Raw genomic sequence first — 72,089 nt, forward strand, 5'->3', positions numbered from 1 at the left:
TAAAGTACATTGTACATGGCTGCATACTTACATGACCCCCTTAACAGCAGCGATAATCGCGTTGGCACGGTCAATGACGTCAAGTGAAGCCGCCTTCTTCATCTTCATTGGCTGAAGTCGGTGTGAAGAGGAGTCGTCATCTGTGAAGGTCGGGAAGCAGCTCTTCGGAATCCTCAGGTCGAGATAAGTCTTGTCGGGGTAGTCAGCATCGATATGCTACCACCAAAGTTAGCAATGGATGAATATTGTACATTTTGGGCTAACATCTGATTCATCTGCGGACGTTAGTCCCTTTGCGTGCCGTATCTTGTGTGAGATAGCTCTGTGCGTGCTACAAAACCAACCATACGCCAATGAACGCAATTGCATGTAATTTAGGTCTGAATGCAAATTGCTCTTACAAGGGCCTACTACTTAATTGGGGGATTGGGGGAGGGGCGGATGTAAGGGGCGTGCCGAGGACATGCCAGCACAGAAGCGGACAATTCAAGTTCTGGGTTCCTCTAAAGCAGTGTTTCTCAACTCCAGCCCTCAAGACCCCCTAGCAGTGCATGTTTTCCATATCTCCTTGCTGGGGCACAGGTGTATTCATTACTGACTGACACAGTGTAGCAGGTGGTATAATTATATCACTGGTCACCTGGCAATCCTGCACTGTTAGTGGGTCCTGAGGACTGGAGTTGATAAACACTGCTCTAAAGTACAGTTTTTTTTAGCCGTATCATTTGCATCGGCTACAGGTCAGGTGTAAGCGCCAACTAATAGTGATGACTGGCGCGGCCTAGTCTTTGTATTAAGAACTACACGTATGTCTGCTAATAGCATGCACAGAACATATGTATGCAAGTAAAAGAAACTATAATAATTCATTGTACAGTACTCGTGAAGAACATCCTGATTTATGTATTTAATATAAAAGAAAAAAAGTAAAGATATTTTTATTAATGATTACAATATTATGAGTTGGAGAATTCTTATATTTTCTTTTTTATGCGTTGTAATGTGACTTTATATTGCACATATGCATGCGCTTATCCTGCCGTCTGTTCCGTCTGTCTACATACAGCATAGGCAAACCGGGGGGGGGGGGTTCTGGTGCCTGGAAACCCCCCTCCAAGCCTGGGGCACTGTATAATTGAGGTGGCCGGACCCTTCCCCCGCTTCACACGGCTCTGCTTGAAAAGGGAGAGCTGTGTGCCCCTAACAGTAGTGCACGCAGCATTGCCCATGTATATTATGGGGATAGGAAGAGTTGGAGAGCAGCCAAGCACTGTCTAATATTATAGCCACGCCGCCATGCATGCTGGTCACACCTACTGGAGGCGTGGTGTGGAAACCCCCCTCTACAAATCCTGCATTTGCCCCTTTACAGCAATTAACGTGTCGCCAGAGCTACTAACACCCAGATTTAAATGGAAACGTATCTGGAGATCCGCTTGGATTTGAATACGCTGAAGTCCCATACTCGTTTTAAAAACTGTAATTTGGTGTGCAGTTGCGTCCGAAAATGAATCTGGCCCTTTGTTTTCAGTTTTTGAGAATAAGTGGTTAATACTTATGTGTTCAGAATAAATTACTACTGATTTCATGCATCTATAGTGTGCTATGATGAACATAACTATGTAGAGCTTGGACAGACCTTATATAGCTCCTGAGATAGTGAGACGCTTCCACTCCAGTTCCGTAGTCTCTTCTGAAGAATTTGAGGCATTTTTAACCATGGGGGTAAATATTTATGTGTGTTTAGTATCAGTTTGGGATCCAGAGCCCATCGGCACGAAACTGTGTCGTGAAGAGAAAGCCATTTGTTAGCTCAGTTTACATCCTTTTGTGTAAGTGAGGTGATTTATATACAACAAATGTGGTGTTATTAGAGGTGCTGGTGGCCGGGTCCGTACGTCTCCACCGGTCTGCTCACGAGAGGCCTCGTGTATTTATACTGCCAGGCCCTGGTATGTGTTGGAATAAAATCCATACATGGTTGCTGACGTGAATGTTGAGTGTCAGGATCACATGCTATCTGTCCAACTAGGAAAATTAGTATGGGCACCAAGTTTCACCTGAATAGTTGGATACAGGAACATAAATACAATATGTGCAGGAATGGTGACTGCTTGAGGTGTGCCAGGTCACCCAATCACCCAATCTACGCAGAAGTTGGAAAAATTGCATTGCAATTAAATTTTTGCAATTTTGAAAGATTTGACCATGGTTCAAGCGACATTCACCGTTTGTCTAGCACGTTCGACTGATGTATTCGACTACCGGTTGCCATTTTAAATTGAATTCAGAGAGAAATTTAGGTTGAACTGCGAACACACCGGCCCCAAATCACATGAGAACAGTTGGAGCGCCTCCATCCACTGCAATCATTCCTGTGTCTCGTATTATTATTATTATCATTTATTTATATATATAGCGCCACTAATTCCGCAGCGTTGTACAGAGAACTCACTCACATCAGTCCCTGCCACATTGGTGCTTTCCCTAACATACATACACACACACAGACTAGGGTCAATTTTGTTAGCAGCCAATTAACCTACTAGTATGTTTTTGGAATGTGGGAGGAAACCAGAGCACCAGGAGGAAACCTACGTAAACACAAGGTGAACATACAAACTTCTCACAGATAAGACCATGGTCAGGAATTGAATTCATGACCACAGTGCTGTGAGGCAGAACTGCTAACCACTGAGCCACCGTGCTGCCCACGTACCTTATTTGTTGTACGTTCTGTCCTCTCTATACCACCCTATAATAATTATTTTATGTGCTTGGAGTAACATTCCGCAGCAATGTACAGTGTGGAGCTAAATCTAATATTCACTGATTACAATAGTAAGAAATAGAGTAAGACTAGGGAATGAAAGAGAGGGACTGAGTACATATATATCTCTTGCTATTATCCAGTGCACAGATTATGTGGGGGATATGCTAATAAATCTAATAATAATATTAAGTATTTAAAGAAGGTGAAGTACCATATTTCACCAACAGGTAACACAGACCTTCTACTTATTTAACAATATAGTGTTTTATACTCACTCATAAATACGTCTATATCATCCAGTTTAATCTACTTGTGTGTTAATGACAAGCATGCTGTCTATGTGTAACGCGTTGTGGAATGTGACAAAGGTACATTTGGAATGTTGCTGACAACAATCCGGTGATGTGTTCCATTGTATCCCCCCCTAGAAATCCTGTATTTGCTGCCATTCTGCTCCATTGTATGGTGGAAACTGGTTGGTCATTTTGGCCATAGGCACATTTGCCGGTCAATGTTGCTTTGCATCTCAGCCTCTGATCCGTTGGTTTGGAAGCTGTGCCAGACACCTGGATCACAGCTCCTTATAAAGCTGGTATTATTATTACTATCTTTTATTTATATGGCTTCCGCCGCGGTAGAGAGGACATCTGAACTTCTCATAATCTCATCAGGCTTTTGTGATTTGCCAAATTGTATTTTAGCATATGGTATCGAGGAGGACGATGTGAGTGTATCCGGTCTAAGCTCTATGACTCATTGTTTCTTTTATTTCATATTTTAGGACTCTGGAATACCTAAGCAAACATCTGACGCACATCGCCTCCTTCAGCTCCACCACAAACATGCATATTCGGAACCTGGCCCTCGTCTGGGCGCCGAATCTACTCCGGTACAGTTTATGACCCATAACTTAAAATCACCCGTTTAAATATTAATTATTTAACTATTCACTAACAAAAAATTGCAAATTTAGCAACCTAGCATCCAATCAGCAATCAGCTTGGACCTATCTAGGGTGAGTCAGACAGTGAAAGTAGACATCTGATTAATATGGATTACTCCAGGTTAACATTATGTTAGACAATGATTCCCAATGATCTAAACAATTCTATTATTCAAAACCTCTAAATAATTCACAAGTTACATGTTGTTTAGAAAAGTAAGGTTACCTAGGAGACGGTAAGGGGCTCAATTATGGTTGGATTTGCACCCTGACTGTACACAAGAAAACACGCGCACAAGAAGAAGGTCATTGACGCGCATATGTTGAATTGAGCACATCTCAAGAGGAGACCAGCTTTAAAACAGTGGCATTTATGTCAGATGTATGTCAGACGTGTATAAGTGGGTATAATTAGTCCACAATAGCGCAGAGATGGCGGAGAGACGCAGCTTGGCAGAGTAAGAGGTAAATTCTAGAGCCGCATTACCCTGTTTGTACACAATATAATAATGGGAGTGTCAGATACGAAATAGCGAATATTGCCTAGATAGTTATTTTCAATATGAAATGTGATTAAAAACAAATACAAATAACAAATTAAATTAAACATCTGTTGTTTTCCCCTTTAAAAATACAATGAGGATTTTCTTTCTACAGTAATCCAAATGGATCAGATGAAGTCGAAGATAAGTAAAAATGTATATAAAGACGTATACATGTGGTGTGCATGCACAGTACAGGAATGCGTATCTTACATACATCCAACTCTAAATGAGCCCCTTAGTTTAAAAGGTTTTTGGTAAATTGAGCCAGAATTCTGCCGTTTTGTTTGTGATGGTTTGGCCATTGGGAGGACACTCTTCCATCATGTCTGATCTATACTATATATCAGATGATTGTTTAAACAGTTCTAGATGATAAACGTACCCTATATAGAGTGTATATTGTTCCACAGCAATGGAGTCAACTCAGATTTCCCCCTCTAGGTCTAAAGAGATCGAGGATTCGGGATGTAACGGAGATGCAGCTTTCCTGGAAGTGCGAGTCCAACAGGTCGTCATCGAGTTTATCCTCAACCATGTGGAACAGATCTTCAACAAAAGCCCGGCTTCCCCGATCAAGCAGAGAGACGGTGACGACCTCTTCCTAACCGCCAAGACTGCACCGATAGGTAACAGGACAACCGTCCGCTATCTGTACTCATCTCACCTGTTCCTCCTTATAAATTGTCACGGATGTAACAATATATTACCAATATAACGTGCCAGCTATTTTTGCTTATTCCTTAGTAGTTTCCTTATATTGGAATGTTCTCCTCTCTCTTTCATCCTGGTACTTCCTGCCGGATGCCAGTGACTGTAGTATGCAAATTAGGAGGAAACAGATGTAACAGTATTCTTGTATCGTAAAAGAAAGATGGCAAGTGCTACGGCTGAATTTGAAAAGTTTTTAAAATACAATAGATCCTATATGTTTTTCAACACTGTGTCGCTTTGCACAATTTTTTACGCATTCCGTTTGTAAAAAACTGATAATGTCGTTTTATGTGGCTTCGACTTTATCACTTTAAATTTGTCTATTTTGTTTACCACAAACAGCCATTCAAATCATGACATCCATAACCATCTTTTTTTTCTAGGGCCAATTTTAAAACAACGACCAACGTTGTTATAGTTGGCCAGCGACCACTGCCCCCTTTCCCCCTTCATTACAACAGCCCTGCGTCTGTTAATTCTGGGTTTATTCTGTGACTCTTTAATAACTGTGGCAATACTTTCACAACAGCTAGTTTCTGGCTGACGGAGCTTTTTCGGGAGTCTTAATTCAGCTGCAAAACATTGCAGTTGATCAGCAATTGGAGAGAGACGCCCTTTGCATAACTTTTTATTTAGACCCTAATGTGCATTGTTACTCTCCCACCTAACCGCAGGACTGTGCCATGGATACAAATGTATTCTCCTTTCTCTATGCATTATTTATAACTTGTCCATAGAACACAGGAGTGAAAATACACAGAGAACAATAAAAGACAGAAATAAAATACATAAATACTTAGGGGGATAACAGACAAGGGAGAAAGTGTCTAAAACCTATTCTGTGAGTTCATACATGAAAATCAATATCACCCAGCTGTCCGGTCAACATGAATCATTGGTTCAAGTCCACAAATACGATCGCTGCCTTCCAGGTAGAATTGAACACTTTGTTTTTTTGGACTTACACTTCTGAGAAATAAATTATTCACGTCATCCTCATATCTCTATAACCCACTCGGAGATTGTGGAGAGTAGAAGATGCCAGTTGAATCCCGAATTTAAGTCTGGTGGATTTTGCTGCTGAGAGTCGGTGTCTCAGTTGCTTTTTATAATCTGATGGTGAGCAGGGATTATAGATGACAGAGCTACAGCAGGGATAGTCCAGATATTATGCGGTAAATGACATCGTTCTCATCAGAGATTTGTCAGATGTTCCCATGGTCAATTCCAGCTCCACTAATGATCAGACTAACATTCAGGAAATACTGATGCATCAAGTCCCAATCTCTTTTGTTAATCTGGGTCCCCTCGGAACATATTGACTCCCCCCCCCCTTCACATGAGTACAGAAATAAAATACATTGCAAGCACAATATTGTCACAGAAACATGGTTTTTATAACCTTCATCTTCCTCCAGCCATATCATTTCATCCCTCCATTCCCATCCTCCTTCAATCATATAATTCCATTGCTCCTTCTCCACCCATAACATTTCATTACTCAGCCAGTCATATTATTTCATCCTTCCCACCCCCATAGCATCCCGGTTACTCTATGCCCCTCCTCCATAAGTCTCATGCCTCCTCTTGGATGGACAGATAGATGGATGGATAGGTAGATGGATGGATGGACAGATGGATGGATGGATAGATGGATGGACAGATAGATAGATGGATGGACAGATAGATGAATGGATAGATAGATGGATAGACAGACAGATGGATGGATGGACAGATGGATGGATGGACAGATGGATGGATGGACAGACGGAGGGATGGACAGATAGATAGATGGATGGACAGATAGATAGATGGATGGACAGATAGATGAATGGATAGATAGATGGATAGACAGACAGATGGATGGATGGACAGATAGATGGATGGACAGATAGATAGATGGATGGACAGATAGATAGATGGATGGACAGATAAATAGATGGATGGACAGATAGATAGATGGATGGATAGATAGATGGATAGACAGATGGATGGATGGACAGATAGATGGATGGACAGACAGATGGATGGACAAACCGATGGATGAACAGACAGACAGATAGATGGATGGACACATAAATGGATGGACAGATAGACAGATAGATGGATGGACACATACATGGATAGATGGATAGAACCTCGGTCTGTGTAGCTCTTTATTTTTTTATACCGTGAAAATTAGAGAGTTGAACATGAGGGTTAAACATGCGGATAAAAGATACAACATTTTGATCAGAGTTTGTTACCATACATCATATAACCAGAGGTTTGGAGGGACATCCAGGTTAACAAGAATAAGGGTCAGGAGGGCCCACTAAACAAGGAGATTCACAGCAAAATGTTTCCCAAACTGCCAAAACCAAAAGGGTTTAAATATAACATAATAACATTGTGTGGTCGACATCATGGATGAAGCCAAGAGAGGGCGGTGAGAGGATGAGATGGGGAAGAGACTGAACCATCCTATAACTTACACCAGGGACCATTGTCCACAATTCATAACACTGCTGCATAAGACTGACGTGATTAGGATAATGTCAACATTGTCCAACTTTTATAAGTGTTTTACTGTAGACGACCTGTTGCAAATACCTGATCTGCGTGTTATTTTGATATGTACTAAAGAATCCCCCCTGCTCCGTCATTTTTATTCACTGGGATCTATTACTCAAAAAAAACATCCATGTAACTAGCGTGTTGATTCCTCCGTTATGTCTGTGAGTGCGCCGCTGTACTGTGTAAACCCGTAGATAGTGTGATGATTCCTCGTTGTTATTTGTTGTGGTCTTGGAGGCTGTCTTGGCCCCGGAGTAACAATGTTTATTTTGGTAATTAGACCGATGTTCCTTCTCTGCGGAAATAATCTCTCTGTGCCAGAGGACGAAGTGTTGCGAGTTCTGTTTCTATTTTACAATGTTCTTGGTTTTTCCTTAATGCGATCGCTCCTGAACACGAGGCTTCCAAAACAAACGGAAAAACACACACAGACTTCCCAAAATCCGGCCTATGTTTATCCACCACGTTCTCAGCGACAGACTTTTTTTGTTTTTGGGAAACACTCATGGATGAATATGCACAATACAGTACAATTAAACGTAGCTTGTAAAAACTGCTACATGACGGTCTTTATATAAATATACATAATGGGCCTGATTCATTAAGGAAAGCAAAATGAACGTACTTTGCGTTTACAGAACAACACACGAAACACACGGATCTGAAGGAATATCTCTTTCTGAATACGGGTCTAGGTGCGCACGGCAGGATACGTATAATACATACGTGGAATATAAAGCCCCAGTACAACGTACACGAAAAAAAGTCGACTGTATATAAAATTAATTTTTACAGTTGCTCCTAATTTCAAACACATGCTCTAGCTGTATACACAGCCGTCATCATTAGTAATCAGCACTTACACCTGATTTCTCGCTGTTGCAAATCATATGGCTGAAAACCACGTACCTTAGACATGCCCAAAGTTTGAATCAGGCGCTACTGCGTGCGCTCACCCTCGGCACGCCCTTACTGTACATTTACTATGCTCTTCCTCCCCTTTCCTCACCCCGTTCCGCCCTTCAGATCATAGGCAGTCGTATTTTCACTTATGTGCAAGCATGAACTGCGCACTTTTTCGCAAGTCTCGGTTTCGTGCAGGGTATGCAAAGTACGTCACGGAAATGGACTTGCGTTCCTTAATGAATCAGGCCCAATATCTTTACTTGTACAAATCATTTATTATTTATTGCCAAATTGGAAATCAAGCTACTCCTTGTGCTTGGAGTTGTCATTTAAAATGGTTTTCCCTTTCCTGAAGACTTTAATTTACTAGTCTGTGCCGACACCGCTGCCTGGATGATATAGAGGTCTTAGTGTGAAGCACAGAGATTGACCAGAAAGATAACGCTGCCTGTTTAGTAAGAGTTGTCATAACCAGGCTGTTTTCTTCCTCCAGAGTGCCGGATAGTGAAGAGTATGACGTTGCCGTCCGGATCGCTTCCTATGAAACTGGTCAGCTTGGAGGAAGCGCAAGCTCGCAGCCTGTCAGCCACCCACCCTGCCCGGAAGGAGAGACGGGAGAATAGTCTACCGGAGATCGTGCCGGTCACCGGAACCTTATTCCACACCGTCATCGACCTTCCAGAAAACAAGTAAGTTCCAGACGCGTGTTTCAAAGGCTGACTGCAATTCTGATAACAATTCTGCTGATCTACAAGACTAAGGTTACCCAAGGTATTACTGATATGCTTCACATTCTGGCTATAGGGGTCTTTTTCATATCACCCTATACATCAAGAGGTTACCACCAACAATGGCGCCCCCCATGCCTTAGGCCAACTGAAAGTTCAAATGCAAATTCCATTTTCTTCTGCTCATTCGCGAGATGACTAGTCAGCTCACACATTTATTATTATTATTATTATTATTATTATTATCTTTGACTTATAAGGCGCCACAAAGGGTCCGCAGCGCCATACATTACATATACAGAAAACAGAACCAAGACACAACATGATACAAAAATATATACAAACACAGGTGACAGGGTAAAGCAAATCAGATAATATCTGACAGATAGTGAAAGGGATGGTAGAAATCAGCAAGAAGAAGGCCGAAGCTTAATAAAACAGGGCTATCGAAGCAGCCAAGAGGTACAGAGGGTGAAGGAACAGTAGAAGGAGCACACAAAGAAAGAGGGCCCTGCTCATGAGAGCTAACAACCTAAAGGGAAGGGGGAGACACAAACAGGGTGGTACTAACTGGGGGAGAGAGACAGGACAAGGAAGTTATGAGGACTGATAGACTTGAATGAAGAAATGAGTCTTAAGGGCACGCTTGAAGCCTTTGAGAGTAGATGCTAACCTGATGGAACGGGGAAGATCGTTCCACAGCAGGGGAGCAGCCCAAGCAAAGTCCTGAAGACGAGAGTGAGAAGAGGTGATCAGTGAAGTAGTGAGGCAGCGGTCAGAGGCAGAGCGGAGGGGCGGGTAGGAGTGTAGGTAGAGATGAGATTGGAGATGTAGGGAGGGGAGGATTGACACATCCGCATATCGGCTGAGACAGGGCCGTTGAGGCTGTAATTTAACCTTTAACCACGGTGCGCTAGGCAAGATTTTATTGATAAATTGCGGCCACACGTGATCATCACATTTTGAGAAATATACCCAAACACTGATTATGACAGCGTATCTACCCTATCCCCGGATTCCAGGAATTATAGGTTAAACTACCGTTGTGCAGAATTGCACAACAGAATTGCTGCGGAATTGAGTCTATGCTGCACGGCCTGAGGTCCGCACAATGTGTTATTGTGTCATATTATCAGGCTAACCGGTCATATTTCATAGTGTCAGTGTACATTGATATTAACAAATTCATTAGATCGGCCATGAAGGTTTCATAACAGAGAACTTAGAATTATCCAGCAGCGTAATTCAGAGTATTTTATTTGGAAAACGAAACAGAGACCAGAAGACATCACTTCGGACGATGTCATTGATCAGGTACTCTCTACCTGTCCACAGACATAATGGTTTGTGTTGTGAGAACCTCTTCCCTTGCAGCAGCGAAGGAGAAGCTACAGAGGCACCACAGTGGTCAGGTTACCTTGTGCAAACGTCAGGCCAGACCCTCTCTCTCAGTATGTGAAGAATGTGTGTGATGTTACATGGAATGTGTTACTGTACAACCAGCAGATCTGTTCCTGATAACACCTCTGTGTGTACCTGGAGCCGCACACGTAACGTTCAGGGTCTCTCCAGGGGTCTTATTACAAAGGTATGGATGGGGAACGTCTTCCGCCTCTTGCTCGCTCCTCTGATTATCCGCAGCTCGGGATCGATAAATATGAACTGGATCTGATCTCCGGTGTTAATTGGGAGAACCACGCCGACTGCGTGAGAGAAATCGTATTTGTTGACCAGCTCTCAGCAACGTTACATAAGATGTGTTCTGGAATGCTCAATGTCATTTTCTGTATATAATCAGGGGAATACATATTACATTGCCCACTACATTATTTCATATAACTATTATAAAAAATAAATAAAAGAAAGTAACATTAAATGAACCACTTGATGTGACTGGATGATTTTGTTGTTAATATACTTTTTCCGTGATGCTTTACTTCAAACGTAATCAGCAGATTTCCCCCCCCACTGTACAAATACCAGATAATATTATGCAGGGTCCACCGGGTCCCAGGACCGAGGGCTGTTTTCTAGTTACCCTCATAATTTTGCCTCTGCACCGACTCCTAAGAGCACCAGACTATTTATAGCCAGCTGGGAAACAAAGGGTTAATGTTATTCCGTCTCTGTCTCTAAGGACATGGCCGTTCTGAAGCAAAGCTTTATTTTATTTTATTAGTCAACATTAAAAAATATCTGTGGACTTTTATCATCTTGCGCATGATGTGACCTTTTATACAAAAATACTAACGAGCGGAAATGAATATCACAGTGCCGCAGGGGGGCTGTCATAATTCATGTCTGCATAATTCATGTATTAGTATGCGTGATATCAATAAGAGTCTGACATCATCTCCATTCCAGAGAGTATTATAACCCCTTCAATATACTAATCTGGTTGTTGCTTGAACTGTAAAGTGTCACACAGGTAACGCAAACATTTCCAACACGCGCTTCCTTCTCCTTAGTGCATACACAGGTCACAGACTACAAGTACCAGCATGTCTTGCCAGCCAGAATCTGGTTAGGTAATGTATGGCATTCCAGATGCTGTGGAAACTGTGTCCCAGCATGCACTGCTAGCCAGAGGCTGACAGGGCATGCTGGCACTTGTTGTTCCACTGCAGCAAAATAGCAGCATCCCGAGGAACCAACAGTCTGGCAGAGTCACCGGCTGCTTTGAATCATCCTTGGCTGACACAATGCCAGTCATATTCATGTCTATATGTTACTGTCCTTGTAAATATTTTTATCCCATACAGAAGTACAGATTGTTACTTGTGAATACAATTATATATAAATATAAATTATCTGTCACATAAGTCCAGGATTTCTAAGCAACCTTTTTTCTTATGCAATTGACCCAAATGGTGGATATGAGCATATGCTGCCACCTAGAGGTTAGCTTTAAGAACTACAATGTGATTGGTTATTTTATGCCGTTTTCATTGAGATGTATTTCATTAGCCGGTTCGTTAACTAGTGTATTGCTACTTCCATTGATATGTGACAGAATTATTGATGGTTAATGCATGTTTCTCTTGGGTTTCTTTAATCTTTTACTATTACACTCTTAAGGATCATTGTAAGCTTAACTGAGGCAGGAACTGATGTACCTAATTGTACAGCTCTACATAATATGTTGGCGCTATGAATGGCCAATACTAACGATTAAATGAGATTAGGACATTCCTTGGGATACAAGTGGGGGTATTAAGGTAGGGGCACTATTCACACTGCAGGCACCCATTTGATGCTAATATTCTCCAGGATGCAGTTTATCAATTCATTAGGAAGTGATAAACGTATCACATTTAACATTGGCTGGAATGACAATTAATCAGCTCTTTGTAAAACACACATCAGTTTGTACCACTAATATAGATCACGTTATTTATTTGATTGTAATCTGTCATTGTGGCACTTCTGTTTTTCTGTAGGAGGAAACTGTCCACCAAGTCTAAGAAATGGAAATCTATATTTAATCTGGGTCGTTCCGGAACGGAATCAAAGTCCAAACTGAGCCGTAATGGAAGTGTGTTTGTTAGAGGGCAGAAAGAAATGAGCGGTGGGTATAGAATATCTACTCGGCATTATTTCAAAAGCTTTGGTCACACACATAAACCAATATTCATGAGAAATGAGCCTGCAGGCCTCATAAAAACTGGTACTGAAGTATCTCTGTGATCTCACTGGTTCCTAGTGACTGGATAGGATGCATTCTCAGTGATGTCACTGGTTCCTAGTGACTGGATAGGCTGCATTCTCAGTGATGTCACTGGTTCCTAGTGACTGGATAGGCTGCACTCTCAATGATGTCACTGGTTCCTAGTGACTGGATAGGCTGCATTCTCAGTGATGTCACTGGTTCCCAGTGACTGGATAGGCTGCATTCTCAGTGATGTCACTGGTTCCTAGTGACTGGATAGGCTGCATTCTCAGTGATGTCACTGGTTCCTAGTGACTGGATAGGCTGTAATTTCAGTGATGTCACTGGCTCCTAGTGACTGGATAGGCTGCATTCTCAGTGATGTCACTGGTTCCTAGTGACTGGATAGGCTGCATTCTCAGTGATGTCACTGGTTCCTAGTGACTGGATAGGCTGTAATTTCAGTGATGTCACTGGCTCCTAGTGACTGGATAGGCTGCATTCTCAGTGATGTCACTGGTTCCTAGTGAATGGATAGGCTGCATTCTCAGTGATGTCACTGGTTCCTAGTGAATGGATAGGCTGCATTCTCAGTGATGTCACTGGTTCCTAGTGAATGGATAGGCTGCATTCTCAGTGATGTCAATGTTTTCTAGTGACTGGATAGGCTGCATTCTCAGTGATGTCACTGGTTACTGGGAATTGATAAGCTGATATACCATCTGTTGCTAGTTGACATATCATCAGTTCATTATTACAGCTGAGATATAGACCGGGCAAGTATCGATCATTCTGTCACACCTTAATCAAAGTACACAGATTTTTGTATCCCTAGTAGCATGGTTTTTCTTATTTTGGCCATTTACCTTTTATAAAATTGAATAAAAAAATATTTATTTCAATATTTTACTAAAGAAAATTCCTGTTGGTCACAAAAAACAATATGAAGTTTGAATGAAGAGACTGACTGTCAGAAAAGTTATTCTCAGGGAAAACAAAACATTGATTTGGTCTTGACGGAGCAAAACACATGATTAAGTGGTTAAATAAACTTTATATACACGTCTAACACAGGTAACCGCAAACTAGGTTAAGAAATCCAAAAAAAGAAAAAATTTCTCTGGTTACTTAAAAATAAGTAAATAAAAATAATATCCACTCCAGTATATAAAAACTTCCATGGAAGAAAATCGCTTTTCAGAACAAAACAAAAAAACTAGTAATATAGAAATCACTGATTTTATTGTAGTCATAAAGTAAGTTCAAAAGCCATAACATTATTTCATTTTACTTTAAAATATTGTATATATTGTATTTACCTAGATTGTTTATTATACATGGAAATAAGTCCCTTGATTATTATATTATATAGTTGTAATATGCTCCATGATTATTATATTATATGGTGGTAATATTTCCTATGATTATTATATTAAATAGTGGTAATGTTTCCATTGATTATTATATTAATTAGTCGGTAATAGTTCCCATGATTGTTATATTATATGGTGGTAATATTTGCCATAATTATTATATTAAATAGTGGTAATGTTTCCAATGATTATTATATTAATTAGCGGGTAATATTTCCCATGATTATTATATTAAATAATGGTAATGTTTCCAATGATTATTATATTAATTAGTTGGTAATAGTTCCCATGATTTTTATATTATATGGTGGTAACATTGCCATATTATTATATTAAATAGTGGTAATATTTTCCATAATTATTATATTATATGCTGGTAATATTTCCCATGATTATAATAATCAATAATTAATAATAATAAAAAAATTAATTAGTGGGTATTATTTCTCATGATTATTATATTATACAGTGGTAATATGTTCTATGATTATTATATTATACAGTGGTAATATTTCCTATGATTATTATATTATACGGTGGTAATGTTTCCCATGATTATTATATTAAATAGTCTTAATATTTACCATGATTATTATATTATATGGTGGTAATATTTACCATAATTATTATATGGTGGTAATATTTACCATGATTATTATGTTATATAGTGGTAATTTTTCCCATGATCATTATATAGTGGTAATATTTCCTATGATTTTTATATTATAATATGGTAATATTTCTCATGATTATTTTATTATATGGTGGTAATATTTCCCATGAATATTATATTAATTTGTGGGTAATATTTCCCATGATTGTTATATTATATGGTGGTCATATTTCCCATGATTTTAGGTAGTATAATCCTGTCCACATAAACTCAGTAAAAGCCCAAAATAAATAAATTGATCAAAAACAACAAAAAATACCACAATGCCTAAATCTACAGTTTTACTATGGATTAATAAGAACCATTTATTATAAAATGGTTAGCAGAGCTCTCCAATATATTACAAATACTAAATATATTTTCTAAGCTGAAATTTGACTGATTGACAGCTTAATTAAGCTTAAGAACACATCAATATACAGGTTTTCCAGATACAATGTTTATTAATTTTTTTTAGCACAATATCTGCAATTTATGCTCAAACATTTAAAAATCCCCCCTTTCTTTCCCCACACTTCTCCCTCTCAGTACATTGTTTAGCAGCGCTCCTCATAGTAACTTTAGACTAAACTCGGCAGGTTAAATTTTGCTGCCAAATGAGGCGAATATTTAGTGGAACGGTCTTAAAAATGTCACTCATCTCTGCTCACTGGGTCTCATACAGGACATGTTAAATGCTGAGGCATGACCTCACCTACACACAGACTTAATCCCTCTTGTTAGAGCTCCTCAGTGTAGGACAGAGCTCCCGACTGAGCCTGTGAAGGTTATAGCAGCACATTAGAATGCATTTCTGTGACATTGACGTTAGCTCCAAGTAACACTAATCTTCTGTTTTCACAGACAAAGCTACAATACGGCCGGCTAAGAGCATGGACTCTTTGTGCTCTATACCTGCGGAAGGTAAGTATGCAGCTCATATATGTACTAAAGGACTTGCATAAGGTCACATGAGTTCTTTTTACTACTTTTGAAAACAATATAATATAAGGAATGCCAGATCCACTCAGCCCACGATAACATTGAAATATACTCATGCTGATTTACTCTGCCGGGAAACGCGGACGGCCTGTCATTGGAGTAATGTAAAGGATATTGTGTATGGGTACTTTGTAATACATATTACTGTATTTGCAGCGGGCAATGATTTATCTTGCAGCTATTTTTCATTATAAGCGTGTTTTAGTGCAAATAAAGCATAATTGAAATGCCATCTTGATCTAGGTTTCCCTGGCCGATTAATAATTTACGCTGCCAGTACAAAATATACAACTCGCAAAGCCAAATGTTGAGAAAGTCAGTTCAATATGTGAAATAGACATGAAATATTATGTTGAAAGCTCATGAAAACACCAGCTTGATTTAACATCAGCCTTGTTTAAGTTTCACCAGTGAAAGTTCTTGTCTAATTGTTTTGCTATGGTTACAGTAAGTGTTTTATGGACACCGTTTTTGGTGATGACATACTCCACCAAATTAGAAGTGTTAATAACTAAAGTTAATGTGAATTAATATATGTTTAAAAGTTGTTTTGAAGGAACTTTCTATAAAAGGTGGTATATGTTACTGTAGGACCTACAGTGTAGGTGACATTTACCTATATACTGGCTGCTGCTGAGGGAGATCAGCCATGATAGATGGTAAGAGGACACTATAATCTCTAGACAATTGTTAAAACATGGACTAGTTAAAACACCCTCCTGCCTGACACTGTAGGGGTATCAGGCAGGGTCTTGGAATCAGTGAAGTGTGTCGGTGTCTCTTACTGCCGTGCCAGCTTTGTGTTGAGAAGTTGAGGTAGAGAAACCTTGACTGTTCTGACCCCCAAAAAAGTATGTCTTCATTTTATGTTTCCTCAAGTAGGTGAGGATGACAAAGTGAGCCGATTCAAGAGGTCAGTGGCCACTGGTGGATTCTTCATACCAGTTCTCAAGTCACGACCTACAGGGACCGGTAGCACTTATGACGTGAGCAAGCAGGACAGCGAATGGGACAATGAAGAAATAGTTGGTGCTATTGGAGGTTCCAACCAGGATAAATCCACTGTGAAGACATCTCAGGTGAAGCCACCACCTGAACAAATGAAAGTGTTCCGAATCGGGGATGATCTAGAGAATGAGCAGAACTCTCCGAAAGGAAGGAAGATGTTTTATGCTTCTAGCGATGGCCCGGCCAAGTCCAGCTTCCCCGGGAGCCTGTTTCCTTTGGAAGCTTCACCTAGACACCAGCGAAAAGCCTTAAACATCTCGGAACCATTTGCCGTGTCTGTTCCCTTGCGGGTCTCAGCAGTCATTAGCGCTAACAGTACTCCATGCAGAGGAAGTTCCAAGGAGCGCCACCTTCTCTCCAGCCTTGAGGAGCTACCGCTGCTGGAACCCGATCCAGGTGTCAAATCCACGTCTACAGAGCCAAGTAGCAAAACTGGACTTAAACCAGGAGCTCGATCATCCGAGGTGGCTGAACCAATAAAGATACTACATGAGCCAAGGAGACCTTGTCTAAAAGATCTAAGTCCAGAATTTTTTGAAGGTAAGAACGAAAAACTAAGATCCTCAAGGGGCATATTTGGTTTTCGGGTGTTTATACATTTATTTTACAATATCATTACTCTATATATGAATGCAATATAAAACAAAAGCATTGTTAGATTATTACACGGAGGCACGCGGAAGAGGGTGATGTTGATGGGGTTTTAAAAGTTGCAATGTCTCTTGGGTGGAGTTTGGCAAATCTCTGAATGTTCCTTGCGGAATACAGATTAGAGACAAGAGTGTGAGTGTAAAGGGTTTGAGAGGGCACGGTGGACGTTCCTTACTTTGTGGAAGGATTTTTCACCACCACAAGGCGCCGGAGGGAGATTGGTTCTTGTCCCATACATTAAATGGGACACTTTTTGCACCTTCCAATTGATTTGTACTTGGTGGGTCTATTGGTCCCTGCTGGGCCTACAGGAGCCTTACACAGGGCACAGGCTGGGCTTCCATGGGTGGACAAAGCCATACACCTAGGGCACCAGGTTTTGGGGGACGCCTAAAACTCTGTATGAGTAAGGGGAGGGGTCCAGACGGCGAGTGGGCACCTAGACATACCTACCGGCCCTGCGGACTGGGCTTACCTTGTTGCCTCTTCCTCCACTGACACAGTTGGCCTGACTCATGCTACCAAGGCTATAGACAACACTATCAGCTCATTTCTGATAATGCAGCTACCTATTGTTTTACTAGGCATTGAGGCTACTATGATAACACCTGCAGCTTCCAACAGAGTAAACACAGTTTGGAACTCTTTGAAACATTTTATCGATGCAAAATTGATAACAATACCTCGTTAATGCTCTTCTTTTCTTCATTTTGATGTTTTCACAGAAGATGATCGAACGCTGACGCTCAAGGAAATATTATTGGAAATGTCCCAATTACCTGACTTGTTGCCAATCTCTGCAGCGGACAGGAAGCCGGCTGAACCCACATTGATGTCCGTCAATGAGATACATCAAGTAAGTGACGTGGAGCCGAACAGGTCAGAAATACAACCAATGATGACACCAGAGACGACTCCGATAAATGACCTGGATAAGCTGTTACCCAATAACCAGGTAGGAGCATACTCAGTGACAGGATTGGGAAATTCACCCTAGAATCTACTACGTGTTCACTTCCAGCTAACTACAGATGGAGTAGAGTTTGTTGCAGTGAATAGTGCACTATTGCACACAATAATTTTCCACTTGCACCTAAGCCAATTAGAAATCAGCCACAAGAGATGACATTAAATCCACTGAGTTCAATTTTCTACCCTTATTGTTGACCTAAACCAGAATCCTAGACCACTTGGAAATAAGTCGTTAATTTGAAGTCAGAACATAGTTCCATACTTACCGAAAAGTCTTGTCACAAGATGTCCAATTTTTTGTGAGGTATTTAGTTCTGAACCTTTGCGTAGTACAAATACACTAATGAGTTGAGTCATAACATGATATACAAGATTCAAAGCCTGTTTTGTTGTGCGGCCATATTTCAAATTTCTGTTTTTGTTTCTCTATTAAGGAGGACGATGATTCCATCACTCTCTTGAACCCGCTTTGGTCAAATATACAACATGAGCTGAAGATTATCGAGTCCGAAGAAGATCTTGACGTACATTCAGAAATTGTCTCGGAAACATCACCAACTACTCCAAATAAGAATTGTGTAAAACTAGATTCTTCTTCGGATGGGTTACCTGGACTGTGTAAAGAAAAAGATATTTTATACTCTTTAGGAGTGACCAATGGTGGCATTAGAGAGGAAAGCAGAAACCAAAATGATGATTTAATCCCTCCAATTACGATAGAACTGGAAAATGTCAAAACCCTACCTCAAGAGACACATCAATGCAATGACCGAGAGCTAACCTTTATCGATGGGCAAGGTTCACGGTCGAATCCCGCAACGCCTACTGAAGATGCCAGTGTTCGATTCTTAAACCTTGCACCCATTAAAATAGTTGAAAGGGTTTCAGGTCTGAAAGAAGAAGAACCTCAAACAGAAGGTGATGAAAGGTTGCAAGTGAGTGTGGATTTAGAAAGAGAAGAAGATTTGGAAAGTAAGTCAGGCGAGAGAAAATCGAGTGAGTCTTTAGAGAACGATGATGAACTTGGAGCGGAAAGTACGCATACATTTGAGCTGGAAGAATTGGAAGATCACCACTGGGTAACAAGTCCACTACACTCTCCAAAATTAAAGAACATTTTAGAGAAGGAAGTACCAGGAATACAGCCAAAGAGGAGAGGAACCACGGGGGATCTATATAAAAGACCAGGGTTTACACGTAGTTTGTCTCTGGACAGCAAAGACACTCGAACAAGTCAGTGGACACTGAAACTTGCCGGAATCAAAGCAGAGGGGGGTTCTTATATAAGATCAAGGGCTGATCATCTATTTAACCAAAATTTACAGAGTGAGCCAAGACAAGTTATATCCAACCTTCCAGAAGACCCAATCCTTGGAAGTGAAATTGATTCTTGTTCTAAAACTGAGATCATTGACAGAACATCGCATATTGAACCTGTAGTAAAACCTTCACCGATGAAGGGCAGTGAGCTTCTAAATCCTACTGTGATATCACCTGCAGTCCCATTAACTTCATTAGATATTTTGCCTAATGTCCAGGAGGTAAACACTTCAACCAACGTTTGTAACCAAGCTCAGGCAAATGAGAACAGAATTGTTGACAATGAAGATGCGTCGCAGAAACCAAATAGTCGACCATCATCTTTGACTTTAGATTTACCTTCCACATCAGGGGACATTTTTACATTTGAAAATGCAGCCACTCCCAATTCTGTTGAGGTAAGAGGCCAACAGGTCCATCAGTCAAGTACAGCCACAACAATATCATTGTACAACCGATCGAAAAGCCTTAACCAGAAACCGCTCTCTTCCTTGCCAAACCAAAGCACGGACTTGGATTACACATCAACAGATCATGCACCGGCAGGTCGCCGTAATTCCGCTCCTGTGAGTGTTTCTGCAGTTAGGGCTTCTTTTATGATAAAAATGTGCCAAGCCAAGGCCGTACCAGTTATACCACCAAAGGTCCAATACACACAAATCCCACAACCATTGCAGACAGTAAACACAGATTCTGAAGTTCTGATGCTTGATGATAAAGCTGCGATCATTGAGCCCGTCTCGACTCCAAAGCAGATTTTACCCTCAATTACAGGACATAACGACATTCCACAGAGCCCAAAAACAGAGGCCGAAGCTGTAGAGGAGAAGGAGAATAATGATCCAGTTGCTATTGATACTTCCTATCATTCCAGTTTGAACTCTTCTGCAGATAGTAACCACGGTGTTCCTCAAGATGTTCCAGTTCTCCGTAGGAAGCGAACTTCCGATGGGGAAGCTTCCGGGGACACACCTTTGTCATCCAAAATGGAACGACCTTCTGGACTTTCAAAGCCCTCGTTCAGGTCCAGACCAGGAAGACCTCAAAGTCTCATTCTGTTTAGCCCACCCTTTCCCATTATGGATCACCCATCGGTTGACTCAAGAATGTTTCTGGCTCCTATTAAAAGTCCGACACAGACCACGTCCCAAGAGTCCACGTGTGAACACCAGAGGACCCCAGATGGGGTTATTCTCAGGAATAAAATGACAATCCCCAAAAACGGTCAAAGGCTAGAGACATCTACAAGTTGCTTCTACCAACCGCAACGGAGATCTGTCATCTTGGACAGTCGGAGCGGTAGGCAAATTGAATAGCTACAGAGAAGGGGTTAGATATAATCCCAAACGTGTCTATAAAATGATACAATGATCTATGCAAAATAGGAAAAATCTGTTGATTTGTGAACATTTTTGTTTTTGCTGTTCAACTGCCTTTCTTTAGAACGCGCAAGACGATCATTTTTTAGGTCCACCTGTATCTTAAAATGTCATAATAAAGCATCATGTTTAATGAGTGTGACCTGTTTTAGAGACCTAAGAAATATCCTGTTTTTGAGCTGTCAGTTTTTGTTTTGTTAACCTATTTTTTTTGCCTGTTGGCCGTTATCGTGTTTTATTCTAAAATATTAACAATACTGTATAGCTGCAGTGCAGTTAACATACTTTGACTAATCACGAGATAATGAAGATTTGTTACAAATAAATCTTTACATCCACGTGTAAAATAGCGCAGTCTTGTGGCGGTTCGCATCAGTGTATGTATAAAATGTTAAGACAAAGTCACAAATGTACATTTTAACGCCTGCGTTTTTACCATAAGCCTACACTTATACTAACACTATGGGCTAGATTTACTAAGCTGCGGGTTTGAAAAAGTGGGGATGTTGCCTATAGCAACCAATCAGATTCTAGCTTTCATTTATTTAGTACATTCTACAAAATGACAGCTATAATCTGATTGGTTGCTATAGGCAACATCTCCACTTTTTCAAACCCGCAGCTTAGTAAATCTAGCCCTATAAGTCAGTAGAAGTGTATACACGTATACAGTTCAAAATGGAAACTCGACAGCACTTTGCAAAAAAAGTCTAGAGTTCAAAATAGTACATTTAAAGCGTCATATCGCCTTTGTACGGCGGAGACAGATGTTTGGTGGTGTGAGACAATATTCTACCTATTAATTTCACTAGTGCCTCACAAAATGCCTCGTGCCTCAGTGAAGTCACTGGTTCCTAGTGAATCGATAGGCTGCGTTCTCATGAATACTGGTACAGCCGGCAAATTGGATGCCACCGCTGTATGTGTAAGGCGCAAGTGTACTTTAAGCAGAGCAACTATCGTTTTGTTTTATTGAGGGTTTTATTTTTTATAATTGTTTAAACATTTTAGATGGTCCACGTGAAAGAATATTGTATATTATAATATAATGATAAGCTTTTATCAGCCGTTGGCTCCGCCGTACAGCTTTGTTGAACATTGTGCTTTCTGCAAGACAACCTTTTCTTTGAAGTTAGGCGAGTCACGTCGTTGATGAGGGATGTCGTTGGTGAAGAGGGGTTTCCACCTTCAGAAGAATTTGATTTAATGCTATGTTTGCGCACTTGTGCAACTTTTACTATATACATTGATTTAACTTTGTAGCTTCCTATACACCATGGGCCTGAGTCATTAAGGAAAGTAAGGCAAAAAAAAGGAATAAATGTTCTCCGGGACAAACCATGTTTTAATGCAAGGGGTGCACATTAGTTTATTGTTTTGTACATAAGTTAAATACTGGCTGTTTTTTCATCTAGCACACAAATACTTGATAGCTTGATTTTTACACTGAAATTTAAAGTTGATTTAAGACATGCCCTAAGCCAACTATAAATCTGTCCCCACATTTTAAATTTACCTCCCCCTCCAATGGAACAAGGTTTTGCCCAGGTGCAAAGTTACTCCTTTTTTTATGCTTTGCTCTCCTTAATGACTCAAGCCCCATGTCTTTAGCCCGGGCAGGAATGTTTAATTGGGTGACAACACAAAGCTGCTCTTTGAATACCGGTGTATGCAAATGCAGAGAGAGAGAGAACTGCCTGATGATACTGATACGTGGCTGAAAAGCACAGACCGAAAGTAGAAAGACAAAGCAATGTACAAACCAATAAGTTAAAGTTATCTGGAGGTGGAAGCCTCTCTCTTAAAGTTTAGCTCTCTCTCCGGTTTGAACAGTCACCTGCAATGAGGAGATGTCTTCATACCTAGGTTTGCAACAGTTACAAAGAGTATAACATTTGGCGTTACCCAGGTAGCGCAGTGGAGCTGGCTGTAATATATGTATACTGTCTGTGTTGTGTAACTATTTGTGACATATATATGCAGTGTTTCTGAAACATATTTGTACAATAATATAAATATGAAGAATATAAGTAAATATATATAAGTGGGGGGGTCTGTGAAGAAGACCCTTAAAACTGGACCAGAAGTCTTGCAGAAGGAGGTGCTAATTTAATGTCTTTTTTTTGTTTCTTTACATTTAATAAAACTGGAATCTGTAAATGAAGTATTGCGATACTCCCCTGCAGCACGCAGACACGTCACAGTCCACCCGGCTGCCCAGGCACTGATGGGTTAATCGCTGTCCTGATTAGGTGGGGGGGGGGGGGGGATAAATATTCTTACAGCTGTATAGTTGTTGGCGGTTTTATTTCATGTACTTTCGAGTCCAGTTTTTTGTTTAGTTTTTTTTTTACTGCAGTTTGGTCTTGAAAATAAACACATTTTTATAAGAAATAAATCTGTCTTTATGTCTCTTTATTGGCTACGGGAGATTCATTTTTCAGGTAGAAGGTGACACTTTAGAACAGAGGTGTCCAAGTTCAGTCCTCAAAGGCTTCCAACAGGTCATGTTCTAAGGATTTCTGTCTGTAGAAACAGGCGGGATAGTTACTGACCCAGGAATAATAGATGAACTCCCCTGTGCGTGATTAAAGAAATCCTGAAAACATGAACTGTTGGTGGCCCTTACGGACTGAACCCGGACACCTCTGCTTTAGAAGGTGGTCACCATCTAAGGACGGCATCGTAAATCTTACAGCCCCTGCTCCTGTATGTCCGTATAGGGCCTGATTTAGAGTTGAAGCCGAGGATACGCTGATCTTGTACGAGCGCACACGCGGCTGCACAGTGTTTTTTTGCCGTCTGTATTTTGAGTCGCATCCTTAAATCTATAGAGAGGCACCCGGAGCGAAGATGGGTCAGTACGTCCCCCCATCAGGAACTCCCAATCTTGCATGCAGTCTAAGTAGGTGCAACAGTTTCATCTCGGATCCAACATATATCGAGATCTGTGTAGCGCAAAATAAGAAGCATTTCATAGGGATGAGCTTAACTTGTGTCTGTGCGCACTCACTGTACTCGCCCGATAAATCCCTCATCTGCCGCTCCCGAACGCGGGATAACTCTCCTCTTATAACCCCTGCCTGCAGGGGGAGCCACCAGCTCAGTAGATGAAGGAGACAGATAAAAGGGTAATTAAAGGAAATCCATTGGCCACAGTATTTATTGAATACTTAAATGGACAAAGCAGCTAGATTGCATATAATATATAACAAAATATATTGGGTACCAATAATCTGCAGAAGTCTGCGCTGTATCAGCATTGAATCAATTTCTAGACCTAAGAACTTTATATACTAACTCGGGCGTTCTGTCTTATCTTGCGCTAATAGGCCCCCGAAACGATCTACCAACTGACCTCAAGATCTCACATATCAAGTAGTCCCTCTGTCTATATACAGCCCCAACATGATCCTAAGCCCTCGTTCCCACCACCAATCCCTACTCCTCAATTATAGTGTACAAATCTACGATAATAATAACAATACCATTACACCATATTCCACATATCTTCATTTGTTCCAGGGTCTTCTACCCACTCTCCCGGAACGTCCGGGAGACTCCAGAATATCAGGAAATCCTCCCGGAAGAGTAGGCATCCCTCTCTTATCCTGCCAGATCTTCTTGCGAAGTGGGTGGGGCTGTGATGTAGTTTGATGCCAATGAATTGCGTCATGGGAGCCCCGACCACTTTGCAGTCCCGTCGCTTGCCCTGCAAATTAGGCAACCGCGGTCTTCTTTATTCCAGCTAATATTAACCTAAAAAATGTAAATATTCTTGATTGCAAAGAATCAGAAAAAATAAATGAAAGGTATTTTATAAAACAGTGTTTGCACTTAATACAATCACAGGCGCTGCGGCCGGCTTGATATTTGCAGAAATCCCCTCTCCTGTGATTACGTATATATGTGTTGAATTATGAGTTGAAATAAATAATAAGACCCTTCCCCCCCTCCTCTATAGGTCTGTACAGAGGGACAACATAAAACAGTGTCTGACATATACAGGTGTTAGTCACTATCAAATAATATATTTATTCCTTGACATAATACAGTTGTCATCTCTGGAGCTTAACTAGACTTATAAGAAATAAAAAAAAAATGAAATAAAGTAAATTCATGATGACAGCACATTATAAAAACCATGAACAAAACACCTTGTAGATTTCTAATGATTTATGCATGAATTATAAGCTCTGTTTTACAGTGTCAGCAATTTATGTCCTGCATGAATATCCCATGAAGCAGGATTGCGAATCGTTTTTACAGAGGGCCAGGAAAGATAAACTAACATTTTCATCCATTATTAAGAATGAAAAATAGGTCAGAAAACCTGACATTCTCCTTTCTGTTCGCCATTCGTGTCCCGCTGTCCTATTCAAATTGCTGTATCTTCATCCTTGGAGCAAGTTTGGTAAACGTACTAAAAAATGCTAGTTGTCAGTGAGTGTAAAATATATTACCAGTGTAAGAAGCTTTAGAAGAAAGTGGTTTTAGATTCAGTGAAGTCTTTGAAAAGACTAGCAGGTGTTTTCCGTAAAACAATGCAGCTTCACAAGTCACACAGTACAGTATAAGAATATTAATTACTAATTATCTACATCAGTTTTACAGTATAAAAGATAGATGTGCGCTATTCCCAGTTGCTGCCACTAGATGGAGCTCTCCTGACAGCCAACCAGCTTCTAAAAGACTTGATTTGTACACTAGTAAATTGTTTGTTACTTTTAAGAGTCTGCGAATGGATGTTTCAGCAAGTAGTGACAAAAACTAAAGTAGAACTTATCCCACAAAAAATATATTGTTTGTAACAATATATATTGCAGCTATTTTTATCCTCATTTACATTAAATCAAAAGGTGGCTTAGTGGTTAGCACTTTTGCCTCACAGCGCTGGGGTCATGAGTTCAATTCCCGACCATGACCTTATCTGTGTGGAGTTTGTATGTTCTCCCCGTGTTTGCATGGGTTTCTTCTGGGTGCTCTGGTTTCCTCCCACACTCCAAAAACATACTAGTAGGTTAATTGGCTGCTATCAAATATTAACCCAAGTCTCTCTCTGTCTTGTCTGTATGTATGTGTATGTTAGGGAATTTAGACTGTAAGATCCAATGGAGCAGGGACTGATGTGAATGAGTTCTCTGTACAGCGCTGCGGAATCAGTGGCGCTATATAAAATAAATGATGATGATGAAGGGACGCGCTCTAAGAGGTGCGAGCAGGACATGATCCATTAGGTAAAGGGGAATGGCAATGGTCGTTGTAGGCGACATTGGTGTGCACAGCAATGTATGGGTTGTTAGGGAGGTTGTGGGAGACCTAGCTCTTCAGATGTGCTAGCCACACCCCCGAGGGACATGTCACTCCCCAATGTTATGCAACCACTCCCACGTTGCACTTACTCTGTCACCAAATTCAAAGGTTGTGAGGTATGCTACTATGCTCGTCATTGTTTGGGGAAATGTGCTAGGTCTGCATGCTATGCAGTCCATAAATTCTCTTTCTTTGGCCCCACCCACTAATTGGCCTTCATAATATAGGGATTTCCCAGCATCCTCCTTCACATTGATCAACGATACCTTGCCCTTGATGATAAAGACCAGCATGAATGTATATTCTCCAACATAGGCCAACATCGCCAGGCTACAAATCCACATATTGCTCCTCCCACTGCGCCAGCGCACACATTACACCACATTCACAACTCTACTCTGAGCATTCAGCAAACGGGATGGCATTGGTTGGGTTACGTGATCTTTCAGACGGAGGGTGCAGCTTGCAGAGGGGAATCTGGTTTTACCGGTTTAGGTGAACTATCAGGCAAACCTCATGTTTGGAATAATTGAAGTGATGCCCTAAGGCCACCGAACGTCCACAATCCTGACAATCAAGCTCTTAACGATGCAGAACTCACACAAGTCATATAACAAACACTAAACAAAAAGAAATCTTTATTAAATTCACTTGACGCGGAAGATATAATGGTGTTAATGCAAGTCCCACTATAAAGTACAAGGATATTATAAAGGCATGGAGAAGGATTATAATGAAATAATAGACAGGCTGGAGGGAAAGTGATTTTATAAAGGTAGCGGAATGATGAGATGATTTCTGATATTATATTAATGTAACAGTGGGGAGACATTAATCCGTATAATACACAGGCTTCCTCATCATCATCATTTATTTATATAGCGCCACTAATTCCGCAGCGCTGTACAGAGACCTCACTCACATCAGTCTCTGCCCCATTGGAGCTTACAGTCTAAATTCCCTTATATAGACACACACTCACACACATAGACATATACATACAGACAGAGATGTAGAGACTAGGGTCAATTTTTGATAGCAGCCAATTAACCTATCAGTATGTTTTTGGAGGCTTCAATCTGAAACCTGATCCCAGAATATAGGTGTTACTGTGTATATTCTACCACGAAGCGCGTCCACAACGTGTCATGTGACACTGGACATTTCCTGTCAAAAAACGCAAAACATAAAAACGGTTTAAGGGAATCCAGTTCCCTCAGTGCTCCCTGAAAACTAGTCGGGCGCATAGGTTGCCTAGTTGATGATCCACCTATGTCTATATCAATCAATCAGTGCCTCCGTAAGATCAATGGTTCTTTAGTATCAGTAGAAGGACGGCTTTATAAATGCCTTTAAGATAGTTGTGTACTCAACGGGTATGATGGGGAGACAACTGTTCTTGTTTAAAGACTCCTGAGGGTAACAGGAGTAATGTATTATTACTGGAACAATAATGTTTCATTACAACATCCCAATAATCTACCGTAACCAAAGGATCAAGATTAGAGACCTCTATCACTGACAAGACTTATAGGGAGGATTTCGGGTATAGCAAGGGCAAGAATAAAACTACCACCACCAGCAGACGGTGTTCCATCTAGCCCATTTATTTGAAATATATAAGGTGGCACCCATTATAATGTTTGAATAGGGGTAACTGTAGCCCCCGCCTAAAGCTTTGGGACACTACCAAAACCTCCCTAGGTATGCAAGCGACAGAGCCTGGACGGGGCAGTCAGCAGGGAGGTCCGCCCTAGCGACGGAGCCTGGACGGGGGCCGTCAGGGAGGTCCGCCCTAACGACAGAGCCTGGACGGGGGCCGTCAGGGAGAGCAGAGTAAAAGACCAGTACAAAATACAGAGTTGCATTTGCTTGTACTAAAAAAAAAAAAAAAAAAAAAAAAATTTACATAAAAGAAAAAATAAGTCATTTGCTACCTTTGGGCATGAATTAGGACTGTGATTAGTTTCATACAGGATACATGTTTATTGATTTCAGAATAACAAGGCTGTCAGAGATTTTGAACTGTGTAAACCTATATGAATTATTAGCAATACATTTACATGCAAATATTTATTAAAAATGTTGCATTCATTTTACACACATGATATGCACGAATATTTGTTGTTTACACCAGAGGTATCAGGTTGTGGGACCTGAATACGTCTCTATAAATATTACAAGTTTGCTAAGGGGAAAGCATCTTTCAGGCCGGACCGGCTGCTCCAGTTTAAGGAATGCGGATGGAAGAACTAATAATCAAGTAGGGGCTGTGAGACCAGGGTCATCACATAACAAGGTTTATAGATCTGCTGTGAAACCAGATTAACCACCTTCCCTAGTAGACCCAATCAATTGCCCTACACTTAAGAAGAAGCATTAGAAAGGGGGGTGAAGTTGACCTAAACAAAAAATAAGGAGGCAGAAAGAGCCATGAGCAACATTCACAAAATATCTAAGATTTCCAGATCTTGACGGACATCAGGATATTAAAAGATGATCTCCCACCTAGGGCAGAGAGATCCGGGGGGGGGGGGGGGGGGGGGAGACCAAGTGGGAATCGGGGCTGGGGGCGTGATGTGTGTCAGAGTTCTCTGACATTTGGGAGTGAACTGAAAGACTACATTGTCATGAAAATTTATTCAGTCCCAACAAATTGCCCATTCTAATGTATGCAGGCGAGCTGGAGACTTGGGTATGCCCTCCAGCCAGTTGGGGGTGTAATACTCTTGTGCCCCCAGGATTATGTGCATTGCAGAATACAAGGTAGTAGTTTTGCATTGAAGAAATATTGGACAATTAAGAGATTAGCAGCCCCAAGAACAAGAGCTGACACTTGGATTGTTTAGAAGCACTCAAAATAATTTACATTTAAAGGATTTCATTCCCATATCTTGTTAAAAAGAAAGGAACAGATAACTTTACAACACAAACTTTTATTTTGGTTTGGGTTTCTCTTCAATAACCATAAAGTGAGTACATGTAGTAAGTAGACCACGTTTAATGCTTTAGTATTCAGAGAACAAGCAGTCCCTTAGTGCTGACAGAGGTAGAAGTACAAAAGATACATCCTGTACAAACAGGAAGACAGAATCGGAAATATCTCAGTTTATATAGACTTTCCATGTTTGTGAATGTCAAAAGTCTTAAAAATGGGATCAACTTGCCTTTTAGGCAAAGGATTCCTTTTAATTGTGTGACACCACCTATTTTAAGTGATTCTCGACTGAAAAAAAAAAATCTATAATATGTTTAGATGGAAGAGGAAGACAGATTAATACTATTACTTGTCCATGAGCACAGGATCGTTAAACTTCAATACACAATTAAAATTGGAAAAAAAAACAAAAAAAACAAACAAAAGAAAATAAAAATGCAACATAAAGATATGTGACGACATATTTAAAACACTTCAGAGGGAATAAAGGGTTAGTCTTTAGTTAGACTTGTAAGATCCACATTGCAAGACTTTGACAGGTTCTAAGCATCACATATACACAAAAAAATATATTTGTACAATCACAATGTCATCTGACTTCTAAAATAGTCATACAGCATTGGTTAACCCTCCCCCCCCCAAAAAAAAACACAAGTCCATTGGCCAATATTTCATAAGTGAGCAGGAGCAGCCCGCGTTGCGAAACGTTAAAGTTGACTCCCGTCTTCCATATTTGCCACGTGTTTGTAGATCTCTCCTAATACCTCCAAGGATGAAGATTAGCAGGCATGCCTCTTAATATTCAATTCGGACCCAGTAGAACATAGTTCCAAGCAGCACCCAAAACTGAAAAACAAACAATTGAAAAATATAAACGCAAGTAAAAAACAAAACCTCTAAAAAAAAAAAACCCTGTATTTATTTTACAGATCACGAAACGGCTTTGTGGCAACAATAATTAACAGACTTACCGTCCAACACAGGATAGCAAATCCAAACCAAGCTACGCCCCAGGCGTGACGCATCAGTGGCCCAGCAATCTCGTCGTAGCATCCCTGGAGGAATCAGATCCCAGAGAAACAAAGTTTAGAATCTGATATATCATCATCATCATCATCATCATTTAAATAGCGCCACTGATTCCGCAGCGCTGTACAGAGACCTCGCTCACATCAGTCCCTGCCCCATTGTAGCTTAAAGTCTAAATTCCCTAATATACACAGACACACAGACACACAGACACGGGTCAATTTTGATAGCAGCCAATTAACCTACCAGTATGTTTTTGGAGTGTGGGAGGAAACCCACGCAAACACGGGAAGAACATACAAACTCCACACAGATATATAAATACAACGTGTGACTGAAGCTGGATACACACGAGTCAGCGTACAGCAGTATCAGTATATAAATGTTACGGTCACAGTTATAACTATCCAATCGTTTGTAATCATATTACAATATTATAGTAGAGTTTTGATCCTTCAGAGCAGAAAGATATTTGCCGGGTAGGGACCAGTGTAAGATTGTTATATTACAAAGGAAAACAGTTACAATACACACACTTCAAATCAGACTATTCGGGGATGAAGTTTGTCCACTGAAAACTACTGATCAATGTGGATACGATTGATCAATCCACAACTAATTAATTGGGATCGGTCAATGCCTATATTTGTTGACTTATTGGGGGAGGGGGGGGGGCTACTACACAAAAAACAAAATAAAGATAAAAACCTTGGATAGAGAACAAAATGATTAAAATATGGTTATACAGTACCCAGGAACATAACAAATTAATGTACACAAGTTAAAATATAACAATAAAAATAAAGAATAACTCCTGTAAATTATACTTATATTTGGCGAGCAGAGCAGTCACTTGTGTCACAACAGTGCTCAAAAATGGTCAAGGCATGGGAGGGGGAGGGAATAACCCCCCAAACGACAAACACAAATATACCTTGATATGAGCAGTACGTTACACAAGCTGGAGCACTATATGGTAAAATAAACACAAAAACAACATTGTAGTAAAACCACCAACAAGCTCCTTACATTGAGGTTCAGGTATCCAGAAATCCCCAGCCGGCAGCCCTGCAGACTCACCGGCTGCCCGAGTCCATTCATGACGCAGCACTGCTGGGGCCAAGGGAAAGCCGAGTCGGCGTTGGATGTCCGGAACGCCGACAGGTAGTCCTGCCAGTCTCCCGGACCGTTGACGCCGCAACACTTTTTCTGGAAGAGGAAAGAGGTCCCACTTAGGTTATGTGATACCTGCGATAATGTCAGTGACCCATTTATCTTCTATTAACAGCTTTCCCCAAAATAATGTTTCATCCAAACTAATAACATTGAAAAGTGGTCCCCCCTCCCCCCCATGTATGGCCTATAGACTATACATGGGGGGGGGGGGGGGGATGTTGTATTGTGTGCATAGATTAATTTCCCTGGGAAAGGAGCTGAGCTTTATCTCCCGCAAGTTATGCTCTTGCAGCGTAGTCTGTTGTATCATCTTCTATCTCATTGCCAAATATTAAAGGGGTCCCCCAGCAATGATGGAACAGGGTGTATAGACTCCACATTGCTAATCCACTACAGCCAGTCAGCTCCACGGCGCACCGGTCTAAAACGCTGTAACGGGTTCTATATAACGGCTTCATGCAGTGCCAAAGTTTCACTATAATGCAACATCAAAAACAGCCAATTACAGTGTAGGGGACACAAGTTATATTTTCACTGCAATTCCTTCCAAGTGTCTTATCCTTTTATGATATAATGATTGACTTTGCTCCGTGTATGCAAAATGAGCCCCTTAAATTTGATATCATCGATTAAAAACATTTGGTCTTCAGCTATAGTCCACTGCATTAAGAATTACAATTCAGAATCACCTTGTATAATGTTTGTAGATATTTGCTCATCACTAGTTGGAGATGAACTTTGTTCTGCATTAATTCTTATAGGGACTATCCCTAATTTACCCTTTGTATATGTAAAAAAAAATAAAAAATAAAAAAAATATATACTTGTAATCGGACTTTGCTTAGTTACTATGATGGTGCTAGTTAGTCTGCTTATCAGTTAGTACAGTGCCCATTGTTTATATTCTCTTCCCATAATTCCTTAATATCCTACAGATCTTCTGTCAATGTAACCAAGTGCAATAATCCCCTTATAATAAAGCCTCTTGAGGCTGTGGAAAGAAACTACATCTAGTATAATCATTCCCCTGTGCTAGGGACAATTCGGCATAGAACATTTTTGCAATTACCATAAGCATGAGGTTGTTCCAGGTGTTCGTCACGCCATTAATTTTAGCAGAATCATCACTGTTGACAGGGTTATTGTTCTGATAATATTCCAACATTTGTTTCAGGAATAGGTTGGGAATGAACTATAGTGGAGAGAAAAAAAAAAATTTGAAAAAACGTTACATTGTGATTCAAAAAAGTTACAAAAATAAGCATAAAATTACTTGATAAAAACAAAAGCAAAAACACATGATTAAAAAGAAAAAAGTAAAGGAGATGCACAATTGTCCTCGGCTGAAACAAGAAACTTTCCCCCATACCATACTAAAGCTACCAGATAATAAATTAGAAATTTACTGATATAAGGGGTTCAGTAGTCTGGCCGAGTGTTCCAACGAGCATGCAGGTAAAGGAAATTAAGGACCAGGGACAAACGCAGGATTTGTAGAGGGGGGTTTCCACACCACGCCGCCAGTGGGCGTGGCCAGCATCCATGTGGGCGTGGCTATAATTTTAGACAGTGCTTGGCTGCTCTCCAATTCTTCCTATCCCCATAATATACATGGGCAATGCTGCGTGCACTACTGTTAGGTGCACACAGCTCTCCCTTTTCAAGCAGAGCAGTGTGAAGCGGGAGCAGGGTCCAGCCACCTCAATTATACAGTGCCCCAGGCTTGGAGGGGGTTTCCAGGCACTAGGAAACCCCCCTCGGTTTGCCTATGTAGTCCGCAATGAAAAAAATAAAAATCAGACTTCTTGACGCAGAGGCGATCTCATTAATTAACAGGCCCCTAAATCTGCGTTAAATAATTTTACTCCCTTGAGAAATGAATTATTTTGGCGAGCATTGTTACACTTCGAAAGACATACAAAACAATATTTTACCCCCTTCATTATAATGATCTCAACTGCTTAAAAAGCCGCCTCCACCCAACATCCATCCGCACTGCGGACGGGTGAGAGCACTTTAAATAAATAACTTCTTCAGGGAACTTATTGAAAAATCTACATCCCCGATGTGGTCACAAAATACTTACAAAGTCCCTATGTGTTGCCGCAACGATCGCGGACGCCACTTCGAAGCAGTAGACGATGAACATCAGGATTAAATACTGAAGAAATAAAAAGGAAACAGATGATCGATACTCCTATAACAACTATAGAATTGGGTCGGTAGAAAAGAACCAATAGAAGGAGCTGAATGTACGTAGGACACATTCGGTAAAATTCTGTCTTGGCGATTTGGAACCAACCAGGGTTGCAGTTTGTACCAGTATGACCTGCAACTCAGGCTAGTAATACAGAGAGCAAAAAATAAAAACAAAAACTACAATATAAAAGCACATTTTAGATCAAGCACCCTAAAGACTCACAGCCATAAGCATCCTCCGGTTTGATTTCATGATACCGATTATGCCCAGCAGAGACAGCAAGAAGAGGCAGAATCCGGTGAAGATGCCAATCCAGGCTGCTGCAAAGATGTCATCGTTGTAAGTGGCATCAAGTAGCGGGTAGAGGCGGTTCTGGTCCGACACAAAGAAGATACACTCCGCCGTCAGGGCAAGGCCACACAACTGGCGAGACAGGGAGGAACGGTGAGAGATCAATAGCAGATTAACACAAAACTTCCGTAAAATATATAAAAAAATTCTTATCACATGTTCCAATTCACGGGACACAGTCAAACGAGGTTGTGTTTCTAAGACGTAGAACACAATTGTGCAGAAAGTGAAGCAAAAGTGATCACAAGAGGACTGAAGGATATAGCCACCAGAGAAGCCTGCTTTTACACTCCCACCTTTCAGGCCAATCTCCACCATTACTTTACTATCACTGGTTACTGGGTCTACGGGGAATCTTTCAGAGGAGGCATGTAGTGAAGGAGATTCGTTATGTGCTGCCTTTACTGTATACCTACACCAATGCAGGTTAAATGTTTTCTCCTGGCTTCAAACCCCCATCTTTGTACCAAAGGAGGCATACACCCACCTTACTGCATTATGTGAGGCTGAGGGGCACTATTATAAATGGTGGGAGCGAGTCAATGAAGGTAGAAGAAATAAATATGTCCCCTAGCATGCACAAATGTTGGGGGGTAGGCAGAGACATTAGACTTCAAAAATAAATTTCTGTCACACAAGGAGGGGCACAGCAGGGGAAACGAACATATTTAGGACCCAACAATATAATATGTATGTAAAGTTAAGGTTACCACATTATATATACTTATACATCTGCTTACCCCAATAATCACATTTCCGAATATAAGAATACCCTGGAAACAGCGAACTCCCGAATCCCCCTTCATTTTCTCAAGAGTGAATGATCTGCAAAATTCACAATAAATAAAGACATTGAGTTTGGCACAGAAGCTGTGTTCAGATTATCAGAAGTGGGGTGTAGTGTGTAACAGAGGCTGAGCAGCCCATTTTAACAAACGTCAGTCCTAGCTAGCCCTCTTACACTCTCAGGGTCTTATGGTAAATGCAGGTGAAGACTGTAGTCTCCCTATCCTTGGCTCACGTTACCACTACTAGCACTAATAAACATTTGGAGAGTAAAGATCCACCTAGTTATTTCTGGTCTTTCAAGGTGTTTAGCATTCTATAGTATCCAGTAAGATCCTGGACATTACACCCTGCTCTGACTATTTGGCGCTGTAAGCAGGAAACATATCAGCTGAACAAGATCAGAGCGATTATTACACCGTGCACTATAGAACTATCAGACAATTTAATTCGGTATAAAGGCTCAAAATTAAAAGCAAACAGCAGGTTATGTGTGCAGTGGTTACTCTTTCTACAGTGACTTCTGATTGGTTAACATAGTTCCCCATAAGAAAAGCAACTATAGCTCTATAGCCAATGAGAATGCTTCTTTTGCCTTCAACTTGATAATGATGTGATCGTAGCATTAATACAACATGAATATGTTCAGGATATCCTTTTATGGCTGCACAAATTGCTGGCTCAATGGTCAATTCACCGTTTGTGAATCCTAAAGGACAAGATTGGTTAAGGCCCTAGTAGGCTGATCTATAGGAACACAATGGTGGTATAATAAATATTGGGCACTGTGGAGATTGGAAGGTTTGGGGATGATTCGGTCATAATCCAGCTGTGGACTTCTCATTTCATTCAGCAAAAATATTCACACAATGCAATGCTTTACTACAGACATTCCCAACTGTTTCATTCATATACCAACTACTTTTAAATTTATTAAAATATATTCATGCGTTATCCTTTTGCATATTTTTTTTTACCCAAACAGTAGAATTTCATATATTGGGGTTAACACATAAAATAAATACATGTGAATTACTTCTTTATGGCTATTGTCATATCTGTTGAAATATTCACTAAGTGTGTCCTTTGGGAACTCATTTTATTTCGGCTGTCGGTTTGGCTCATGGATACGTGTATGGCCCTCCTCTCTTTTCCCATTAGTCCCCGTCTCTTGAGGATTTTACTATATGCTCTACGTTTATGACACAACTATTTGTTAATAGCAAAAGTCACATCTGAGAAATGACATATTAGTCATTTCTAAGTGAATGGCTGAACACTCTGGTCCTCAAATTGCAGCTGAAACCTCACTCAAACACGAATACATGCCCTAATTCTGTCCCAGATGGACTATAGTCATCATGTTCATCCTGCCGCAAGAATCGCATGTTCTACCTTCCAGTCTGTGTCTGGTCTTCTTGGCTCCATGTAACCTGCAACATTCTTCTACATATATAGGTCTTACTTCCTCCTGCTCCACCCTAAATTCCTTCACGTAGACCTGGGCAACTTCTCCCCTGTTCTCAGAGCTGCCCAATCTCACCAACTTTTATTACCACTGCAAGATCCTATCTGCCTGCGCCTGACCTCTGGAACTCTCTCCCAACGACCATTCACCAGTCAAGTTCCATCACACACATCCCTGTCAGAGGTTTACCTCCTGTCACAAACTGAAAGGAAAATGATCCTCTGTGACATTCACACTCCATCACATATTAAATAATATATCTGGTTAGAGATGTTCTTCAAGCCGTCTCAAGCGTCGAATTTAAATTCTTGCAACACAACAAGCTCTGGATACAAATCTTTGTGTAAGCTCTGTGTCAGTACAAGGCTCTAGAAACAAGGCTCTAGATGAGGTTGTAGAAAATAAATAATTTCTAACCATACAGTTGTTACGGGAGCAGCACGAAGATGCTGGCACCTCCCCCCCCTCAAGCACAACTAACTGGATAGGCCAGTAGCCGCATAAATATGAGGACAGACACTTCAGGGGGGAGGGGGGGGGGTGAGATTAAAATAATGCAGAGACCATGGACCTATGGCAGTGTTGGCTAACCTGTGACACCCCAGGTGTTGTGAAACTACAAGTCCCAGCATACCCTTCCAGCAATAAGCTGCTATATATTGGCAAAGCATGCTGGGACTTGTAGTTTCACAACACCTGGAGTGTCACAGGTTAGCCAACACTGACCTATGGACTCCCCATAGTTATCAATTCATCAGTCCAGTAATGAGCAGCGCGATGGGCAGTGAACCTGTCAAAATATCAACAACGGGTCGTTTGAAGTTACAGAACACACCAGGGATCGCAATTATGATACAGAGAGAAGACTGACAGTGTGTTGCAGCATTTTTCATGCATCGCTGGTCTGAGCTGCATCCAGTAACACAGTAAATTCAGCAGACATCATTTGTAACAGGGACCACTGATCACTACGGTGAAGTAGAAACAGCGTTCACAGCGACGGTCCATTTACATTGTCCAATGAGCACCGTGTATACTTCTCCATAGGAAGCAATGGACCAATTACAAACATGCGCATGCAGTGTTGATATGTGTCTGAGCCTTCCCCCGATGTATAAATACACTGTGCACGCATCTCTATGAGGACAAGGTTGTCAGGGTTCTTTTTTTTTTTAATTTAAGAAGACAGATTCTTCAAACCTGGAACTCTCTGACCTACTGAACATACAGATCACATGCAGCCTTAAAGTGCACCCATCACCTACACACAGAGGCAGCCTTTAATAAGCTGAGCCTATATTCATGAGAATGTTCTCCCCGTGTTTGCGTGGGTTTCCTCCGGGTGCTCCGGTTTCCTCCCACATTCCAAAAACATACTAGTAGGTTAATTGGCTGCTAACAAATTGACCCTGGTCTATGTGTCTGTGTGTGTGTGTGTGTATATATGTTAGGGAATTTAGACTGTAAGCCCCAATGGTGCAGGGACTGATATGAGTGAGTTTTCTGTACAGCGCTGTGGAATCAGTGGTGCTATGTAAATAAATGGTGATGATGATGATGATGAATGCAGCCTATCCCGTCACTAGGAACCAGTGACATCACTGAGAATGCAGCCTATCCCGTCACTAGGAACCAGTGACATCACTGAGAATGCAGCCTATCCCGTCACTAGGAACCAGTGACATCACTGAGAATGCAGCCTATCCCGTCACTAGGAACCAGTGACATCACTGAGAATGCAGCCTATCCCGTCACTAGGAACCAGTGACATCACTGAGAATGCAGCCTATCCCGTCACTAGGAACCAGTGACATCACTGAGAATGCAGCCTATCCAGTGACTAGGAACCAGTGACATCACTGAGAGTGCAGCCTATCCAGTCACTAGGAACCAGTGACATCACTGAGAATGCAGCCTATCCCGTCACTAGGAACCAGTGACATCACTGAGAATGCAGCCTATCCCGTCACTAGGAACCAGTGACATCACTGAGAATGCAGCCTATCCAGTGACTAGGAACCAGTCACATCACTGAGAGTGCAGCCTATCCATTCACTAGGAACCAGTCACATCACTGAGAGTGCAGCCTATCCAGTCACTAGGAACCAGTGACATCACTGAGAATTCAGCCTGTCCAGTGACTAGGAACCAGTGACATCACTGAGAGTGCAGCCTATCCATTCACTAGGAACCAGTCACATCACTGAGAGTGCAGCCTGGGATTTTGCAGACTGACAATGTCGGGTATGGATAAAGTGTTCTTATGTAACAAGGGAGCAACAGTTCCCAGCGAGTACAGCACGAGCGAGTTTATTTTAGTGTAAAAAGTTTTGTATCCTTAAAAGTTAATCGGATATCATGCTACACAAGTCAATTCATTTACATTTGATTCTACACATTTCAAAGATTAACTGCATGCCCAAAAAAGTTTTTGCATGGAAATTGATATATATATATATATATATATATATATTATTTTTATTTATTTTTTACACTGCACTCTGCTCTCCTAACTTAGACAGTTTGAAACAAATGTGTCTATGTTCCTAATTCTTTAAAGATGCATTTTGATATTAGTTTCAGAAAAGAAAAGGAGTTTTTTTGTACATTTTTTTATTTAACGCTTATTAAGTTTCCGATCAAAGGATATCAGACGTATTCCTCAATTAATTATTTATTCACCACACATATAAAATGCACAGTGCAAAGTAATTTTACATTGCTGGGATATCAATTTGTTCTCAGAATATAATTACATTTTTTTTTCAATACAGCCATCTCCCCTTTCAGGTCTAATTTACCGTGTGTTTAGCCAAAGGCAGGCGATACTTATTAACACAGCCGAGAACTTTCCAAGCCAGTTGACCCTGGGTTGATTTACAACATGAAGATTTAAATAGCTATATTAAATCAGTTTTAGGAGAAAGGTCATTTTCTGTAATGGGTGTCCTTACAATATCATAATTTAGAACGCATTAAATTAAACATCTAAAAATGTAACTGATGAATTAAACAGAAAGAACATTATTGGCTTAGAAGTATGAAAACCAATATTAGGATTGTAATAGCTGTCAGCAATGGTAAAACACAGAACATGGGTTAGAATAAGCAAAGGGCAAAAACCGATCAGGATTTTTTTTTTTTTTTTGCACTGGGAAGTCTATTTTACAGGTATCATTGTGGTACTTTAATCGTCAAAATACCAGTTCTATTAACGCCCTGCGATGGGCCTGCATCACTGAGGAAACTAAGCATCGCTCAAAAATATAACTACCGCATCAAATTCCAACTTCCAACACTGTAGAACCTCTCCTTTTATTGGATAAAACTTTTTTTTTTTTTCCCAAAATGTTGCTCGTTTTATTCTCATTAAGGTCTTAAAATAATAAAGAGCGTGAAGGGACATTGGGTCTGTCTTCATTGTGCGTGGACCTTTTGTGTATTTGAAGTTGGTTTGTTTTTTTACCTTGACAAAGTGTAATTAGATGGTTTGAAATAGGTCTCATTTAAAGAATAGGAAGAGACCAAACCTCCAGCAAAATTCAAGTGTATTTGCACAGTGAAAATGGGAGGTATCTTTACGCATAGCAAGGAACGCCCTCACATCGCCGATGCAGACTTCTGTTCCTCCGCAAATGCTGTCATTTTACTTTATAACAGTCGGTAGAGATCCAGGCATGTAACGTTACCAAAGAGGCTTTTCTGTCACCCTTGTTCATTTGGGGTGTTACATACATACATACATAGTCCATCGAAGGCAAAAAAAAAAAACCCCCAATAAAATAGGTGACCGTCTATATCCTGGTGGAATCAGATCCCATGCCTACACAAAGTGACCCTCTTAAAATACAACCAGCTTTGACATAGGGAATTGACAATAATATTTTTTTTCTGCTGCCTTCTGGTGGAAATAAAGTATATACTATAGCTGTTACATTTCTACTGTCTACCATAAGATTCCTGGAGCTACCTGGGCAGCACTGACCAGTACCTGGATAAACAGTAATAATAAAATTATAATAAAGTGCATTAATCCCAAATGCTTCAGAGAACCGTTTTTTCAACCGAAACAACGCAACAAGAATTTATAACATTATCTGATGCTTGTCTACAAAGATGGTGTTCTCCTGCCTCGCTTACCACGTTACACCGGCCCTACCAGCCCTACATGATTCCAGAGTTTTGTAGGTAAACTAAATGTATTTCCTTGCCTGTTATAACTACACAGATTCCATCTTCTCGACACACGCTGCATTTGTACGTTACAAAAAGTTCTGGTGTTTTGTAGCTAGTTATCCAGCTCAAGGATTACACTCATCTCCACCACACGGCCCCTTCAAAATTAACCTCTCCCTGTCCTGCTAAAGCTCATCCTGACAACCCAAGATCGCACAGAGAATGACCCCAATTATAGTCAACAAACCAATTGTCTGGACTTCATCTGGTCAAATGGTGTCAACAATCTAATCAACAATGGCTGGAGAAATCATCATACAGTCACCAAATTATTATTGTGGGGTTAGAAGGTAAATATAATTAAATCAGAGCCAGCACTAGCTCTGGGCAGCACCTCTCCCCATGAGAAATGGTGTGCCCCCCTACAGACATTGCACCCCCTCATGAGACATGGTGTGCCCCCTCAGACATTTCACCCCTCCCCTCCCCATGAGAAATGGTGTGCCCCCCTACAGACATTGCACCCTCCCATGAGACATGGTGTGCCCCTTCAGACATTGCACCCCCCCCTCCCCATGAGAAATGGTGTGCCCCCTCAAACATTGCACCCCCCCCCTCCCCATGAGAAATGGTGTGCCCCCTCAGACATTGCACCCCCCCCCTCCCCATGAGAAATGGTGTGCCCCCTCAAACATTGCACCCCCCCCTCCCCATGAGAAATGGTGTGCCCCCTCAGACATTGCACCCCCCCCTCCCCATGAGAAATGGTGTGCCCCCTCAGACATTGCACCCCCCCTCCCCATGAGAAATGGTGTGCCCCCTCAAACATTGCACCCCCCCCTCCCCATGAGAAATGGTGTGCCCCCTCAGACATTGCACCCCCCCCTCCCCATGAGAAATGGTGTGCCCCCTCAGACATTGCACCCCCCCTCCCCATGAGAAATGGTGTGCCCCCCTACAGACATTGCACCCCCCATGAGACATGGTGTGCCCCCTCAGACATTGCACCCCCCCTCCCCATGAGAAATGGTGTGCCCCCTCAAACATTGCACCCCCCCTCCCCATGAGAAATGGTGTGCCCCCTCAAACATTGCACCCCCCCTCCCAATGAGAAATGGTGTGCCCCTCAGACATTGCACCCACCCCTCCCTATGAGAAATGGTGTGCCCCCTCAGACATTGCACCCCCCCTCCCAATGAGAAATGGTGCCCCCTCAGACATTGCACCCCCCCTCCCCATGAGAAATGGTGTCCCCTCAGACATTGCACCCCCCCTCCCAATGAGAAATGGTGTGCACCCCTACAGACATTGCACCCCCCATGAGACATGGTGTGCCCCTTCAGACGTTGCACCCCCCCTGCCCATGAGAAATAGTGTGTCCCCTCAGACATTGCACCCCCCCTCCCCATGAGAAATGGTGTGTCCCCTCAGACATTGCACCCCTACACCTCCAATGCTTATTACCTTTGCAGGCTGGGGGCGGTATTCTTTGCATCTAAGAGTGTGGCGCTGAGCAATGACATCATAGCCAAGCGCCAGTCTCTCAGCCCACCACAGACACGGAGGTGTAGCAGACGGCAGCTTCACAGATCGCTTCTCCAACATGTCAGCTGCCAGCAATGCCAGGCCATTAAAAACACTGGATGAGGAACGTTATGTTGCTCATTCTGTGTTTTATTTGCCATCTATCCATCGGCACCATAGACAACCCTCCTGGTTCTCCTAATGGTAGCACTGGCCCTGTAAATAATCCTATATTGAGGTCAATAACAAGAAAAATATTGGAATAAGCTTGGAGGAGATGAGGCTGCAGATTATACTCCAAGCCCAGGGTGTATGTTGTTCTGTACTGCAGCCAAATATTACTGGTGACGTGTGAAAAGGACAGCTGGACACAAGGCCAGATGCAGGAAGATTCAGTGTACAGACATTGTACAAAGTGTGATCTATGTCACTGACCACAAGAGTGACGCGTCCAACTGCAAACAGCCTGAAGGCGCATCAGTGACCGCTGCTACGTAGGTATTACAGGAAAAAATGGTTTCAACACCTTATAAGGATGCATAAAATGCATTACATTCTCCTTCTACACTACCGTTGGCTGCTAAATTGTCCATGACGACCAACAGTGATCCTAGGGTGCTAGATGTAAATCACACTATCCGGTCACAGCGACACAAGGGGGTATATTTACTAAACTGCGGGTTTCAAAAAGTGGAGATGTTGCCTATAGCAACCAATCAGATTCTAGCTGTCATTTTGTAGAATGCGCTAAATAAATTATATCTAGAATCCGATTGGTTGCAAAATCTTGTGTAGTTTAAAAATCATGAACGCCGGCCACTAGAGACCGCTCATTGCTGCCACCTACAGGCGAACCTGACCTGTCATAAGGGGTCAGATACAGAATATTTGACAGATGAGACACAATTTAGCCCACAATAGCCTGTGTCACAGATCCTTACGGGCTTTACATTCATACAGAAACTGAATTATTTGTGCGATACTTCTGTGTGCATTATTGTAATGTCAGCAGGGGGTGCGAGGTTATTAGGTTTGTGTTAAAGTACATTTGACCAACCTTACAGGTGACAGCTGGTCGTAGGATTGTGGAACACGAGCCAAGAATCACCATTACAACCTGTCTGTCATTGGGTGCAATGTCTTAACTAGCAATTACTGGGCCGCATAGGGACAGTCTGACAGTCCCTACATATGTAACACACTCCCTTCTCTTCCCTTGCTAACATTAAACCAGGGCACTCTAATCTGCTCCACCCCAATACGTTACAGTGATTAATAAGGTTAATTTTAGTAAACAAAGTACAGGTCAGGAATCTGTTATCCGGAATGCGTGGAATGTGGTCTTTTCTGGGTAAGAGGTTCTAAAAAACAAATTGGTGTACAGCGGTCTAAAATATACAAAAACACACCCACAGCATTCCTCTCCTGGCTAAAGGAGGACTCCACCCATAGTGGACACCTCTTTGAGCAAATAAGTCCCCCCGCATAGCAAAAAAGCGAGAAAGCTGATTTAATTCCAGCAATACTTCAATGTATAATTTTTACAGTAGAATACATTCAATAATTGTCCCGTTTTGTTGCATTACAGAAAAAGTATTCAAATTCACAAGTGAACCCTAAACTGTTTAGCAGCGCTCCTCACAGTGACTATGAGAGTAATTTTCAGGTCATGTTTGTGCAGCAATTTCCTTTTTCTTGGCCTTTGGAACTTTCTAGATACACTGTTTCCTCCCACGATGTTACTGTATAAATAGGTTTCCATTCTAACGCTTACAACAGCTGCACCCCATCTGTTTACTAATGTCATTGGAAAGGATTGATATCCTCAGCTTTATGATATCAGTTCTCCTATACAGACCGGTCCAAATACAAACATTCCTCATATACACTTCAGATCCCAGAAATACCTGTTCTGTATCCATCACACACTAGGATACAATGGGAGAAAACCCATTACTGCTGTAACCCTCACAGCTCCCCTGCAGCTGGAGGGATGGGGCACGTTGGGTCTATTTTTACCAAGAATCTGCCAGCGGCCACTCCCAGTAGCAACCAAAAATGGCCTTTAGCGAAACACAAAAACAACCAAAAGGTCGACTGCATGCAATGGAAAAAGACGTGAACGCCATTAGGGATAGTCAACATCCTCCATACCCGGGGGTCTCAGACAGCTATTAACATAATGAAGGGGGTCACTGGATCTCTAGGCAAATAGAAGAATCACATTATATAGACCTTACGGCTGCAGCTATCGATCTCCTCATATATCCCTAAATTCTCTTCTACAGTCCCCAGTACTAACTTTCCGAAAGACGTGCCTACGTACTTAGATTGCGAGCTCCTGGGGGTACACACAAACTACGTATAGGCTTTCCATGTACTTGGAATAAGGACGTATATTTCTGTTAAAATAACAATAATATTATGGAGTAAATCTGCCTCTGCTGATCTGTCAGATTGGCCCAATCACAGATCACTGGACATAACGTGTAATTAACCTACAGCACCCCATAACAGACACTGAATCCTGTGATCTATTTTCACTGTTAACCAAAGAACATTTCTGACAAAAGGGTTTAATTTCAAAACTCACATCATTACTTTGTGTACGCTTGACGACGACAATCTAACAGAATGTGACTTGTCTCAATTTATTTTATTACTTTTTAATCCAAGAAACCATTTTCTCTGTAGCCTGTACAGCAACACAATGACCTGACAGCCAGTCTGACATACAGATAACAGATTTGCTTTCAGGACTGAAAGTTTGCCATAGGAACAACACATTGATCCCTTCCTAAATGTACAACTATTGTTTAGGTTTAAACATAAAATATTATTGCATTATTCTATATCAATTCCACAATGCTGTACACATTTCTTCTGTTGATTTTTGCCTGGGAAACAAATATTTTGTCAATTGCTCCCTATTTTTTCTGTGCATTTGCCCCTAACAAACAGAAGAAAAAAAACCAAAAAAACCTCACAACTATAAAACAATTGCAACTAAAAAAATAAAAATACAAAATCACACAATAAATACACAGGTGTGTTGGCACAATGCATTGTTAGTTGTGTCTGTATGTGTAAATCCAGCATATAACAGGACCTCACGTTGCACACACAGCAGTAAGAGACTTACCTGCAGGGACAAGCACCTGTCTGAACCTCCCAAGTGATAGCAGCCACCTGTACTCACTCTCCTAACTGCAACTCTTTAAAGAACTCTATCTTGGAGAGCTGTGATTGGGCAGAGGCAGTCACATGACTCGTATACCTGGCTGAACCAGTTTCCAGATAGATGGAGGCATGTAAGTTATTTCACCATTATGCAGGAATGTTCAGTAAAAAAACAAATCCACATTGCTGGAGATCTCCAGTGATTCATGGGGCTGTGAGGAGGGACAGTGACAACACTGGAGTGGAGCCAAAAAAAAAAGACATTTGGGGAGAATCATACACACAGTATATGTGAAGTGATTCACTGATGGACCAATGTGGGTCTACAAAGTCTATATGTCATATACAGGCAGGGCCGCCGAGAGGGGGGGGGAGCGGGTACATTTTACCCGGGCCCGGCCATGCCAGGGGGCCCGGGCCGGGCCCTTGCTGCTATTTTTTGTCATTTTTTTTTATTATTTTTTTTTTTTGTATTTTGCGTATTTTTATTTTTTTTAAAAAAAAATTCCCGCGGGGTAGGGGGAGGGGGGGGGGGGGCGTTGGTGGGGGGAGCTATAAGAAATAAAAAAATAAATAAAAAAATCAATACTCACGTGACCGCGGCGCCGCGTCCCTCCTCTCCTGTCTTCTCCATTCACACTGACTGTCGGGCGTGACGTCATCAAGTCACGCCCGGCAGTCAGTCAGTGAGGAGCGCCGCAGCCTGACAAGACCAAAGAAGAAGAAAGAAGAGAAGACAGAAGAGAAGAGAAGAAAAGAAAGAAGCTGACAAAAGGTAAGGAAAGAAACTGAGAGGCACAGAGGAGGAAAAGAGAGGGACAGAGGAGGAAAAGAGAGGCACAGAGGAGGAAAAGAGAGGCACAGAGGAGGAAAAGAGAGGCACAGAGGAGGAAAAGAGAGGCACAGGGGAGGAAAAGAGAGGCACAGAGGAGGAAAAGAGAGGCACAGAGGAGGAAAAGAGGGGCACAGAGGAGGAAAAGAGAGGCACAGAGGAGGAAAAGAGGGGCACAGAGGAGGAAAAGAGGGGCACAGAGGAGGAAAAGAGAGGCACAGAGGAGGAAAAGGGGGCACAGAGGAGGAAAAGAGAGGCACAGAGGAGGAAAAGAGAGGCACAGAGGAGGAAAAGAGAGGCACAGAGGAGGAAAAGAGGGGCAGAGAGGCACAGAGGAGGAAAAGAGGGGCAGAGAGGCACAGAGGAGGAAAAGAGGGGCAGAGAGGCACAGAGGAGGAAAAGAGGGGCAGAGAGGCACAGAGGAGGAAAACAGCGGCAGAGAGGCACAGAGTTATAAAAAAAAGGGGCAAAGAGGCACAGAGTGAATAAAAAGGGGGGAAAGCAGCATGGAGGGCGCAGTGTAGTTGTGATGGGGCTTGTTGCAATGTAGTGTGTGTGCGGTAGGTGGTGGCTAATTAATGGGCGCTATTTTGTTTGTAGAGTGATGGTGAGGCAATTTAATAGTGGGGATTATTAATTTAAGATGGGGTGATTTGGGGCCTATTGAATGTGGAGGTGAGTTTGGGGAGGATGAGGTCTATTTATTAAATGTGACTATGAATTATTTAATGGCAGTGATGGTTGCGGGAAATAGGTATTGCTAGGCTGTTTGCATGACGGGAAATAGGTTTATTTATTACATGTGAATTCTATTATTTTAATGTTGGGGCTGGAGGAAGGCCTAATTATTAATCGTGGGTGCTATTGATTTAACGCTGCGTCTGACTGAAATTTTCTAAATGTAGCCATTTTTTTCCCAAATAGGTCCTTCTACATTCCAAGATCCAGGCAAGCCACAACTAAAGAAACCAGCAGCCTCGGGTGGAGAAAGTGAGAAGAACAGGTAGGACAGAGCAGCATAGTGTGTGAAATGTTGTGATTCTAGTAGGGACAATGCCAATGTTTGGTGAGCCCAGTGGGCGCAGGCCAAGACTGAACTGTTTGTGTACACACTGCATTCTTTGTATACTACACTGTGGTGCTGGATGTCTTAAAAGTCAGGAGTGCTTGGACATATGTGACGCTGTGGTGAATTCAGGACCTAGTGATTTTGATGTGCTAGCTATGCGCCCAACGGTGCATTGCCACGGCCCCAAATGTATGACCACATTCCCGAAAATTTTTGCACCGTCGTTAGGCTAGCCACGCCCCAATGGCGCATTGACACGCCCCTGAATGTATGACCAAACCCGCGTCGTGTTTTTTGCGCCGCCGTTAGGCGGCGCAAAAAATTTTTAGGGCTTACTCAACTATGGGGGGGCCCCATGAGTTTGTTGTACCCGGGCCCTGAATTCCTCTTGGCAGCCCTGTATACAGGTGTGTGGTTGGCTGAGGAATCAGCGGCAAGTCTGAAAACCTGTGCAGTGTAGAATTTATAGAGACTCTGGCTGGCATGGAATGCTGGGACTTGTAGTTCTACAGAAGCTGGAGAGCCACCAGCTGGCAGTTATAATTAACTCTAAATATTTGCAGAATGGAAAGAAACAATTTTGGGTTTTTTTTAATCCCCAAAGCACGTTACATGGTCATTTATAAGGATTCTAACGGACCTGTCACATATGGAGCAGAACTTTATCACTTGTGCATTAAAATACGGTGAACTGTGCCCCACTTTCTTATATTAATTATATTTGCATTATAATGGTTCCCAGCTGTTATCCCTGATAATCAAACCACCAGTGACCGCCCCTCTCCAGAAAGAAAGTGTGTAATATGAAATATGCACAAATATCCTTATTTTGACAGTATTAAAAGGTGAAGCTTAACATTTAAATAGTTTATATGAGATGTTCTAGGTTAGTTTTGCCTTCGGGGAGAAACTGTTGATGTCATTTACAAATGGGCTCCATCCTTGTCTCTACTACCCGCTTATCCTCAAGCGCCCGCTCAAGGATGACTCGTTGTCTTCAGCCTTTACCATGGGAATACGTCAAGATTAAAACCTTACTACATTTTTATTTCATGTTTTCTTTTTACTTAGTAAAACAATTGTTCTCTTATATTCTAAAATTAATATCGGTTTATACCTCTCCTGGCCACAATTTGCACCCACCAAAATGTTGCCCCCCCCAAAAAGCTTTACGTCCTAGGCTGAAGCCAAGTCAGCCTATTGGATAATCAGGCTCTGGTCACTGTTTGTTCCTCTATGTAGTTACATTGCTGGTCAGACTTTATTTCTTTCAAGTTATTTAAATGTAATTAAATATATTATTTAGTTATGTTTTTCTGTTTCTACAGTCCAGACATTGCTGTTAGAATACAAACACTGGAACCGTATTGAGGATATATCTAGATAAAGAGCCCTTTATGGAACCTTTGTCCACATTCTACCAAGCACGGTTACTGTCATCCCTCCAAGCACTTCATCATCATCATCATCATTGATTTATATAGCGCCAACATATTCCGTAGTGCTTTACAATTGGGGACAAACATAGTAAACTAATAAACAAACTGTGTAAAACAGACAAAGAGGTGAGAAGGCCCTGCTCGCAAGCTTACAATCTATGGGACAATGGGAGTTTGATGCATGAGGTTAAGTCTACATTTTGCATTTCAGTCCAGCCAGACTGCAAAGGTAAAAGTGACTCATAAGCTAAATGATCCTGTCACACAACAATGGTGATCAAGGGGTAGTTGTGTAACGAGTGGTTATAGGGTAATGTAGTGAGGTTAAGAAGGTAGTTGAGGAATATTATAAGCTTGTCTGAAGAGGTGGGTTTTCAGAGAACGCTTGAAAGTTTGTAGATCAGAGGAGTCTTATTGTGCAAGGGAGAGAATTCCATAGAGTGGGTGCAGCCCAAAAAAAAGTCCTGTAACCGGGAATGGGAGGATGTAATGAGGGTGGATGAGAGACGCAGATCTTGTGCAGAACGGAGTTGCCGAGTCGGGAGATATTTTGAGACAAGAGAGGAGATGTATGTTGGTGCAGCTTTGTTGATGGCCTTGTAGGTTAGTAAACGTATTTTATATTGAATTCTGTAGAAAACAGGCAACCAGTGTTGAGACATACAGAGTGATTCAACAGAGGAATAACGATTTGCAAGGAAAATCAGTCTTGCCGCAGCATGCAAAATAGATTGTAGGGGTTTGAGTCTGTTTGGGGAAATCCAATAAGGAGGGAATTGCAATAGTCAATGCAGGAGGCACTTTTTTACTGGTAAAGGGATAACGTGGATGTTGAGATGACTGGGGAGATATATGTAGTGTAAGACCCAATGCAGAATTATGGATTGGATCCGTTCTTAAATACTACAATGGGTTTTCCCGGAATAGATTTTCTAGAGCTCTGTTTTTTAAGACCTATGGAAGGTATTACTCCATCTATATATAAAAGAATTCTCTTGCAACTGTCACTGTTGTATCCCAGCTTCTTGTTAAACTAGAATCCACTCACAGGTCCTATTATGTTGGTCCGGAAACAATCGATGGTTCCTTAATGTTTTATAAATTCACTTCCTCCTCCTGAGACTGCCCTGATACATTCTTTAAAATCTTAGGGGCGCGGATGTAGGCTTTTACATTATTGTCAATTAATACATGTTACTAGTTAATTAAAAATGTATTAATGTCAACATCGGTCATCACAGTCCAAATGTATTGTCTGTGTTCCTTGTTGCTTTCTTGTAGTCCTTTAAAAAAAAAAAAGGTTGTTAGAAAAGTCACTAAAACTGACATATTAAATAAAGTATTAAGTACACTATATTAGGAAGTCATGAGATACATACAAAGCAGGATACAACATTGATTCTACGGTCTGATTAAAACAAAAAGAGCCAAGCTAGTATTAAGCCCATTGGGAGCTAAATTTTCTGCGGATTCTAAATTTACAATATTATTACGGTAACAATGCTCAGCTGTGTTTTTACGATCCTTTGTCTCTAAGCTTGTCAAGGTGCATGCTGCAGTATACGAACCCAAGAAAAACAGTTTTTTTAATAAGAAATGTTAATGTCGGTCACACAACCTGCATCCGTCAACTAGCCAGATATTGCCGTTTGTGTGGGCTGACTGTATCATTTCCAGGCATGTTTGTAAATCCGGTCGTAAGTTGAGCGCAACGAGGCCCGGTAACGCGAGGGCGTGGATCAGCCAAGGCGGCCACATTTTATTCGGGTATTGATTATGTCACCGACGCTTGGCCTTCAAACTACCCAATGTTGGACATATGACGGACTGTATACATTAAAGCATAAAATACATCAATAGTGGTGTGTACATTTATAATCTTCCTTCTTATTCCGGCACTGTTTTATAGTATGGCAGTCATTTGTCAAGGTAACATCACTATACATTGCAAAGAGGAACATATAACTGTATACAGGACATATATATTAAGTTTTCAGTCTATTCACCTTACCTAAAAACAGCTTTCAATTCACTACAAATCTGTACGAATATACTGACTGGGATAGGGATTTGGGGGTAGACTTATCAAACGTTCTAAAAAGTACAAGTGGAGAAGTTGCCCATAGCAACCAATCAGATTCTTGCTATCGTTTATCTAGGACATTCTAGAACCTGATAGCCAGACTTTGATTGGTTGTTATGGCCAACACCTCCATTTTTCTTTTTTCAAAGGTTTGATAAATCTACCCCTCGGTCCTGTTGCCCACATCTGTTACTGCAATATCTTCACCTTTATTCTTCCTTTATAAATCTTCTACTTTCCAACCAATGAGCACATGGGAGCATTACAGACATGTGTGAGCCCCACCCCTCAATCTCCCTATTATTATTATTATTTATTTATATGGCACCAATCATATTACGCAGCGTTGTACGGAGACTGACTGTGCGTGTCCTGAGATCACTCCTTGTTTGTAGGAATGGTTGGACTCCCAAACGTCTGACACATCCATGTTAGTTTTCTTGATACAGGTATATTAGACAACACAATGATGAAAGTGATAAGAGCGCTGTTTACCCGTCTCTCTGGCTGCAGTGTGTAGGTTTATATAGATAAAACGTCTGTAACACGTTCTTGTGATACAAACCTGAGGAGAAATGTTGCTCCTCAAACATCGGACACAATTTGATCCAATAGAAAACAAAATCTTGTAACTTTCACAAGTGTTAGATGTAAAAAGATTTTAAGCCAAATAGATACTTAAATGATTAATGTTGAACCTCCTCTCTTTAGCTATCAGGACAGCAATGATCAGATGTCTGAAACCCAGGGCGTAACTAGACATTTGTGGGCCCCATAGCAAAATTTAGTAAGGTCCTCCATGTAGCGCTCGTTGGTATAACGTTCACATACACATGTGGGTCTTTGGCAGTGAATTCGGGCCCCTCTTGGCCATGGGCGTCATGGCAGCTTCTCCCCTTACCCCTATGGTCCACAAACCTGGCTGTTCAGAGAATATTCATCCTTTCGGTGCCTATGTAATGACTTATTCTGCTGCGGCCGGCAGGAGACGTTTGAACGTTGGCTTCTGAATTCTTGGAGCTTTGTCTTGTATCCAGATCACGGATCGGATGGGTGAGATGGTGGAGTCTTGCTCCATTGAAGAATTAGGCCTTTACATGTATGACTCCAGGATGTAATGTTTGACTGTCTGGGCATAAAGTGTCAATATTGGGGTCCATTTAATTCACCCCCTTACCCTCCTTCTGACGAGCTGTTGGATATTGGTTTCGTCTCTCCAGATTACAAAGTGCCCATAAACGGATAAATGTGACACCAAGTGAGAGCTTTGTTGTATCAAAAAGTCGGTGCCCCCAAAGTGTTAGCTTCAGTTTAATTAACCCTTGTGATCCATGTCGCTTCCTGGATGAATACTATAAACTGTATTAAACTTTTACTCATACTGAAGAGTCCAGCAACGGAATTTATGGCCGGGATGTTACTTTGTCTCTGGTAACACACATACATACACCAAGGGGCAATTTTTGGAAGGCATTTGCAGGGTGGCATCTTTACTCCAGTTCCCAAATAATCTGAAAAGCCAGTTTTTTTTTATATTGTTTTGTATGAAGGAGTCCCTGTTCCATTTCATATGATAAATTCACCCACTACCGTGGCAGAAAATGTGGCACTACCAAGACCCAGCGGTGTCAGTTACCCAGTACAGGAATTGAGGAGTTCCGAGGTGCCAGAACTCTACACATAGAACGATGACGGGGTCTCAGATAGATTTAGGAGCAAAAAAAAAGTAAGTTTGCCCCTGGATAATCCATGTTGTAATGCAAGGTGTGCAATACATATATTTTGCTGCATGTAGCACACCAATCCTGGACTGCAATTTAGAGTTGAGTAGGACACACCCCTCCCAACTCTAAACCTGTCTGCACATTTTACATTTACACCCCCCCTCCCCACCATCATCACCACCACCAAGTAGTGCAATATGGTTTTTCCAAGGTGCAAATTTGGTCTTTTTTTTAGCTTTGCTTCTATCTAAGCCCAGATGACTATTTTCTTTATACAATATGTAGAAATAAACCAACCAGAACCTATTATATAATGTATCCAATATAGAGATCACTCTTTATTTTTTATACTGATCATTTCGAAGCGATTATTTTGCTGCGCTCTCTCTGCTGCAGATACACCCTGACAGACGCTCCTGTAAATAATTTCTTACAGGAACACCAGTGTTTTAGTCCATGCACATAGAATGTGTTCTCATTTCACACAGACACAGTGATTAAGGCCTCCATTCACCCACGTGCTAATAAGCTACTATGGAGAAATGATTGGTCACACAGACGCATTCCCCCCCCCGGCTCCTGACACCAAACAGGGCCAAGGATAAAATTCGGTGCAAGTTTTCTAGGAGACGCCAAACCAATTTAGGCTACAAACTGCATTTGTCACAATCCATTTTGCTCCACGGTTGTTTTTTTTCCCTTTATAAATATTAATACTGAATGTACGCTGTTATCGTGTAGCCCATTTTGTAGTTATTATGTAACTAACAGCATAATCAAGTCACTTATTTATGACCGCGTCCACCTGTGGTGACCACTCTGAGACGTTGTTCTGATTTAAAAGCTTGTTGTTATTATGAGACGCATTAAAAGTAATTGATGTAGATAGTTTCCCTTCTCTTACAGCCGGCAGATTGCAGGAATTATACTGTAGGATAAACCAGTTATAGCTCACTAGTAAAGGACACCTGAACACAAACACTTTCTGTGTTTCCTTGCTCTGAGGCAGTGATGGGCCCTAGGGCCACATTTGGCCCTCCGAGCCTTCACCGGCCGTCCCCCAGCTTCTTCCTGCTGTAGCGTCAGATTTGTTTGTTTGTAACAAATGCCGCTGATATCGTGAGAGCTCAGAGGGGCTTTTAGTTTTTGTTTCTTTGATAATGAGGGATATAAATTTAGAAGGAGGGGGAGCTATAATGGTAATGAAAAGTTGGAGAATACTAGTAGGGGGTGGACTCTCTTTGATTTGTGCCTCCCTTTTGAAGGGTAGAAGGTCGCCCGTGTGGCCCCGAAAGTGTATACGGTTGCCTATCGCTGCTCTGACGTACAATAGGGAACTCTGGCCACTGTGCAGACAAGAGGAGCTTACATGTCAGCATTTAGTGCAGGAAATGTATGTTATTATTATTATTATTATTAATTTGTATTTATAGGGCACCACTAGGTGTCCGTAGCGCCGTACAGGGACAAACAAAATTACAATACGAGGAGAGACAGCACAGTACAATAAACAATAATCACAGTAACTCAGTGACATCAACTAGAGAGCTAGAGAGGCGGGAGAGAGGAAGGTCCGCCAACAACGGCACCTAAGAGGGAGGGCACGGATGACAGGGAGACTCCCAGGGGGGAGAGGAGGGAGCGAGAGGGGACAGGGGGAAGAAGGTCCTTGAGGAGTAAGGCTAGATAGCTGGAGAGCAGAGGTAAAGTGGTGAAGACAGGAGGAGAGAAGACCCTGCTCAAAGAAGCGTACAATCTAAGAGGTGGGGTAGACAGACAGAGAGACGCAGGGGACAGAGGGAGAGAAGGATAAGGGAAGGGGAATGAAGGGGAAGAGGCAGAAGAAAAGGTAGGAAGTTAAGTGGGAGACTGGAAAGCTTTAAGAAAAAGGTGGGTTTTTAAAGCCCGTTTGAAACTGGACAGATTGGGGGAAGTTCTGATGGAGGGAGGGAGCTTGTTCTAGTGGAGGGGGGCAGCGCGGGCGAAGTCTTGGATATGTGCATGGGAGGAGGTGATCAGGGAGGAAGAGAGGCGACGGTCATTGGCTGATCGGAGAGGGCGGGATGGAGCATGAATAGAGAGGAGGGTGGAGATGTAGGGTGCAGTGGAGTTGGCGAGGGCCTTTTAAGTAAGAGTGAGGAGCTTGAAGAGGATTCTAAAGGGGAAGGGGAGCCAGTGAAGGGATTGGTAGAGGGGGGAGACAGAGGAGGAGCGGCGAGAAAGGAAGATAAGCCTAGCCGCTGCGTTAGGAACAGATCGAAGGGGAGCAAGATGAGATTGGGGGAGGCCAGTGAGGAGGAGGTTACAGTAGTCCAAGCGGGAAATGATCAGAGAGTGAATAAGACATTTAGTGGCAACTTGGGAGAGGAAGGGCCGGATGCGAGCGATGTTACGCAGCTGGAAGCGGCAGGATTTAGCAAGAGAGAGAATGTGGGAGCCAAAGGAGAGAGAGGAGTCGAGGATGACACCAAGGCAGCGAAGTTGGGGGACAGGGGAGATAGAGGTGTTGTCGACAGTGATAGAGAGGTCAGAAGGGGGCGAGGTGTGAGGGGGAGGAAAGACTATGAGTTCGGTTTTGGCGAGGTTAAGTTTGAGGAATCGAGAGGACATCCAGGAGGAGATGGCAGAGAGGCAGGCGTTCTATGTTCTGTTTTCCTGCGGTCTGTCTGGTTTATGTACATAGAAAACCATGCAAATGAAATACAATGAGAGGGGTCATCCTAAAGTCATAGCAGTCTGGAATCTGAAGGGACATTTCCCAATCCAATCCAAGTTTCCCAAGGTTCCATAAAAGAAAGCATAGGAAGGATTTCCGCAATCTACCCCTAGGGGACAAAGTGGCGCAATTGTGCAAAATTATCTGTGCTGCAAGGGTGCATTTTATTCTGGTTTGTGAATGATCCCCAATGTGTCGCTTCTGTTACTGAGTGATCTGCTCTCTGTGTGGGGCTGTGCTCCTACTGACGTTACATGAGGGTGTGGTTGGTATGTCTGCACCAAGCGCCTCCTAGCATCTAATAATAATTTTATATTGACCTATTTCCGGTTTTATAGATTCTTGTGCTGGTATTTCTGATCTATTTCTGAGCTTTGTTATGCGTAGTCATGGACGCAGCTCTCATTTCAGGTCTGTTCCTCCTCCAGGAAATCGGCTACGGAACTGCTGGGATGTCAGCAGATTTCTCCCTTGTCGCTAGACGTTGATTAGCCGCGCACACCAATTCTCTGACGCACACACTCTGGCAATGTGCAGGGTGGCACTAGAGAAATATTGCTGAGGACCAATATCCTGGAGTCGTTGTGTGCAGAGCGCTCTGTTTTCTATGCTCTCTCCTGGGTAAAGGGGCCTAAAGGCTCTGTGGGGTGGGGGAGACTGACACACGTTGGGCCTGGTGTAGCGTTGGATACAAGTGCATTTTGTGTCTGTGAATGTGACTGTTGTGACCTTGAGCTTTGAGAGACAAATCGTGGGCATTAATATACAGGTGATGGACACGCCCTTTAAAATGCATCAGTATTTTGGGTTACCCAAGTGTCTTTAATTATGTGTTTGCCTGGCAGGTAGATTTTCACAGAACACATGTATGCAGTGATGGAACGACTGTGAGTGCTAGGGGGTGGCCACTACAAGGCCCAGTGGTGCCAACCCCCCTTTGAAGCCCCTGCCCCCCTTCCCCAGCCCTCACGGTGCTCCCCTGACCCCCTCTCTGAGTCATCTTTTGAGCGGAGCCAGACCGCGCATTCTCAGAAGAGGCCCCTCTCAGCTCTTATCAGCGTTGGGGCCAGGGAGGATACAAGGGGAACGCAGAGCCCAAGTTTTGCTATGAGGCTCCACAACGCACTGTTCCGCCCCTGTATGTATGCGCTATATATAAGGCTGCATGTATAATAAGATGCATCTTATTTAAAGTGCAAATGAGACCACGCAAGCGGCACATTGCGTATACGCAGGAGGGTCTCCCATTCTAGTGCACAGGGACAAGTGTAAAAAGTGCTTTTACCCCAAGCTGACAGGTTCTCTTTAAATGCCCGGAAATCTGTGTAAAGGGAGATGTATGTATAGTACTCAGGGGAGGGCTGGCAAATGTTAGCCCTGGGGGGTGAGACTTTGCCCGACAGCCTATTACGATTGTAAGCTTGCAGGCAGGGCCCTCTTACCTCTCTGTCTGTATGTATTACCCAGTATTGTTTTATTACTGTTTGTTCCCAATTGTAAAGCGCTACGGAATCTGCTGGCGCTATATAAATAAATGCTCAGACAACAAAAGGAATTGAAAGCTTGATTGACTGCCATAATAATACATTAATCTCATTTACCATGCTCTAATTCCTGCTTGGATAAAATATTTGATTTACACTCCGTTCACCACCTTGTTCATAAGGATTACCTGTGTGTTTTCTGTCCTTCTATTTATTTATATTAGCAATTAACAATAATTTATATCTAAGTAGTGCGTGTGCGTGCGTACGTGTTTGTTTGTGTATTTTTGATGTGAGTCAGTCTTGGAACATTGAATCCCCATCAGAAAATAAGACCCTTTATAGAAATATTTGGCAGTTGTCATGTACACAATTTTTGCTGTACTTTTATTACGTTTAGAAATCTTTAGTATATGTTTATATTGTTATCATGTTTATAACCCTTCAGTGTAGGAGGATATTTCTATTCTGTTAGTAACATTTTAGTGTATTTCTTTGATGTTTATGAATCTTTAGTATAGGTTTCTGTTTGTATCCTGTTTGTAACACTATAGTGTATTAGTATGATGTTTACAAATCTTTACTGCAGTTGTTGATCACAGACACCGAGTTACAGCCGGAGCCTGAATTGGGGAGGAAAATGGGCTGGTAATGGTGTGGGGGGGGTTTCTGTAAAACCAGCCAGACGTGTTCTGCGCAGGAATGTCCCTGATAATGCGCGGAATGAAGTCTTTCAGCATTTTCTTGCTATAACCCACAGCTTATATCAGACAAAGAAATGTATTCAGCACTGAAAGCAGAAACAACTTTATTTATCTGAAACTGACCCCACGGACGACCTCACACTTCCTAAATCACTCGGTGCAATTTACCTGTCTCCGCTGCGGCTTATAAATCTATAGAGGGGTCTTCTATAAAGGAAGGATGGCGCAGAATTGTGGCAAGATATAATTAAAGGGAATGTTGCATGAAATACGTATAAAAATAAAACCAAATTCAAAATGACATCAATTAATTTATCAACAAAAATATCATTTCTTTTTTAAAATTTTCGTGCTGCAAAAATGAGGATGATGATGATGATGATGATAAAATCCATGTTGGCTGCTGTCGAGAATTTTGATGTCTTGAAAGAAATGGAACCCATCAAATATCTTTCCCACTATAAATATGAAACATACTGGACTATAATTTAAGATCAAGTACATACATAGAAGTGAGTCGGTATATTGTGGTCCTCTGGTGTGAGGCTGCTTGCTGGGAAGTCAGAGGGGCTGTGTGGCCCCGGTGAGTCCGGATCAGGGGCCCTAGCAGACCTGGTAAGGGAAGCGGTGTCATGAGTCGCTGTTCCACGAGCACCGCTGCGGCTCACTCTCTTCAGCCTGCAGGCGTACCGGCCGTCGCTATGGACAGCGGGATGCCACAACCGCCTTCTATGTCCCGTGCGCGTCCGGCGGTCAGTTGGTGGAACGCGCCGTTGGTTACTGACGCTTCCCGGCAACTGACAGCCGCACTCTGGGGGCGTTAATCAGTAGCCTCCTGTGGAGGCAATTGCATACTTGTTTGCCATTGGTCCATGCGTATATTTAAGGCAGGGAAGGCTTAGCCTCCCGGCCAGTTATAGCTTCTGTTACTTTGCTTAATGTCTGTTTGATATCTGTTGTGACCGCCGCCTGTTTACCGGATTCTGCTCATTTGCCTGTTGCCCTGACCTCTGCCCAGTGGTGGAACTACCATTGGTGCAGTGCACCGGGGCCCATGGAAATAATGGGGCCCAATGCATGGGTTGGGGGACCCAGGTCCCGGCTTCCTGCATCGTGGCCCACAGCTCCGCTAGTTCCACCTCTGCCTGTTTATCGGATCACAGTTTAAGACCTGGGGGCATCTGAGTACCTGTGAGCGTAACCTGCTCTACGGGAAAGGTGGCTGCTAAAGGCGCAGACCTCTTCCATCTGTTCTGGGAGTTCATGTCCGTACCATCGGCCATAACAAGCAGAATACATTATAAAGCACTTTGCACACGTTTTCTTGGCAAAACTGTTCTTCTTTGCTGGGTCTTTTGGCCGGGCTTCTGCTCTATGTTGCTGGCGTGGCCGTTGGGTTTCTACACCATGCACGGTCTACCTCTTGGGGGAACCAAAGATGCAGTTTCTGGGAAGACTTTGGCTGATCCCAAGAAAAAGGAGCCCTCCCTAATCTTATAGTAAAGGAAGGACTGTAGACCCAATCACAAACTTGCCTCATGGGGTGGGCGAGCAGAGGGGACACTCTTTTAGCTCTGTCTGTCAGGGAGTAAAGGGGTCACTTTCTTTGGGAAGAGCCTGAAGCTCCTGACTCCCTGTAGACACTTTGACACTTTTCTTTGTGGCACCGTTGTACTTGGGGACGGCAGAGCACACACATCTGGCTTTCAGAAACAAAACAAAAACATTATACATATATATGTGAATGTCAACCAAGTTATTTAACAAAAATAAATTGAAAACGGTCAGGTGTAACATAAGCAGTCTTCATAACCCCTTAAATGTTCAAAGCTTACGCTATTTAATCTAACTTTCCAAACTGCAATGATCGCCGGATCCATCAAGGCTGCATACTGGGAGGAACGTGCGTTTGTTTTACAACGCATGTAAATCGGCTCTGCGCCCTCCCGAATTCAACAAGGAACAGAGATGAAGATACGTGCGCTGATGAATTTGGGTACAGGTCTGCTCTGCTCTACTACACAGGACACTGCAGGATACGTCCAATACCTATGTGGATTATAAATTTGCAAAAGAATGCAAAAAATTATTGAATTAATGCCACCTGTTAATAGTAAAGGAATTAATGATAAAACAGTATTTTTTTTTTTTAAAAAAAAGCCCCCGCCCCGAAATACATTTATTCCGATGATCTTTTATGTCTACTGAACATAAAATACTTTTCTACAGTTGCTCCTAATTGCAAACACATGTTATAGCATGCATACCAGCCATCATCACTAGTAATCAGGACTTAGACTAGCCCTGTTACTGGAGCAAGAGATACGGCAGAAGGCTAAATATAGTATTAATGGCACTATAATGGAAACTATAGGAAAGGGATCTAGGAGTCATTATTTCAGGTGACTTAAAGGCAGGTAAGGAATGTAACAAAGCAATGACGAAGACAAGTCAGATGCTTGGTTGTATAAGGAGAGGAATCAGTAGCAGAAAGAAAGAAGTAATAATACCACTGTATAGATCATTGGTACGGCCTCATCTAGATACTGTGCTCAGTTCTGGAGGCCATATCTCCAGAAGGATATAAATACATTAGAGACTGTACAAGGAAGGGCAACTAAAATGGTGCATGGCCTACAGCACAAAACTTACCCGGAAAGACTCAAAGATCTTAATATGTATAGTTTGGAGCAGAGAAGGGAAAGGGGGGACATGATAGAAACTTTCACATATATCAAGGGTTATAACAAAGTACAGGAGGGAAACATTCTACAATGGAAGAGAAGTATTAGAACACAAGGACATGCACTGACACTGGGGGGGGGGAGAGAAGTATTAGAACACGAGGACATGTACTGACACTGGAGGGAAGAGAAGTATTAGAACACGAGGACATGCACTGACACTGGGGGGAAGAGAAGTATTAGAACATGAGGACATGCACTGACACTGGAGGGAAGAGAAGTATTAGAACACAAGGACATGCACTGACACTGGAGAGAAGAGAAGTATTAGAACACAAGGACATGTACTGACACTGGAGGGAAGAGAAGTATTAGAACACGAGGACATGCACTGACACTGGGGGGAAGAGAAGTATTAGAACACGAGGACATGCACTGACACTGGAGGGAAGAGAAGTATTAGAACACAAGGACATGCACTGACACTGGAGAGAAGAGAAGTATTAGAACACAAGGACATGTACTGACACTGGGGGGAAGAGAAGTATTAGAACACGAGGACATGCACTGACACTGGGGAGAAGAGAAGTATTAGAACACGAGGACATGTACTGACACTGGAGGGAAGAGAAGTACTAGAACACGAGGACATGCACTGACACTGGGGGGAAGAGAAGTACTAGAACACGAGGACATGCACTGACACTGGAGGGAAGAGAAGTATTAGAACACGAGGACATGCACTGACACTAGGGGGAGAGAAGTATTAGAACACAAGGAAATGCACTGACACTTGAGGGAAGAGAAGTATTAGAACACGAGGACATGCACTGACACTGGGGGGAAGAGAAGTATTAGAACACGAGGACATGTACTGACACTGGAGGGAAGAGAAGTATTAGAACACAAGGAAATGCACTGACACTGGAGGGAAGAGAAGTATTAGAACACGAGGACATGCACTGACACTGGGGGGAAGAGAAGTATTAGAACACAAGGAAATGCACTGACACTGGAGGGAAGAGAAGTATTAGAACACGAGGACATGCACTGACACTGGGGGGTAGAGAAGTATTAGAACACGAGGACGTACTGACACTGGAGGGAAGAGAAGTATTAGAACACGAGGACATGCACTGACAATGGGGGGAAGAGAAGCATTAGAACACGAGGACATGCACTGACACTGGGGGGAAGAGAAGTATTAGAACACGAGGACATGTACTGACACTGGGGGAAGAGAAGTATTAGAACACAAGGACATGCACTGACACTGGAGGGAAGAGAAGTATTAGAACACGAGGACATGCACTGACACTGGAGGGAAGAGAAGTATTAGAACACAAGGACATGCACTGACACTGGGGGGAAGAGAAGTATTAGAACACGAGGACATGCACTGACACTGGGGGGAAGAGAAGTATTAGAACACGAGGACATGCACTGACACTGGGGGGAAGAGAAGTATTAGAACACAAGGACATGTACTGACACTGGGGGGAAGAGAAGTATTAGAACACAAGGACATGCACTGATACTAGGGGGAAGAGAAGTATTAGAACACGAGGACATGTACTGACGCTGGGGGGAAGAGAAGTATTAGAACGCGAGGACATGTACTGACACTGGAGGGAAGAGAAGTACTAGAACACGAGGACATGTACTGACACTGGGGGGGTAGAGAAGTATTAGAACACAAGGACATGCACTGACACTGGGGGTAGAGAAGTATTAGAACACGAGGACGTACTGACACTGGAGGGAAGAGAAGTATTAGAACACGAGGACATGCACTGACAATGGGGGGAAGAGAAGCATTAGAACACGAGGACATGCACTGACACTGGGGGGAAGAGAAGTATTAGAACACGAGGACATGTACTGACACTGGGGGAAGAGAAGTATTAGAACACAAGGACATGCACTGACACTGGAGGAAAGAGAAGTATTAGAACACAAGGACATGTACTGACACTGGGGGGAAGAGAATTATTAGAACACGAGGACATGTACTGACACTGGGGGGAAGAGAAGTATTAGAACACGAGGACATGCACTGACACTGGGGGGAAGAGAAGTATTAGAACACAAGGACATGTACTGACACTGGAGGGAAGAGAAGTATTAGAACACAAGGACATGCACTGACACTGGGGGGAAGAGAAGTATTAGAACACGAGGACATGCACTGACACTGGGGGGAAGAGAAGTATTAGAACACGAGGACATGTACTGACGCTGGGGGGAAGAGAAGTATTAGAACACGAGGACATGCACTGACACTGGGGGGAAGAGAAGTATTAGAACACAAGGACATGTACTGACACTGGGGGGAAGAGAAGTATTAGAACACAAGGACATGCACTGACACTGGGGGGAAGAGAAGTATTAGAACACGAGGACATGTACTGACGCTGGGGGGAAGAGAAGTATTAGAACGCGAGGACATGTACTGACACTGGAGGGAAGAGAAGTTCTAGAACACGAGGACATACACTGACACTGGGGGGTAGAGAAGTATTAGAACACGAGGACATGCACTGACACTGGGGGGTAGAGATGTATTAGAACACGAGGACATGCACTGACACTGGGGGGGGGAGAGAAGTATTAGAACATGAGGACATGCACTGACACTGGGGGGGGAAGAGAAGTACTAGAACACGAGGACATGCACTGACACTGGGGGGAAGAGAAGTATTAGGACACGAGGACATTCACTGACACTGGGGGAGGAGACGTATTAGAACATGAGGACATGCACTGACACTGGAGGGAAGAGAAGTACTAGAACATGAGGACATGCACTGACACTGGAGGGAAGAGAAGTATTCGAACACGAGGACATGTACTGACACTGGGGGAAGAGAAGTATTAGAACACGAGGACATGCACTGACACTGGGGGAAGAGAAGTATTAGAACACGAGGACATGCACTGACACTGGGGGGGGGGAGAGAAGTATTAGAACACGAGGACATGTACTGACACTGGGGGGGGGGAGAGAAGTATTAGAACATGAGGACATGCACTGACACTGGAGGGAAGAGAAGTATTCGAACACGAGGACATGTACTGACACTGGGGGAAGAGAAGTATTAGAACACGAGGACATGCACTGACACTGGGGGAAGAGAAGTATTAGAACACGAGGACATGCACTGACACTGGGGGGGGGGAGAGAAGTATTAGAACACGAGGACATGTACTGACACTGGGGGGGGGGAGAGAAGTATTAGAACACGAGGACATGTACTGACACTGGGGGGAAGTAGGTTTGGAGGAAATGTGAGAAAAAATTAATTTACAGAAAGGGTAGTGGATAAGTGGAATAGCCGCCCATCAGAGGTGGTAGAGGATAATACAGTAGAGCAATTTAAACAAGCTTGGGATAGACAAAAGGATATCTTTACAAAGAACTAAGGATCGAATAGGGTTTGAGGTTACCATAAGTTAAAATATGGGCCGACTAGATGAGACAAGTAGTTCTTATCTGCCATCAAATTCTATGTTTATATGTAAAACAAGTAACTTTAAGATGCCCAAAGCTTGATTCAGACGTGGCTGTGTGTGCTCCAGTTTGGTATGTCCTTATTGTACATTGACTACACCCAAACGCCGAGTCCCCTACCCCTTCTCCCATGAAATCATAGGCTGTAGTAAGTGTGCTTTACGTACGAAGATGAATCGGAGAGGGCTGTGTTTACTGGCGTATGGCCAGGTTCTAGGCATGTGATTTTGTGTATGATACGCACCAAATTGTCAGATACGTGCCTTGATGAGTGAGGCCCCACGTGATGAGATGGACTATGACCACGACCAATATGGGCTTAGACATGTTTATGCACAGAAAAGTAAAAAGTTAAAGTAAGAATATTTATGCTAATATAGATATTCTGTGCCATGTAAGTCCTATTATGGGATAACCCCAAAAGAAATTAATCCCATGTGGAATATTGCTTTTCACCAATCCAGCCAGCCTCGGACTGGCCTGCCGGCCAGCCGGGCTATACACCGGTAGGCCAGGGCGCGATTAAGCCCCGCCCCCTCCGCTGTTGGGGCGGAGCTTACCGGAGGTCAGCTATCATCGTGGGGGGCATAGGGGGCATGTGCTTTGGGCCCCCCTCTCTCCGAGGCTCCCCCCGCTGCCCGCATCAGATGATCTCCTCAGTTGTACAGCAGCTGCGGTGCTGCTGTACTACTGTCAAAAATGTCTGAATTGGAGCTTCTGCGCATGTGCAGCAGAAGCAGATTCAGGAAGCAACAACAAGTGAGCAGGTGAGTGTCAGTTTCACTGGACACATATTTATACAGTTAAAAACAAATCAATCACATATAAATAAATATCAAGAAGGCCCTTCACAGCATAGCATGTTTATTGCTTGATTAAATATGTTACCTATAGCAGTGAGAATATATATATTTTCTTGCTGCTATAGGTGGCTACATTTGACATATTTAATCAAGCAGTCAAGTAATAATCATGATATGAAGGGTCTTCTTAAATATGTATATACATGTTTATTTTTGTTATCAGCTATATCTCAATAAATATACACTGAACATTGATATTAATGTTTCATTAGTAAAGTAATGACATAAGCCAGCCACTTATATTAAAGCTTGAATGAGAATTTAGTGTATGTATATATATATATATATATATATATACATACATATATATATATATATATATATATATATATATATATATATATATATATATATAAAGTGTGTGTGTAATCTAATTAAAAGATTTAATATAAGTGGCAGGCTTCAACAATTGCTTTACTATTGATTAATAAAATAGAGGATCCTCTAACATAGTCGCTGCATTATATAAGGGTATACAAACATAGCTACACACATACAGACATATATAGTCAAAATTGGTGTTATGTTATCAATGTTTATTTTTTTTATGTTAGTTTTAATGTGCGGTATCATTGCTAGTTTTAGTGTGCAGTATCATTGCTAGTTTTAGTGTGCGGTATCAGTTGTATTTTTAATGTGCGGTATCATTGCTGGTTTTAATGTGTGGTGTCAATGCCCATTTTAATGTGGGGTTTTGATGATTGTTTTAATGTAAAGTATTTTAGTTTGTGGAAGTAATGACTTTTCTTGTGCAGACAAGCTAGGTGAGCCCTCTGGGAGAGCTGTAAATGTCGTACTAGCGGGCTACAGGTGTCGTAATGCAGGATGTGTCAATGTTTACAGCATTATACCCAATGAAGACGCTCTTAATTTTAGATTATCAGGGGCCCCCTCCCAAAGCCTTAATCCAGCTCTGGGCGGCGGGGCCATTTCCGTCACAAACTCACTACCGCGCAGGTGTAGAGAGCCATGTCTGAGCTCTCTGCATCTGTGCAGTAGTGTGTTTTTCACTTCAGCAGGGGAGGAGTGTGCCATCTTCCTGGTATCACGGCCGCCCAGAGGAGCAGGATGCTGGAGTTTTCCACACAGGTAGGTGAGTGCCATCCCAAGCCAGCCAGCCTGTCATTTTTTTTTTCACCAGAAAGGAGCAGAGAAGCCCTGAGGGAAATGGGGGAATGGAATCAATACACATACTGCAGACCCCATCTAAATGGCACCTTATTATGAATATATATATATATTTACCAGGTGTCCTTGTTCTTTACGTTGTGAGTTGCCCTCCATGGGCTGACCACACCCCCTTGACTGGCCACACCCACTCTTACAGTTGACCACACCCCAATGTAGTGGGCCCCTATCACTACATTCCCCGGTGGGCCCTTCATGCCCCAGTCCGACACTGAATCCAGCAGAGCACTATCAGTCAATAACTGAACTAAGCTCTCTGAAGACTCATGGATGCAAGCCTAGTCCATGTACTTTACAGGCTGTAGAAAGAACATGGCATCCAGGATGCCTCAACCCTCGCACCAATCATCCAAAATTATTAAGAACATTTTCTTTTATTTATTTTATTTTTCGTCTGACTCTTCTCTAGAAAAAAACCTGATAAGATTTTCTTGTGCTGTACATTGGTCTCTTGAGTGTTACAAAGGATACATGGCCCCACTCATGTGTTTATACAGCTCCTATAATCCAGTCCTTTAATGATTGTACATGCTACATAAATAGATGTGGAAAAGTCAGTAGATAAATAATGTTATCAATATTATTATTTATTATTATTATTATTATTATTATTATTATTATTATTATTATTATTTTTATTGTTGCATCCTAATGTTCTAGGTATTCTGTAAATATTGCTGCACACTTCATACTTTCTTGATGAGGAGTAATATTAGGAATTCTCCCATGACATGAGTCACGTTATGTAGCCCTGTATTTTTGGCACACAGTTTTATGTATTACATGCTTGCATCACATGTAACCAACAAAGTAATATTTTATTGCATTTTTCCAGGCAGTTTCTGCACCTTCCCAGTTACTTGTAAAAGATAAACGCTGTCCTATTTTAGACATGAATTCGTTTTGCCACGTGACCGATATAACTCCGACTGCCCATTCCGAGGTCTTCTTGCACGTATCTAAATATCTCTCTGTATCACAGAGATCTCCGTTGTTTCTTCATCCATGTTTCATATAGAAATGAAACTGATCTAGCATCATATGATCGCCCCAATTTTCCTTTTTAAAAGGTTTTCTAGGTGCCAGAGGTTAGGGGGTGCCTAAAACACTGAATGAGTGACTCTCTTAATGCTGGGTAGGGCGTGTCTGATTGGGCGAGGGCAGCCATGTCGGGACCATGTGTTTTATAACAAAAGAAAAATAAGCTATATCATTTCTAAGCATTTTTTATTAGGTAATAGAGCAAATCTTTAAGCAAATTTTTAAAGTACAGAAGATGCTTTAAAGACTCTCAATGTCTCAGTGGACAAATCCTAACGTCTGTTAGTGGTGATCAAACTACATATTAGATATGTAGCTATTACATACAGAAAAGTTATAATCGTCTAGCACAAAACTAGCAATAGCGATCACGCTTTTACAATTCAAATTCCCCAATCAATAATAAGGTGATTTACTAATTATTGGTCTATTTTTCCGCTACCTTCTTGTTGCAAGTTAATGGATGATTGTTTTTATTTATTTTCTTTTGTATATATTTTGCTTGTGTTCTGGACAATTGACCTGAAAGTGACAGAGCTCTCGGCTTCCACGTCCCTATTCACTACAATAGTAATTATTTCTTATTTCATTAAATATTAAGTTTAAACAATGTTGCTACATTCTGGTAAAAAAAACAACAACACAGAAACTGAGGTTATAGCTCAGTAGACTAAGGGATGGTGTACACTGACGTCCATCCTGCGGGGCCCCTTCGTTTCTGCTGCGTTCATTTCAACACATGTTTAGAATCAAATTGTCCCAGATCTGGTTGTTCCAACCACCTCTCTCGCAGGGAAACAGTGTTTCCTATATTGCTCGATGCCCATTGATGATGTCATCCGAAAGGCCTGTATACTCTCTAGGCTTTTCCTGCTCCCAGCCTCAATGGTAGCAAATGATTTTACGGGTCTGCAGACCAATGTTTCCATACAGCTCTCCTACCTACCTGATACACTACAATGCGCTAAATGTGATTGCGCAATAAAGGGGGAACTCGGCATTGCCACCCCATTACCATGTATTAAACAGGCAGGAAAAGATAGGTCTTCAATGGACATATTAACAATATAATTCAGGACATAAAATAACGGGCAGCACAGTGGCTCAGTGGTTAGCATGTCTGCCTCACAGCACTGGGGTCGCTGCGGAATTAGTGGCGCTATATAAATAAATGATGATGATGATGATACACAATATTTTAATAACTGGCATGATCAAAAGATTATAGAAACCTTTTATATCCGGAATTAATTCTGTCCCCTTTTTTTATTTGGAAAAGTGAGGACCGAAATACACGTTGCTCGGGTTAAAGTACTGGATAATAATTATATTTATTTGGAAAACCACTAACTCCTACCATAGTATGGGGAATATAAGCTGCACATTTGTGAGTTTTACCAGACGCCTCTTCATTTTTGGGTCAATTTGTACTTGAAGTTTAGCGGCCTTTTAAAGACCGCTGACTCTTATGTCACTGTCAAAAATGTACAAATGGCCAGGAAGCATTGATTGAGTTATACATAAGGGGATTCGTATAACAGTGAACGTGAGATTTTCAGCAGCACGTATAACATTTTCACCAGGTCGGTCAATTCAGGGGGTCAGCTCAGTAGTTGAGGTCATTTAACATTAGGTGCGGTCAGTGTACAGTAGGTACGTGACAATACCAGACGTTTAGGATCATGGAACGAATGTTCAGAGCGCTGGTGACGGATCTCTGTGTTATGTACAAATTCAAGTTTGTCGACTGCCAAAAATTATTCTATAAAAATGCAAATTGCTTCATCCAACGGTATAATTTCTTTCCATATTTGATTATACCTATAAAACTAATCGTCATAATTATTTTTTATTTGATATAACTTTTCAGTGTGTGTATGGCAATAACTGGAAAAACAAACCCAGGGATCGCGGCTGTAACTCATTTTAACCGGTTAGACGCTGAAATCGTATGTATAGCAGTGAGTTTCAATTTTTTTAAATATGAAAAATGTTAATTTAAAAATCAAGTTTTGTAACTTGCAAGGAAAGAGGCATTTTGACAATAGTCAGTTTTCTCCTACAAGTATTTCTATATCTTAGTTTTTATACTGGATTTTGCAAAAACCCTGAAATTAATTATGTTATTATTCAGAGCGTTACATGCAAATACATACCAGCAATGGAAGTGTCATAAGGGATTAAACTTGTGTGTCCAAATTAGGTTCTAGCAGAGCTAAATATGACCCCTTCCCCCTTGGAATTTAGGGTCTTTCTGTAACTATAAGTGTGTTTCTGCAGCTACAATAACTGAGACGTTGGACGGAGAGACTTCACAAATATCTCTTTAAACTTTGTAGCACAATTTATTTGGTAAAGAATATACTTTAGTGAGACGTATCGTGGGTGATTTCAACATCCCTATTGCTAATCCACGTTCCAATTCTGCTTCCAAACTACTCTCTCTAACCTCCTCCCTCGGCCTCTCCCAGTGAGTTGAATCCTCTTCTCCTCGGGATGGCCATTTCCTTGATCTTGTTTTCTCTAGACTATGCTCAGTTTCTGATTTCCGTAACACGCCTTTCTCAGATCATCACCTTATTTGCTACAAGCTCTCCCCCAACTCTGCTGTCAAACTCCACCAAGCCTCCTCATACCCGTAGAAATCTTAATTCTACTAATCTTCAACAGTTTTCCACCTCTCTCCAACACCTTCTCTGTCCAATCTTTACATTCCCCTCCCATGATATAGCAGTACCTAATTTTCACCAAACTCTAACAGCCCTTGATCAAGTGGCTCCAGCGACTCTTCATACTCCAAGTCGACTTCGATGTCAGCCGTGGCACACTAAAGTAACATGAACTCTTCAAAAACTTTTCTCATAAAGCAGAATGTCGTTGGCGTAAATCTCGTACCTCTATTGATATCCACACATATACTGCTATCTACCACTCCTATCGAAATGCTCTGGACAATGCAAAACAAACATACATTCAATCTCTCATCTCTGCTCAGGCTTCTAACCCCAAACGCCTTATTAACCTATTTAAATCTCTTCTGAATACTTCCACCCCAAACCTTCCCACTACTATCAGTGCCCAGGATCTTGCTTCCTACTTCAAGGACAAGATTGATGAGATCAGACTAGAAATGGTATCATCTCCCTTTGAGAAGCAATCGGCTCAATTCCTTTGTAGCACCCTCTGACATCCTCTCTACATTTGATCCCACAAAAGAAGATGAAGTTTCTACTCTCTTCTCATCTTCCTACTCTACCTCCTGTCCTCTTGATCCCATTCCCTCACAAATCGATAGATCCCTGTCTTCTGTGCTCATTCCACCTATAACTAAAATCTATAATCTCTCTCTTTCTACTGGTAACTTCCCTTCATTACAAAAGCACGTAGTGATTACTCCCATTCTAAAAAAAACTAAATTGTGACCCAAACTCTCTCTCAAATTACCGCCCCATCTCTCAGCTCCCGTGCCCCTCCAAGCTTCTCGAGAGAATTGCCTACACTCGCCTCACATGCTTTCTTACTGCAAACAACCTATTGGACCCTCTTCAGTCAGGCTTTCGCTCTCAACACTCCACAGAGACTGCGCTGACCAAGGTTTTCAATGATCTGATCACAGCAAAAAGTAAAAGCCATTACTCTCTTCTAATTATCCTGGATCTCTCTGCTGCATTTGACACTGTTGACCACTCTCTCCTCATACAAACGCTACAATCCCTAGGTCTTGCAGGCACTGTCCTATCCTGGTTCTCATCCTACCTATCTAATCGCTCTTTCAGTGTTCATTTCTCTGGATCCACCTCTGCTCCGCTTCCTTTATCAGTTGGAGACCACAAGGCTCAGTCCTAGGTCCTCTGCTATTCTCTATCTACACCACTTCTCTTGGAAAACTAATAAGTTCCTTTTGGATTTCAGTATCATCTCTATGCGGATGATACACAAATCTATCTATCCTCTTCTGATCTCTCGACATCTGTGTTGTCTCGCGTTACTGACTGTCTTTCATCTTGGATGTCTTCTCTCCAACACAAACTCAATCTTTCAAAACAGTTAATCTATACATATATGGACACTGTGAACTTTAATTAGGAAGCACACAGGATGCAAAATACAAATTTCCTTTGTGTGCCGATTTAAGCATACATCTCAACCATCCCGATTCCAGCGGGACAGTCCTGATTTTGGTGGACTGTCCTGCCCATAATCTAGTTTGTCCCAATCAGTGGAGGAGAGGTGTGTTGATTTTTTTTTTTATTATGGGTATCTGACACTGTAGCGCAAACAGCAAGTCAATGACCCGACAACATCTCCAAACATTTCAGATTGGTTAAAAGTTCTTGGCCCATTGCATTTTGGGAGTTGTATTCTGTAACCACAGTCTAGTCTAGCATTGAAAGTCATCTCGAGGTACCAACAAGACTACAGTTCCCAGAATTCCACAGCAGTGGATGTATTAGTACTGTAGTAAGCAGTGTGTGCCAGGGCCCAGGCCCCCCCCTTTCATTTCCCCTACTGCTGACATTCCGATTTGTGGGTCGTAAGAGGCTTAGAGCAGTGGGAGGAGCTATAACCAAATATTACTATTTATTGGCAGAACTGGGGCAGGGCTTAGTTATGCAAACTTCACCTATGATTTGTGGGTAAGTGGATATATCTGAAGACATGTCAAAATGCCCCATTAAAAGCGGGATCTTCTAGTCCTTTACAACACCCCCCTCCCAGGGGTGGGCTTGGCCGGGGGGCAGGGGGTCATCGCCCCCCTCGGGCCGCTCAGTCTATCTGCTGTTTGGGCCGGCCGCCCCCCCCCCCCGTGGATGCAATATTACCGCCGACCACATCACATGACTGGCGATGCGGCCGCGTCATCAATGTCATCGTGTCATGTGATGCGGCCGCCTGTGTGCCCCCGGGCTGAAATTTGCCAGCCCGCGCCTGCGCCCTCCCCTTTTTTTTTAAGTAAATTACACCTTTCTGTTTTTCTCCTAAAACAATGCTCGGTTTAGCCTCAGGAAAGCAGAAGTGCAACTGGAAGGCAGAAAATGTGCAAAAGTCAAGTTTTTAGCTTTTTTTGAGAAAAAAAAGCCTTGTGGCTTTTCGCACGCCTATCTCTGTGCCCTCTCCCATTTTTTTTGCTCTGCAAAATGATGCCTGTTACACAATTTCACACAAGACAACTACCCCCGGACCAACATTGTTGTGTGACAGGATCATTTAGCTTATGAGTCACCCTACCTTTGCAGTCTGGCTGGGCCAAGATGCAAAATGTATACTTAACCTCATGTGTCAATCTCCCATTGTCCCATAGATTGTAAGCTTGCGAGCAGGGCCTTCTCACCTCTTTGTCTGTTTTACCCAGTTTGTTTATTAGTTTATTACGTTTGTCCCCAATTGTAAAGCGCTACGGAATATGTTGGCGCTATATAAATAAATGATGATGATGATGAT

At 42.1% G+C, this 72,089-nt stretch overlaps 2 protein-coding genes across 5 annotated transcripts in view; one reads left to right on the forward strand and one right to left on the reverse strand.

Annotated features, from left to right (window-relative positions):
• Nucleotides 1–23,566, forward strand: part of ARHGAP31 (Rho GTPase activating protein 31) — a 133,797-nt gene extending 110,231 nt beyond the window's left edge. For 2 of the 4 annotated variants that reach the window (XM_075197382.1, XM_075197385.1), the window contains 8 exons: nt 3,555–3,662; nt 4,703–4,887; nt 8,928–9,123; nt 12,603–12,730; nt 15,701–15,760; nt 16,718–17,386; nt 18,223–18,452; nt 18,904–23,566. In XM_075197382.1, the coding sequence (XP_075053483.1) occupies nt 3,555–3,662; nt 4,703–4,887; nt 8,928–9,123; nt 12,603–12,730; nt 15,701–15,760; nt 16,718–17,386; nt 18,223–18,452; nt 18,904–21,105 (3,778 nt within the window). In that variant the 3' untranslated portion in view covers nt 21,106–23,566. The remainder of the gene's footprint in view (nt 1–3,554; nt 3,663–4,702; nt 4,888–8,927; nt 9,124–12,602; nt 12,731–15,700; nt 15,761–16,717; nt 17,387–18,222; nt 18,453–18,903) is intronic. The other 2 variants (XM_075197384.1, XM_075197383.1) reach the window with 2 other exon arrangements.
• A 5,796-nt stretch (nt 23,567–29,362) lies between these two features.
• UPK1B (uroplakin 1B) lies at nt 29,363–45,357 on the reverse strand. Its single transcript, XM_075198253.1, has 8 exons — nt 45,272–45,357; nt 34,916–35,000; nt 34,047–34,247; nt 33,711–33,785; nt 32,694–32,816; nt 31,478–31,657; nt 30,391–30,474; nt 29,363–30,265 (listed from the first exon to the last, which is right to left on the reverse strand). Exons 2-8 carry the CDS (start codon nt 34,979–34,981, stop codon nt 30,215–30,217), a joined length of 780 nt encoding a protein of 259 aa, XP_075054354.1. The 5' UTR covers nt 34,982–35,000; nt 45,272–45,357; the 3' UTR covers nt 29,363–30,214.
• Nucleotides 45,358–72,089: the final 26,732 nt, after the last annotated feature.

The sequence above is a fragment of the Mixophyes fleayi genome, chromosome 2 (genome assembly GCF_038048845.1).
Source record: "Mixophyes fleayi isolate aMixFle1 chromosome 2, aMixFle1.hap1, whole genome shotgun sequence".
NCBI lineage: Eukaryota > Metazoa > Chordata > Amphibia > Anura > Limnodynastidae > Mixophyes > Mixophyes fleayi.

Excerpts from the sequence above, each read along its gene's own strand:
- UPK1B (XM_075198253.1), bottom strand. The coding sequence starts at position 34,981 with ATGAAGGGGGATTCGGGAGTTCGCTGTTTCCAGGGTATTCTTATATTC. Across the intron at positions 34,248-34,915 it reads TCGGAAATGTGATTATTGGG|TTGTGTGGCCTTGCCCTGAC; the intron begins GTAAGCAGATGT and ends CTGTCTCGCCAG. Across the intron at positions 30,475-31,477 it reads CTGGATACCTGAACCTCAAT|GGATGCTACGACGAGATTGC; the intron begins GTAAGGAGCTTG and ends TGATTCCTCCAG.